Below are 72,089 nucleotides of genomic sequence, written 5' to 3' on the forward strand. Positions count from 1 at the left end.
ACAAGTGCAATGTGATACCAGTTTTTGTTTATCATTCACTTCCATGGCTTCACAGACTATCTGTGTGCCGATGACTCAAACCTTCTGAGCTCCTGACCTGAATATCCAACTGCCAACACAGTATTTCCACTCGGCTGTCTCTCAGACAGCCAAAACTCTGCAAGTCCAAAGACTTTGAGCCCTTGATCTTCTGCCTGAAATCTCTTCCTCCTCCAATGTTTTCTGTCTCCAGGAATAGAACAACTGTTCACATAGGTGCTTGTACTAGAAACTTGAGATTTGTTATTGACACAGCGTAGCTTCCCACTTCTAGTCAATCACCACATCTTACAGATTCAGCCTCTTAACTGCTTCAAATATACCCTCTTTCCCCATCCCCACTGCCACGTTCCTAGTTAGGTTATTACTCTTTCTCCCCTGAACTTCTGCAAGATCCCGCTAACTTGTCACTGAATGTCTACACTCATTCTACCAATTCAAGCTGCCAAAGCCATCTTTTTTCAATGGAAATCTAATTGGCCTTTTTCTCCTCAAAATTGTTCAATGGCTTTCCAATAAAGTCTAGAATTTGTAATGGAGCTGCCTGCCAGAGTCTACCTAATTACCTAATTTCTTTTTTTTTTTTTTTTTTTTTTTTTTTTTTTCTTTTTTTGAGAAAGAGTCTGGCTCTGTTACCCAGGCTGGAGTGTGATGATGCAATCTTGGATCACTGCAACCTCCACCTCCTGGGCTCAAACCATCCTCCCACCTCAGCCTCCTGGGTAGGTGGAACCACAGGTGTGTGCCACCATGCCCAGCTAATTTTTTTATTTTTAGCAAAGACAGGGTTTCACCATGTTGCCCAGGCTGGTCCCAAACTCCTGGACTTAAGTGGATCCGCCCACCTCAGCCTCCTAAAGGGCTAGGATTACAGGCATGAGCTGCTGCACCTGGCCTGGAATCCATCTAATTTTTCATTCACTCAGCAAATGTTTACTGAGAACTACCACATGCAGGTAGGGCACAGACACTGAAATTCTGCAGTGAATAGAACCGACAAAAAGTCCTGCCGTCAGGAAGCTTACAGTTTAGTGGGAGACAGAGATAGTAAACAAGAATAGTGAGTAAAATAAATAACAGGTTAGACTGTATAAAGTGCCAAGGAGAAAAATAAAGAAAAGAGAGGAGATCTCGTGATGGAAACTAGAATTTATGATAGGGAAGTAAAGAAAGCCATGAAAGAATGAAATTGCTAGCAAGGCCATAGATATCTTGGGTGAGCGAGTTACTACCAGCAAAGGGACAGCAAGTGCAAAGACCCTGAGAAAGGAACCTGTTTGGCATGTTCAATATTTAGTGAGTAGACCAGGGTGACCAGAGTAAAAAAGAAAGAAAATGAGATCAGGGACAGTGGCTGGTATAGTATAGGAGATGTTGCATACAGGACCTTTTAAGTCATCAAAAGTACAAGGCCTTTACTCAGCATAAGATGGGAAGAAGTGAAGGGTCATGAGCAAGGGAGTGACTTATGATTACCCACTGTGCATTCTGGGGATTTGTCTCAGGTACTAGAGATTGAGTATTAAATGAGATAGTCAAGGTCTGTGTTCCCACCCAGGTCGCATCCTACTGGGGGAAGACAGACAATATGCAGTAAATAAAAAGTGAACAAGATAATCTCAGATCTTGAGAAACACTATCAATAAAAAACCTGTAGTGTAAAACCTATAGTGATGAGATGGGAGTAACAAGGTTGACCAGCAATTTCAGACATTCAGGGAAAGCCATTCCAAGGCAGTGGTTGCTGAGACTGAAATGTAAAGAAGGAAGTAGCCTTGTGAAGATCTGGGGGCAGAGATTTCACAGAAAAGAACAAGTGCAGAGGGAGTAGAGTGGGTGTGGGCAGGAGTATGTGAGGAATGGAAGGGAGGTCTGTGTGGCTGGAGAAGAGTCTGTGGGTGGTGGCAGGGGCTGACATGAGAGAAGCCAGCAGGGTGTATGCAGTTTATGGAGGAGGTCATGGCAAAGCTTTTTTCATATTTTATTTTATTTTATTATTTATTTATTTTTACTTTATTTTATTTTTTAATTTTTATTTTATTTTTTTTTTGAGATGGAGTTTCGCTCTGTCGCCCAGGCTGGAGTGCAGTGGCACTATCTCAGCTCACTGCAAGCTCTGCCTCCCAGGTTCTCACCATTCTCCTGCCTCAGCCTCCTGAGTAACTGTCACATTTTATTTTAAATAAAAGGGAACGCTAGCCAGACACAGTGGCTCACATCTGTAATCCCAGCACTTTGGGTGGCCGAGGTGGGAGAGATTCTAACTAGAAAGCTTTAGACCAGGCGTTTGAGATCAGCTTAGGCCAAAAAAGTGAGACCCTCATCTCTACAAAAAAATGTTTTTAATTAGCCAGGCATGATGGTGACCTGTGGTCCCAGCTACACGGAAGGCTGAGGCAGGATGATCACTTGGGCCCAGCAGGTTGAGGCTGCAGTGAGCCATGTTCGTACCACTACACTCCAGCCTGGGTAACAAAGTGAAACTGTCTCAAAAAAAAAGAAAAGAAAAGAAATAAAATGGTACCCATTAGAAAACTTTATAATAAAAAATCTGATTTGTTGTAATCAAATTACTTATAATAAAACATATAAGTAATCACATTATTTATAATAAAATAATCTGGTTTTTAAATATTATAGCTAATTTGGCACATGAATTTAAAGGGAAGTAAAATCTGGCAAAAAATGCCGATGCCATGGGATAAGGTGGTGACAGACGGGAGGAGATAGATATGCACACTATTTTGGAAGACTTGATGAAAGACTGGGTATAGAGTGTGAAAAAAAAGAGCAATCAAAGTTGCCACCACCATAAATATGGTGTCTGAGCTACTGAGTGTCATTTTCTGAGATAGGGGAAGAACATAAAGTAGACGTGAGAATATAAAGTTATGATTTAGCCACATTAAATTAGAGTAGTACTTCTTAGACTCCCAAATGGAGAAGTCAGGTGGGAAGCTGGATATATGAGAAGAAAGACTGAGGATAAACAAGTCTGGAGCCATCTGCATGTGGATACTATGTAAAGCTTTGGGGCTGTGTAGAATCCCTAGGAAGGGATTCTAACTAGAAAGGTAGAAGAAGTCACCAGGGCACTCTAATATTTACAGGCCAAGCAAAGGGCCAAGAAAAAGTAACTGAGAAGATGTAGCAAGTGAGTTGAATGCTGTGGCTGAAATGCCAATACAGGACCAGAAAACCAATGGTTGAGCCTGGCAATCTGAGAGTCATTGGTGACCTTGCAAGAGTAATTTCACTGCAGGGAGGAACAGAAGCCCATCTGTTAACAGGTGCAAATAAGATGAAAGCATGGACACAGAGACAATGAACAACTTTTTCAAGAAGTTTTGCTACGGCAAGTTTTTGTGGTGCTGGGGGTTGTTTTTAGTGATGATCTTGAAGCATGCTTATATGACAATGGAAAAGTTCCAGGAGAGAGAGGAAATGATTCTCAGTAAGGGGTGTAATCCTACTGCACTGTTCAGAATTTGTCCTAATTAATTCCAAGTTCCCAAAGGTGCATTCCAGTTGATGTTTCTAACCTTCCAGAACCATAGATTGTGCCTCCAGCTGTGGCCAGTCATTGGGGAAAAGATTGCCCTTAGTCATCCATCAGGAGGCTGGATGATAGAGCGTGAATGAGTCAACTCAAATCCATTTACACAGCTGGGAAAGAACTCCAAATGCAGGCCATGAAAAGAGTGCATCAGCAATGGCACCAAAGTTACATGCAGCTGATTATTGTTGATTGACATACAGAACAAACCTGCTTTTAAATTTGGGGGATGCTCTCAATACCCAGCAAGGACAGACAGCACCTCAGGACAGAGAATGCCTCTAAATCATTCCAATATCCACAGCACCTAGTATAATAATAGGCACACAGGAGCTATCCAATGAAAGTTTGTTGGATGAATGATAGGAAGGAAGGAAGGAAGGAAGGAAGGAAGGAAGGAAGGAAGGAAGGAAGGAAGGAAGGAAGGAAGGAAAGAAGGAAGGGATTTTTAAATAATTTGTAATTATTTAAATTAATAAATTTTACACAAAAGGTAACTACGTGAGATGATAAATACGTTAATCTGCTTCACTATCATAATCTTACTATCTATATGTATTCTACAATATCATGTTGTAAACCTCAAATACACACAATAAAATTTATTTTCAAAAAAAGATTACTGCCCCATCACAGTTCTAATGACCCATGTGAGTTTCTGTTTGCCTTCTTTACTTAACGCTCTTCACCAACACCAAGTAAACTAAAGCACCTGTTAAAATTTGAATTTGTTAGTAAACCACTTCTCAATACACACGCACACCATCCACACAAAAGCACACAATTTATGTATGGTGTATTACCCTCTCTTGGAGATAGGCAAAGGACCCCACTTGATCAGCCAAGATTTTAACTCGCAATTAATCCGTAAGGGTAAAAAAAAGAAGCATAGACAAATTCACAGGATCCCTTTCCCTCACCTGTGAAAAGACATTTATGATGCTCTAAAGATCAAAATGTTAAGAGGCCCGGGAAGAACCAGAGGAGCCTTGTTATTTACTTTGCAAAGCAGAGGCTTCTTTCAGTGCTTCCTTGGAAATGGGAGTCAGCCTCGTGGTAAAACCATCCACCAGTGCAGTAAAGCCTGCCTGCCTCACCCTGACTAAGGGAATCCAAAGGAAAATACAGCCATGCATTTCTGTCTTCAAGAAAGAACCTGGATTCCTGCGCTTATAAGCTCTGAGCTGGATGAAGAAACCAAAGAGAAATCTATACCAACTATAGCTGCTCCTGTTTCACTTCCTCCCCTTTGACAGCCACTGGGTCTGCTTCTACAAGCAATTTATGGTTTATGCAGCTGCTTTGACAACAGGTTTGGGGCTTCTTTGGTTTCAGCCATCAGCTCAGCTCCATGCAGCCCTCCTATATCTGCCAGGGCTTAGGAGGTGTGCTACCAGTCACCCCCATCACAGGAGCAGCAGATGTTCTAAGTGAGGGGAGGGGGAAGATTAATGTGTCTTTCCCCCTCCACCCTTACCATCCAAACAGCATAGAGTGTCAACTCTGACTTTCTACAGGTACAGGCAGAAATAAGCTGGGAAGATGGACGTATACCACTCGGTAGCATGGCACAGTGTTCTCCACACATTTGTTTATTCAGTGACACAAATATATGGGAGGGGAAAAGAGGACCAGCCAACTTCCTTGCCTTATAAAGTAAAGCAAAGCTGTCACTGATGATGTTCAAAACTTCATCTTCAACCAAGTTCCGTCCCACCCCATGATTCAAACCATTTATCACATATCCTACTAGATATTGTCACAACATGCTTAAACTGAACTCATAATCTACCCTCCTAACATTTCTGCCAAATGGACATCTTCCTAAACTAGTTCCTCCCCTCCAAGCCCCCTACAATAGCCAAGTCTATGAAGTCGTCTTCCTATCTCTCAAACTCAGTTACCTCTCACCTCTTCCATAGCCATTACCCTCACTCTAGCACCCAATGCCTTTTGCCTGAATTACCATCGCTGTCTCCTAATTGACCTCACTTCCTCAAATCTTGGAAATCTCTGGATCTAACAGTATGTGACAACACACCCTAAGGTGACCCCACTGCACCATGAACTTGTATAACACCCTCCCTTGAGTATGTGCAGGACCTGTGACTTGTTTTAGCTTAAACAGAATATGGCAAAGATGGTGGGCTGTCACTCCCTTGATTACGTTGCATTATGTAAGAATCCATCTTACCCAAAAGAAGTGAGAGATTCTCCTACTGACTTTGAAGAAGCAAGCAGCTATGTTGGGAACTGCCTATGGTGAGGGCCATGTAGAACGGAGCTGTGAGCAGCCTATAGAAAATGAAGGGGGCCGACAGCTGACAGTCACTAAGAAGCCAGGGTTTCCATCTATACAGCTGCAGGGAAATGAGTTCTAAAAAACAAAAACAAAAACAAAACACTCATTGAACTTGGAAGCAGATTCTTCCCCAGTCAACTCTCAAGTCTGAAGTGTCTGGATGAGAATGCAGACCAGGAGACACTTGATTGAAGCCCTGTGAGACTGTGCAGAGGACCCAGTTACATTGTGTTTGATCAGTCCAGTAAAAAACTGAGATAATCATTGTGTGTTGTTTTAAGCCAGTAAGTTTGTGATAAATTGTTACTTAGCAATGACAACCAATAAAAGCACTAATACTTTATTCATGTTTAAACTCATGAAAAAGCAGTTTGATTATTTACTTCTTCAAACCCCTACTCCCTTGACTGCCATGTCCACTCCATTCTTTCTTAATCAGTGAGTGTTCCTTCTGCAGTGCACATCCTTTAAACCCTGGCACTTCCCAAGGCTCCACTGTTCACCACCTCCCCATTAGCTCTTTGTAGTCTCCTTAGTGTCATCTACTCCCTCTGCCTCTGTGCTGATAAGTCTCCAATTCAGACCTATCTCCTGAACTGCATAGGGGACAGATCCAGCTAGAGGACTCACAGGCCCCCAAAATTCAACCTGTCCGAAAGTAAAGCTATCATCCTTTCTGCTAAACTTGTCCTTACGCCTCTTCTCTCCTTATTTTATGGCCAGAACCTAGAATCACCCTAGACCCTTTCTTCCCTTCACACTGATGCCTTGTCAATGACCAAGACTCAATCGTTCGCCTTCTATTTCTCTATGTCTACTGCATCCCATTCTCTCCATACCTATCACCTTTGCCCTGGGTCAGGTCTTCATCGTCTCTCATGGTGTGTATCACAAGGACCTCATAATAGGCACTCTACTTCAAGTCTTGCCACCCTAAAATTCACCCCCTGCATAACTGCCAGAGGGACTATACAAAACATAATCTGGCCACTATTCAAACTATTCAGTATAGTATCATGTCAAAGATATGCAAGATGCTCCACAACCTGGCCTTTGCCCATCTCCCCAATCTGAACTTCCATCACTTTACAAAGCCAACTACAATAGCTTTACTGAAATATAACTAGCATATAATAAGCTAAACTTATTTAAAATGTATCATTTGATAAGTTTGGGCATATGTATACATCCATGAAGCTATCACCACTATCAAGGTAGTGAAAATATCTATCATTCTCAAAGGCTTACTCATGCCCCCTTACAATATCTCCCTCCCACCTTCCCCAACTCATCTTCCCAAGCAACCACCCATCTGCTGCCTGTCACTATACATTTATTTGCATGCTCTAGTTTTAAAATAAATAATTTATCTAGTATTTCTTATTTCTGTCTGGATTATTTCACTCTGCATAACTATTTTGATATGCATCCATATTGTTCCATGTATCAGTTAATAGTTAATTCGTTTTACTACTAAGTTGTCTATCGTGTGTCTATGTCATAATATGTTTATCCATTCACCTGTTGATAGATAATTGGTGGTTTCCAGCTTTTTGCTTTTTACAAGTAAATGCACTGTGAATATTTGTGTATGCAAGTCTTTGTATGAATATATGCTTTCTTTTGTGGGGGTAAACATCCAGAAGTAGGATGGCTGGATCATATAGTAAGTATATGTTTAACTTTTTAAGAAACTACCAAACTGTTTTTCAGAGTGGTTGTACCAATTTACATCCCCACCAGCAATATATGAGAGTTCTAGTTCCTCCACATGCTCACCAACACTTGGTATGATCACTGATCACTTCTTTTTCTTTTAATCATTCTAGTGGTATCCCATTATGGCTTTAATTCTCATATCCTTAACAACTAATAAGTTTAACATCTTTTCATGTGCTTATTCACCATCTATATATTTTCCTTGGTAAGGTGTCTGTTCAAATCTTTTGGTCACTTTTTTTGTAGGGGTAGACATGGTTTATTTTTTATTATTGAATTTTGAGAGTCCTTTATGTATTCTGGATAGAAGTTCTTTATGAGATGTAAAATTCTGCAACTATTTCTCCCTAGTCTGTCTTTTTTTAAGCTCTCAACAAAATATTTTAATTTTGATGAAGCCTAATTTATCTTTTTTTGTGTGTGGATTAAACCTAAAAAACTTAGGCTTGACCCATAAAAGGTATTAGGCATAAGAAATCTTTGTGTAACCCTAGGCCACAGAGATTTCTTTCTATGTCTATTTCTAGACATTTTATAGTTGTAAATATTTCATTTAGGACTGTGATTGATTTTGAGTTGATTCTATTGATTAGACCATGAGCAAAGTTTTTGTTTCTGTTTTTGAGATGGAGTCTCGCTCTGTCACCAGGCTGGAGTGCAGTCACGCCATCTCGGCTCCCTGTAACCTCCACCTCCCAGGTTCAAGCAATTCTCCTGCCTCAGCCTCCCAAATAGCTGGGACTACAGGCACACACTACCATGCCCAGCTAATTGTTTTGTACTTTTAGTAGAGACACGGATTCATCATGTTAGCCAGGATGGTCTCAATCTCTTGACCTCGTGATCTGCCTGCCTCGGCCTCCCAAAGTGTTGGGATTACAGCTGTGAGCCACCATGCCCAGCCAAAGTTGGTTTTTTTGTTTTTTTTGGTTTGGTTTTTTTTTTTTTTTTTTGTTTTTTTTTTTTAGCATATGCATATCCAATTGTTCCAGCAACACTTGCTGAAAGATTCTTCTTTCTCTACTAAATTTCCTTTCCACCTTTGTCAAAAATTAGTTGTTCATATATGTGTGGGATTATTTCTGCACCTCTATTCTGTTCCATTGTCTATGTTAATGCCAATACCAGGCTGTGTTGTTTATTGTGGCTTTATAATGTCTTAAAATTAGATAATATTAGACTTCCAAATTTGTTCTGTTTTAAAGTTGTTATGATTTGGTCCTTGTGAATTTTGGAATCAGCTTCTCGTTTTCTACTGGGAATACCCATTTGCAAGGATTCTGTGTGAAATTGCATTGAATCTGTAGATCAACTGATATCTTAACATCACTGAGTCTTCCAACTCATGAACAAGGTATATTTCTCCATTATTTCGTCTCCTTTAGTTTTTCTCAAAAGTGTTTTTTTTACATATAAATATATATATATATATATATATATATATATATTTTTTTTTTTTTTTTTTTGAGACAGTCTCACTCTGTTGCCCAGGATGGAGTGCTGTGGCATAATCTCAGCTCACTACAACCTCCACCTCCCAGGTTCAAGCAATTCTCATGCCTCAGACTCCCAAGTAGCTGGGACTACAGGCATACGCCACCACACTCAGCTAATTTTTGTATATTTAGTAGAGACAGGGTCTCATCATGTTGGCCAGACTGGTCTTGAACTCCTGACCTCAGGTGATCCACCCATCTCGGCCTCCCAAAGTACTGGGATTGCAGGCGTGAGCCACCGCACCAGGCTGTGTTTTATAATTTTCAGTGAACTATAGCCACCTTGGTCTCCTAGGAATCTTACCTTTGTGACCTTAACTCAGGAAGTCTACTTCTACTTGGTTTCCCTCCCTGCACCATAACCTGGAAACTATCTCCATGCAGCAATAGGGGGATATCTTAGAGGTCATTCTCAAGGACCACTGTCCATTCCCTGATGTCGAGTTTCTTTAAAACTGTATTTTACATTATTTGTCTGAGTCTTTTGGTTATTCCAGGCAGGAAGCTAAGTCTGCCCGTTACTCCTCTTAGCAGAAGCAAGTCTCTATAAGCTGATTTTCTTTCTCCCCAGCATGCCATTCTGCTTCCTTCTTCCATGCTTTGCTCGTGCTTTTTCTTCTATATCGAGTGCCTTTTACCCTTTTTAACCTGGGTAACTCTTGCTTATCTCTCAAAACAAAACTCAAATCAAATCAAATCAAACTTCTCTAAGAACATCTCCCCTGTGTCCCAAGGCTAAATGATGCTCCCCCTCCTCTTTATCCCCATATTATTCCATGAATGTACCTGCTACTCTCATCTTTACCACTTTAATTTTCAAATTACCTTGTTTATATAACCATCTATACACTTGATTAGAAGTCCTCAAAGAGAGGGGTCAAGGCTTATCTTTTTTCTAACATTTTTTTTTTTTTGAAACAGAATAAGAGACTCTGTCACCCAGGCTGGAGTGCAGTGGCACAATCATCACTCAATCTAGCCTCAGCCTCCTGGGCTCACATGATCCTCGCATCTCAGCCTCCCAAGTAGCATGGAATACAGACGCACGCCACCATGCCCAGCTAGTTTTGTTTTCTGTTTTTTTTGTTTTGGTAGAGACACAATCTCACCATCCTGCCCAGGCTGGTCTTGAAGTCCTGGGCTCAAGCAATCCTCCTTGTCTCAGCCTCCCAAAGTGCTGAAATTAGAGGCATGAGCACCCTGCCAAGCATTCTTTCTAACCTTTGTGTATCTTGAAGGTTTTGGCACATAGTAGGCACTCCGTAAATATTCATTGACCCACATCTTTGAAATACAAATTATGAGCAATCATTAAGAGATGCCTTTCTTCCCTTATAGACTATAAATGCCAGGAATGCAGGGATGGTGTGTCCTGAAAACAGCAGTCAATTCCACTAATTAAATTCCACTATTGCCCAGTGTAAGTTGAGCAAGCTGCTTCTAGAAGCCAATTGCTGGTTTAAATAGTATTTTAAACATAAATAACTAATGGCAAATTATTCTCCAGAAAGTTATCGATAACGTGTAAAGGTTCTCATTTCTGTCTGGGCACAGTGGCTCACGCCTGTAATCCCAGCACTTTGGGAGGTCGAGGCAGGCAGATCCTAAGGTCAGGAGATCGAAACCATGGTGAAACCCCGTCTCTACTAAAAATACAAAAAATTAGCCAGGTGTGGTGGCGGGTGCCTGTAGTCCCAGATACTCGGGACGCTGAGGCAGGAGAATGGCGTGAACCCGGGAGGCGGAGCTTGCAGTGAGCCGAGATCATGCTACTGCACTTCAGCCTGGGCGACAGAGCGAGACTCCATCTCAAAAAAAAAAAAAAAAAAAAAAGAAGAAGAAGAAGAAGAGTTCTCATTTCTACTCATTCTCATCAACACTAAATATTATGCCTGTTTTTTCAGTGTTACCAAACTAATGTGAGAAAATCTTTCTAAAAATTACAATTTAGTACTTACTTGTGAGGTTGAGGAGCTTTTAAATGAATCAAATGTTTATTAGATACTAAGTTTTAAAAACTGGATTTCTATTTATGACTGTCCTCCTTATCCTCTGTTTGCTTCCAACTCCACCACATCCATTCTTTACTCTCCTATGCTCTGTTCTGTACCATGGGGGCTGACTTGTAAGAACTGCACCACTCAGGCTCAGACCCAGGAAGCAAGTCCGCTCAGACCCAGGAAGCAAGTCCCCTCATCCAGAACTCCAGCTTTCTCCAAGCTCTAATAAGCAACTCCTTCCCCTGAAGCCTGCAGACCTAGATACGGTAATGGCTTCTGGATTTTGCTAGTATTTTTGTTGTTTATTCTCACAACCTGGCCACAACTCTAAAGACTATTCCTTCATTAAACTCTTCACTGAAATTCTTTGAGTAAGCCATTGTTTCCTTCCGGGAAAGAAAGACAAGAGACATAGACTTGGGGGAGGCATGAGGATAGAACACTGGAATTGGATTGGAGTTTAGAGACCTAAGCCACATCTCTAAGTCATGATAAAGTTGAAACATGACCCAGAAGATACAATAACCTTTGCATGTTTTAATATTGCAATTTCACTTTAATGATTTGTAGGAGCTCTTTATATATTGTAGATGTATTTCTCTTTGCTAGCATATACATTGCAAATATTTTCTCCCAATTTGTAGTTTGTTTTTTGAGGTAGTCTGTATTTTCTGCCATGCAAAAGATTTTTTTTTCCTTTTTTTTCCCCTTGGTTCAGCTTAACAGTTGCAACACTAAATCTGAAGGGAGCGGGGGACAGGAAACACACTCTGGCTTACTGCTAGATTTTATTAGAAACTTATTTATATAAATAAATCATTCTTAATTCATTTCCTGGAGTCAGGTTAGGTCTTTCCTGGAGTTAATACAACCTGGATTACATCAGGCTAATTTAGCATCCAAGTGCTCCCAGCCTTCTATTTAGAGATTCCTGTGGAAGATTTCACAGATTGCCATAGGCCTTATAGCTGTCTAAGCTTCCTCTCTCTTCAGTTGTCCAATGGCATAAGTAAGAAAGATCTAACTTCTCTAATATATGAAGCTCCAAGAAGATGGGGATCAGTTTCGATGTCACCACTGCATCCCCAGCTTCTAGCAACAGTGCCTAGCATGGAGTCAGCGTGTAATAAATGTTGAATGGATGAGTGAATGAATGAATGAATGAATGACAGAGAAGGAATAGCATTTTTTCTCTACCTTCCTGCCCTCAATTCTGTATCATCATGTGATATACCCATGACACAACCTCGCTGATGTTGGGCCAGTTATTATCCCTTATTAAATGAAGTTTTGTTGCTTCTTCTATCCCATTGAATACCCATAAATAGTATCTATGCTTCCTAAGAACCTTTATAAAGTCAATGCAGAGTGTGAGCCCAGATGTGAGCAGTCAGACTTCACATGCAGATAATGTATTTGCCCTGTAGCAAAAATCTTGAGAGACTATAAAGTTGTGTTTTTGTTTCCTTTTCTTTATCTTAGAACTGTAAAGGTAGCTCCCCTTTGGAGGGATATATGTATGGATCAGGACAGCTATCCTAAGACTAGAAGAAGGAATGCTATCCTTTGGATGAAAGAGTAGAATCAACATTTTGTTCATTTTTTTGTGAGAAGGCTAAGATGAGGGGCAAGAGAGACATACTGGGGGAAGTTATGGAGATTGGGCACTGGAACTGTACTGGAGATTGGATACCTGGACCATATCCCTGAGTCATAATAAAGTTGAACCATGGCCCAGAAGATGCAAAAGCAGTGCATCCAGAAAGCAACCACTATGTAAATCACCCAGGTGTCCGGAAGCTAGGCTGGTCTTAGCAGGCTGTCCCTGATGTGATAGAGCCATTCATTTGACAAACACTCTTCTAATTATTTAGGATACATCAGTGAACAAAATATCAAACTTATATTTTAGCCATCGTCCTTTCTGTGCACTGAAACCTTACCTATCCACTCTCCAGATATTGTCCGTATGGTAGCATGACCTACAGGTAAAAGTTCTCTAATAGATATTCATTTGTCCACTAACGCCCAGAAACTTATAACCCCTGAGGCCAGAAATCACCTCTAGACCCTTAGCAGAGTGGAGAAGCGAGGATGCCCATGTGAGTTCTGCTAGGACATTCCTCACAGGAAAAGAAGGGATGTGGGTCCCCCTGGAACATGTTCTTTCATTCTTATCAAACAAATCAAAATAAAATACAGCTTGTTCAATAGAGTCTTCCATCACCTCTTCTTCTCCAGAGCAGAGGCTGAATGTCAAGGATTTACTTAGTTATTTCTCTTATTGCCCACATAAACCACATTTAATCAAAATTCCAAAACATTCTTCCAGGGTGGTTAAGAGAAGTTAATGATTGATTACCTGTCACAAAAGAGCTGACGGGATTGTCCTTCTGAGAAGCTGCTCGAACTGAGTCCTCCACTGAATATTTAGCTGTTCTGTGGACCCGCCTCATGGCCACCCTTGTAGCTGGTTTGTGTTCAAACAGTCCAAGATCCATACTGCCATCTGGGATCCACTGACCTTCTTAGTGCTCCACACTTGCCCTAAAACTCTAGGGTCTTCCTCAGAACTTTATTTTTCCTGACATAAGTGCTAAAAATATTTTCCCTGAGAAGGTGAACTGCCATCTCAGCAGGCATTATTTGAGATAATACATCTAGTGTTATCTGCCCAAGAGGAATTCAGGAGGGGGGTTTCAGCATGAAAGGCTTTTGTGCTTTGGGGGGGAATTTCCTACTGTTCAACAGGTTTTTGTTGTAAACATTAACCAGGTGACCTGCCAGCCTTGGGCTTGGAGGGCAGGGTGAAGCTGGGGAAACAGGTGGGACGGAGTGCCACTTTCTGTCCCAGGAGGCAGGCCAGGCACCAGACAGCCTGCATTCACCATTCTCCTGACATCGTGTGAGGACCACCCTCCCATTTCTCCTTCAAATGATTTCCAGGAAGACTGGTGATCTGTCCTGATGTGTTCATCAGAGGGTTTAGACAGAAGATTCACTCTTGCTTTGGAGAAAAAAAAAAAAGGAGAGAAAGGCTTGCTTCACCCAGAATTATTACAAATGAATAGTTCCCAGCTCTAGCCTTTTCTGAAAGTGGGAGGGCACTGGGGATGGTAACTCAAGAGGCAACTAGTAGGGAAGAAGGAAAGTGTTTCACCAGTTGCTGCTCACCAAGAACTAAGGGTTTTTTATGTAACCTGAGTTTCCACTGGCCCCCAGTCCCCCACATACATTGGAATGTAGTGGCAGATGGGGTGTCGTCATCAACCTAAATATCACAGGAACTTGTTCTTTTCTACATGTTCAGCGGAACCTTAGCTTCCTACAATTCCCCCCAACATGTTAACATTTCTGACTCTCCTCTGAGAAGTCTTTATTTATTTTTTTTTATTTTATTTTGAGAAGTCTTTATATGTTCACAAGTAAGTGCATCAGCTACCAATAGCCTCTGCTAGATGCTACTGGCAGTTCCTTGGGAACCGAAGATTGAAAAATGGATGCCATACTACTTTCTGTGCAATATAATTGAACACCCCCTCTGACTCAATCATTCTACAAATTTAATTTATATACATTTTACATATACCAAATATTAATATAATAAGACTCATACAAAAGCTGGGCAAGATGGCATGCACCTGTAGTCCCAGCTACTTGGGATCCCTTGAGCCCAGGAGTTGGAATCCAGCCTAAGCAACATAGCAAGACTCCATCTCAAAAAAATAATAATAATAAAACATAAAGAGCAAGAGAGCAATGTGGCCTGTGTATTCTTGTATGATAATTTCCTAGATGGAATTAGTGATATGGGAAACTATTGCTCCATTACGAAAGGAAAAAGCATAATTCAAAATGGCAGAATTCAACCTGGTACTCTGAAGAAAGTTGATTTTTCATTGTGGTTGAAAAATGTAAAAGGCAGTCACTTAGCTGTCTCTCCAGTTTGCCTGCTTTTGTACCCTTAGGCATTTTCCACTGGAGTAAGCTTATTTCACCATTTTGTATGCAAGTAAATTTAAATCTATAGAATCCATGACTGTCCAATATCATAGACCATGAGGATGACAAACACCTTCTTCACTCAGCTCCATGCCATAATAATGTAAAGTCCTTAACCTGAAAGAAGTCAGCCCAGAGTGCCACAAAAACAGTCGCTTTTTTCCTCAGCTCTTCTCTGCCCTCACCCCAACCCCAAGCAAGTATTTTTCAGTTGGTTAGGCTAGAGGTCTGAAAACTTGAGTAATAAGAGACCTTCTAACAGGTACAAGGACACAGACAGTTCTAGGGGAACCACTTCCCAAATCCTTGGCTCCCACATACACTCTCTGCTGAAATTCATTTCTCACTACTTCAACCAGGTTGTCCATTTCTATTTCTCCTTTCACAGCCCTACTTTTTCCACTGTACAGAAAGAAATATACACCTTTAATTTCTCCTGATTCTTCCTGTGGTGCATTTTCCCAAGGTGTAATAAAAACTCTGGGGTGCCAAAAATTGGCAATTTGAAATGTTGGTGTCTGTAAAACCTGCTTCAATCAAGACAATGAAGCTGTAATAGAGCTGCTTGTCTTTTCTTTCTTTGATATATTTCTGTTACTACAAAGTCTGGCACTAGAAATGGGAATTTGAGCCAATATTAGGATGTTCTAAATTTAGATATGTAGAAGAATAGGATGGCAGGAGTGATGACAATTTTAAATTAATGACTTTATCTCTTTAGTTCCGTATTATTAAAATAGACATGGCTCCTGAGAGAAGTCACATAAGATTAGATATAAACAATTATATAAAACTATCTTGCAGTATCTTTTATTTTTAAACATCTACATTTGAAAAATAAAACTATTAAATTTTTGTTAATGAAAACTGAGGAGATTGGCAAAAATGTAAATAATTTTAATGTTTTCATGTAGTTATCAAAGTTGACTTTGGAAAATCTATTACAAATTTGCAACATTCATTGCAAAAAATGGAAAGTATTGTATGATTGTAGAAAAAGTTATAATTCTTTATGCACTGTTGATAGTTACAATTATGCTAGATGCCAAAGCATCACTCATTAACTCAGTGATTCATTAATTCACTCATCCAACAAATAATTCATTCATCCAACAATTAATTCATTCATTAATGCATTCATCCAAGAGCATCAGTCATTAACTCAGTGATTCATTAATTCATTCATCCAACAGTATAAGTATAAGTAACTACTAAATTCCAAGCACTATTCAGGGTAATCAGGATAATTAGTAACAAAATAGAGACTTCTGCCCTCAAGGTGTTTATAAACTAGCAGGTAAAAGCATAGAGAAGTATTAGTTATCTATTATGGATATCAAATTGCCCCAAAACTTAATGGCTTAAAAGCACAGACATGTTTTTGTCCACGGTTTCTGTGGGTCAGAAATCCAGGCACAACTTGACTAGATCCTCTGCTTCACAGTCTTTCACAAGATTGCAATCAGAGTGTCAGCCCAGGCTTTGTGGTCTCATCTGAAAGCTCCACTATGGAATGATCCACTACTAATTTCATTCAGTGATTGTTGACACTGAGTCAACAGTTCCTTGTGGGTTGTTGGACTGAGAGCCTGTGATTATCAGGCTTCTGGTCAGAAGGCCTCTCAGGTCCTTGAGACATGAGCTTCTCCCATATGGCAATTTGCTTCATCAAAGAGTTCAAGTTGAGAAGGCAATAGACAGAATCTGCCAGCAAAATAGAAGTCAAAGACTCATGTAACCTAATCATGGAAGTGACATCCCTCAACTTCACCATATTCTGTTAGTTAGAAATGAGTTACTCAAAGAGAAAGGATTACACAAGGCTGTGAATACCTGAAGGTGAACTGGGGGCCATCATAGAGGCTGCTTACCGCAGACAGTAAAGGGGAATTAGGAGTGTAAGCCAAGAAATATGGGTAGGAATTTTTAACATTAATAGCATTCCCAGAGTAGGCCTCATTAAAGAGAAAACTGAACAAAAACCTGAAGGAAGTAAAGTTGTCAGCCATATTAATATTTGTGGAAAACATTTCAGGCAGAGGAAACAGTGACTGTGAAAATTCCAGAGTGGAAATACCTTTGGCATGCAGAAGAAACATCAAGGAAACCAGTCAATATGGTGAGGGGAGTGGGCAAAGGGAAGAGTAATAGGTGATGAGCTCAGGGAATGGGGTGGGGAATTAGATGGCCCATTGTAAAGACAATGCTTTCATTCTGGGTAAAAAGGGCATGCTGCAGGGTGTCCTGCAGAGAATGGACTTATGCTTTTAAATGATTGCTTCAGCAGATCTGTTGAAAATAAACTGTAAGAGGAACAGGCAGAAGCAGGGCTCCGCCTTCTTATGAGTTAGGAGGCTACTGCAGTAATTCAGACAGAAGACAGTGCCTCAGGGTAAGGTAGATATGGTGGAAGTGGTGGGGAATGATCAGATTCTGGATGTATTTTGAAAGGGTGCCTACAGGATTATGTGATGAATTGGGTTTGAGGTGAAGATGAAGACAGGATTCAGGGATGACTGATCTGAACGACCGGAAAAATGAATTTGCCATCAACAGAGAGTGGGAAGGCTGAAGATGAAATTATTTTAGAATTAAAGATTAGGAGTTCAGTTCCAGAGATGTTGAGTTCGAGAAGTCTGTTGGAAATGATGGGGGAGATACTCAGCAGGCAGGTGAACATGCCATTCAGGAATTCAGGAAACAGCATTTCTGTAATTAAAGGGATTCTCTAATCAGTTACCTTGGTACCTCATTGAAAAGATCATTGGCAGATTGTCGCAAAAATTGCAGTAGACAAAACATCTCCCTTACCTATTAATGAATCCAGGGATATTTTTAATATCTCCCAATTAATAATCCATATCCACTACTACAGCAAAGGAAATAGCACTGCTGTTTAAAAAAAAAAAAAAAGCTATAGCATGCAAAGACTTTTCTAGTCTTGCATTGGATAAATTATTTTCAAATTTTCCTACTTTTATTTGTGTTGATTTGAGCTTTCTTTGGAAAGAGTGAAAAAGAACATCTATCATCTATGGAGCTGCTTCAATGCCCAGGCATGGGAGAGGCTTCATTTTTCAGATCCATTCTTTTCATCTTAATGAAATGCTACTTTATTCATGAACAAACTTGAGTCGCCAAAAGGTTGAGTCTGAATTTTCCCAGAACATTAGATATTGCCTTTAAGATGGCAAAATTGTATAAAGCTAAGAGGATTGAATTCCATGTTTTTGAGGAGATATGTGAGGAAACTCATACCCATTCATTGCTTTCTACAGAAATAAAATGGATGTCACAAAAAGGCATCTAGCACATTTATTTGGATTGAAAAACTAAAGGCAGATAAGTGACATTGAATAAGTTTATTTTGGCTGATTGTTTGACCAGTAGGGATCAGCTTTGTCAATCAGACATTCCCAAATAGCGAATGAACTAAGTATGTGGCTCCAAGTTTAGATGAATTTGTATTTAAAGAACATGACAATATTTTGAAGTGATTTTCAAAAATATCATATTGACAAAGGTATATCAAAGATAACAAATTTAAACTTTGCCAACACTTTGAATTTATTATAGTAAGCAGGGCATCTCCATGTGAAAGAGTAACTGGTACAATTAGCCATCATTCAGCGAGTTGTGGTAATGTCTTCTTGGCATTCTTCCCAGAAATTAAAAACATAAATAAGTCAGGGTCTGTGAAGGGTCTGGGATTCTTTTCTACTTGCAAGCTAATAAGTTAGTCTGCTACAATTTCATGGACAAGACATGGAACTCCTGGCTCAGAGACTACAACCTTTGTTATTCTCAACACAGCAAGAAGCATGAGCATGATGTTGGCTCATGTCAGTTTCCCATGTTCCCCATGTCTGAATGGATACTGTGTACACTGTGGGTTTGTATCCTACTGAGCTTGGGAGATTCACCGCTTTCATAGCAAGCGGAAGCAACTCTGGTGTGTGTGTTTGTTTGTTTGTTTGTTTGTTTGTTTTTGATCTGGTGAGAGATGTAAACTCATCTCAATGTTGCTCGTTACTCTGAGAAATGTCCCTGTAAAAAGCAATAAGAGCTTTGCATTCTTGGCATACTCAACACGAATGTGCAGGAACACTCAGGGCCCATGGCAGAATGCTTCTCCCAAGAAAATACTCTCATGATTGGGTAACAAATTTTTCTAGAAGTTGCAACATTTCCATTCTTAACCTTGAACAAAACTGAAGGAGAACCTCATCAAGTTGTCAGTGATGGACCATTAATAATAATCTTGATAATAGAATACTACATGGTTTCTGGCAGAAAACTCAGATGTAGTTAAAAGAATTTCGTAAATTGCCATAACAAAATTCCTTCCATTCCCACCTTCTTATTTATGTGAGAGCAAATGCTCTCAGTGCTCACATCTGTAAATGGAAAAAAAGAATAGAGTTAATGCCAAACCTTCATGCAAACAATTAGTAATATCCATTCTGGATATATGAACTCATGGAAAAATTAAAAGCCCTATTAATTTTATGATATATTTCCAATAAATGTTAATTTTAATATTTAGTAATCATTATTTACAACATATGTATGCTATATTGAGTAACCATGTACTAGTAATAATGATAATGATAATTCAGTCCAAATGAAAATTTTAATACTTAGCTCTATAGTTGCTAGAAATTAAAACAATGTTATTGATTGATTGATTAAGACAGTGTCTCCCTCTGTCACCAGGCTGGAGTGCAGTGGCGTGATCTCAGCTCACTGTAACCTCTGCCTCCTAGGTTCAAGCGATCCTCCCATCTCAGCTTCCTGAGTAGCTAAGACCACAAGTGCATACCACCATGCCCAGCTAATTTTTGTATTTTTTTTGTAGAAATGGGGTTTCACCATGTTGCCCAGTCTGACTTTTATTTACAAAGTTTAAATTTGAAGTTTAATTTCAAGTTTGTATATACATTTATCTGTTGAAGTGAATTCTCTAATAGAGTAATAAATAACATATTTGCAAACATAATGCACTACATTAGGATAAAATTTGTCATGGGAAATAAAATGGGATAACACAGGTTCCAGAAGGAAAAGGAATGCTGCAAATTTCCAACTGTTTAGAAGAACTTTCATTTATCTTTCTTTAATGAAAGAGGGTGGGTGTCAAATTGCTGAGGATTAGATTTCATTGCATGTGCTTGGAAGAATGAAAGAACATTTGAACCGAAACGTCAATATTTATAAGACACCAGAAATTAAGTCTTTTACATAATTATAATTTTAAAATTCAGGTACAAATTTTCAAATGTGTTAGAGGATATGTCATTTTTAAAAATTATTTTAAATCGTATACAAACAAGACATAGGCTATCTTTTTAAAAATAATAGTCTGAAGGCAGTAGAATATGAGAGCCAGGGAAAACCACCCCTATTCTTGAAGCTTAGCATATATTGGGGGCAAAGAGAAGTTTTGTAAAGATTAAATGAAATAAGTGTATGAAAGCACCCAGTTTGGAGCTGTCTCATATCAGGGATCTGATACAACCTAGTTTCCCTTATACTGAACTAAAATCCCTTTGTTGCATTGAAATCACATGTTCTTCTCTCATATACAGGGGAAACAATTACATGACTGGTAATCAACCTTCATTAATATCTCTTTATAACCTAAAGAGAGTTAAATTACCTTTCCAGTTTCTCTTAAATAAGCCTTAAATGTTAATATTTTTAAAATAAGAAGAAAGAAAGGAGAAGGGAAGGGAGAAAGGAAGAAAGGGAGAGAGGAAAGGAGGAAGCTTTTAAACACTACAGCACTGCTTTCCAAAACCAAGCAACTGAGATAACTTTTGTGTTGACTTAAGCACACATTTAGCTAAATGAATTTTCCATTGTCCCCACCTGTTTCCCAAATAGTTTCAACTGTTTTGCCTCTGACCTGCTTTGGCCCAATCCTATATGAAGTCTGTGCTCTCGGAATATCCACTTCTGGACTCCTCCACCGCAGGGTTGCCCTTAGCAGCAGCTGGGAAAACCTCCTGGGGAACAGCTGGTGTCCAAGGCCCCAAAGCTCTGCCATCACCCAGGGTGATTATCAGTTTTCTGCAATAACGAGCTTTGGGGGACATATTTCAATAAAATAACACTTCACATTTGTATAGAATTCTACTGCTGATGGATAACTTTCACAATCATTATCTCATTTGTTCTCACTTGGTGAGAAAAACCTGGCAGACTCTGTAACATCATAGCTTATCCCAAGACTGACAATGGGGAGAAAAATCACTTTAATTCTCAAGACCCCATTTCCTTACTACCCAATGAGAAGCCCAAACTAGATGTACCCTTAAAATGTATAATTGTGGGCAAATGTCTCATACTCCATCTACTGCTGAATCCACCTTCATGAAACCCAAACTAATCTCTGTGCCTTCATCACACTACTCCTTACCCACTCAAAGGACAACTAAAACAACCAACACACAAACCAAAGAAGTTACTTCATTTAAATCCTCCAAACAAGCTAGCAGGAGAGGTGGCTGGGTTATTATTATCTCTGGATTTTAGAAGAGGACATTAAGGTGAGAGTCAATGACTTCTGGCAATTACACAGTAGCAAAATCCTGCCTTCTAGTTCAAGGAAATTAAACCATCTTGGAAACAAAAAAGTTAACAGAAGTTTATTGCTGACGCTATCTTCAAGGATATCCAACTCCACAACACTGACAACTGTCAACCATTGGTTAGAGGCAGGATAACCAGCTAGGGCACATGATACTTTAGTTTATCTCTGGTCTACACAAGCCAGTTTGTGGAGCCATACATGCCTCTATGTCAAACTCGACATTTTGAGCACATTTTCAAATTGCTAATTCCTTAAAAGCAGGGATGGTGTCTAAATTGAAGCCTTCACCTCCAAGGGGCTCTGCCCTGTGTGTGCCCTGCAAATACTTGTTGACTTGTTTCTCCTGTTTTGGGGTGGGTCTCTCCTTGACAACTGGGGGCCACATTTAGCCAAGCAGCTGCCCACCGGCATCTAAAGCCTGTGATATGTAGTTCTGGCAGCATCTGAAAGGATTTATTATTACCATCCCATGATTTCACTATTATTACTATCACCCTTATGAAAGTCAGTGGCTGAACCCACTATAAAGCATTAAAACGATTTTTAACATGGAACAGTCTGTTTTCTGCATTCCCCCACGCCACCACAGTTATGGAATTTTTTCATCTAGTTTCTGCTCACTATTGTAGGGCTCTAAGAGATGGCCTTCAGCCACAAATAAGGCAACCTGAGTATTCCCTTCACTATTATCACCCTGTCCCAGTGGTGGCCTTGGGGAAGAGAAGGCTCTTCAGGAGGCTCATGACCAAACAGGAGGCAATCATGATGCCTGTGTGTGATACAAAGCACACTTACCAACGAGTCAGGAGATGCTGGTTCTGTGACGGGGGGCAAGACTCACTGCTAAACTGGGCCTTGGATCCCTAACACACCAAGTAAGTAACTAAGTAAGATTTTCCTGAAGAATACTTCTTGCTTAGGACCAGCTCTAATTTAACCTTTTCCCTGGCTTCTGGAGATTTCCACAGGGAAGATCATCTCACTGGGGAAAGATCTCAGGAAGACCCACTCCTCACATTCACGTCTAATACTTCACTCATCAAGTTGCATCATTTTAAAACCAACCCGATTTACATAAGAATTTAGAGAAAACAAAAGTAGTTCTTTACCAGGAAGTCAAAATTTCTGACCTAAAAGGTGCTGTGGTAAAAAAAACATTTAATTAGAAATCCTAAGTCTTGAATTTGATCCCATATTTTTCAGTAGATGATCTCATCTTTTTCCATGTGGCCCTCAGCGAGTTCCCTCATTCTTCATCTTCCAAATTTGAGTATCAATACCTTTGGCTTACCCACCCAAAATAGTGCATGATTTGTGATTTGAAAACCTAAAGTACAATCCTATATATAGATAAATTATTAAATTAACATCAGTTCCCTCTTTTGACCCTAGAAAAATCTCAGAAGAACTAAAGGCTTGACACAATATTCAGAAGATGTTTAGTAATGTGGCCGTTGGGTTTGTATTTTGTATTCTCTTGTAGAGTTTTAGTGTTTTAGTGAACCTTTTGATCCAATCTGATTTTAGCAACCATTCATTGGGAGGCCACTGTGTCCTTATATTGTGCTGCAAACAAGAGAAGAAATCGAAATAAGTATACACTTGACCTCCAGAAGTTTACAGTGTTGTGAATTCTCGACTTCCATAAAAAGAAATTGTAAAAAAAAAAAAATTAAACAGGATAAAGACATGTTAAAGTGTGTCTAGACCCATAACAAATGCATAATCCAGCCAAGGTGGAATCAAGTTTTCAGTAAGTGGAAAAAGTGATGTTGAGTAGACTTTAGGGCCAACTGTGTGAGGGAGACAGAACCAGTGATAGACTGTGAATGAGTGGGGCTAGCAGTTTTCTACATTTATAACAGCAGACCTTCAGTAACAAGTGCCAGAAAAAAATATTAATAAAAAGACTTAATATTCTAAGGATTGGAGAGAGAAATGTCTATTTCTCTCTGAATATTCAATAGCAACAAATTTCAGACCATGATTATTCAGATAATAATTATCAAACCATCCAAATTCGTAGCATTTATATAAACCATATCAGAACAGAATAGCACTACTCTTTTTAAGTATAGCTATCTGTAACTGTGTGGTCTAAAGGAACTCTTTAAAACACTGCCATCTCCTACCATGAGTATACTTTCCCAGAATGTCTGTTTGTGCCCGAGGCCTTCCCCAGGCTGACCCCTTCACAAAGCATTGGATCCAGCCACAGGTTCATCAGTATTTCCTGAACACACTCTGCACATCCCTGCCTCTATGTCTTTGCTCAAGCTGTTCCCACATCTGAGAAAGCCCTTCCCTCCCTCTCCATGTATATAAGCTCTCCCTATCATTCACGACCTAGCTGAAACCCATCTCCTCCACGAAGCTTTTACTACCTGGCCCACCACTTATTAATCTCTGCTTCCGAATGCCAATAGTGCTTATTTTCCATTCTATCAGTCTGTAATTATTATATTTTATATATGTGTATATATCTGTGCATATATTTCCTCCAGATTCAAGTCCTATCCCCAAAAGAGCCTGTAAGTCTCTCAAGAGCAGGGAACATCAACAACTTATTTCTAGTGCTTAATATGGTACACTGTGACTTGACAGGCAGTCACTAAACACGTTATCGAGCATGCAGTCAAGTCCCACACCACCCACGTTTACCATAACTCCACTGTAACTACTTCCCACTTGAGAAATGGCCCAAATAACTTAACAAGTTTAAAGAGCTGTATCTGAGGTCATATATACTGATACAACCTAAAAGGAACCCAGTATCAAGAGATAGAGATTCATTCATTTGAAAAAAATTAATGTTCTTACTCTTTAAAATAACACATGCATCATTTCAGTATATTCCATCAACAGAGGCATTAATATAGATTTGCCTATCTGAAAAAGGATTTAGCAGAGATCATTTCTCCTTGCAATGGGACAGCTGAAGAGGTGTAATTTAACAGCTTTCAGAGGCCCGTCACTGGGGTGATTGAGGTGGACAGAAGGCATGGACAGGACCAAGTCCCTTAAAAGACACAAACAGGTGGGAGAGTGTGCTGGGGGTGGGCAGAGGGCTGGAGAGTACAAAAGGAGGAGGCTCCCCTTCAGAGAGCAGAGACAAGAGGAGGCAGGGAATGAAACTGCCCGAGGAACAGAGAGGAGAGGAGAGAAAGGAGAGGAGAGGAGAGGAGAGGAGAGGAGAGGAGAGGAGAGGAGAGGAGAGGAGAGGAGAGGAGGGGAGGGGAGGGGGGAGAGGAGAGGAGAGGAGAGATCAGATCTGTAGCTAGGTCACATCTGGACAGGACCCAAGTCCAAGGTAAAGCGAGAACAAGTGACGGAACTAAAGAATGAAGGAGAAATGGGTGGACAGGGCACAAATAGGGGAATGACAGCCTATTCGGTGAGGATACGAAATGCACATAAAGGACAGACGAAGATGATTTCTTTGTGTGTGATTAGAAGGGTCACAATCACAAAGATAACAGTGAAAGGAGAGGGAGGAAAGGGGAAAAGGGAATAAGTAAGAAGACGAAATAAGCAATAAGGGTCTAAGTACTGATCTGAATGCTTAGAAAATCACCAGGCTGTTAGACTGAGCCAAAAGAAGAGCCACAGCCGTACCCAAGAGGGGACCATCAGAAAGACAGAAGCAGGCAATTTAAGTAGCTAGCTACTGGGGTAAAATGAAAAAAAAAAAGAAAAAATAGAAGATGGAAAAGGTGAGAAGCAAAAGAGGGAAAACCCAAAGGAGACACTGGCCCAGAAACCTTTTTAACTTTCTGTAAGAATCTTCAAGGCCCCAAACTAGGCCAAGATTCTGACTGACATTTCTGAGCTCACCAGCTGCCGTTTCCTTGAGAGAATTCTGACAGGAAGGCATAGAAATGCGAGCCAACACTGCCAGCTCTGGAAAATAAATAAATAAGTAAATAACTACCCACATCCTAAACACCTCAGTGGGGGGCGAAGCCTGCTGAGGAAGAAAGCCCAGCGAGGAGGAGGGACCCGCCTGCAACTTTTCCCCAGGTATGTGCTGAGCTTTCCCTGCGCGCTGCTTTCTCCTCTAATCGTCCTCTGGCCGTTCCTGCCTTGCCCATCTGTCTTTCTTTCTTTGTGAATTTTTGGGAAGCCCTGCGGGCGATGTGCTTCTGTCATCTGAAGCCAGCAAGGCAGCGTCTGTAGAAGCAGGTGAAGCTCCAAGTTCTGCATCTCAGACAGGCGGGGGAGGACAGCTGGAGTCCAGATCCGACAGGCAGAGCCAGGCGTGGGGAAATGAATAAGAGAAAAGCCCCCAACCGCCAGGCTCAGTGCATGGAATGACTTGTTGGCCAGTACTGACAGTGGACTTGCTTCTGGGTGCTGGGGCTTGACGCAAAGGCAGAGGGGGAGGAGGGTGGGCCTGGAAGACAGAGGGACACTGAAGGGAGAGATTTCAAAGTAATCCCTGAAGGGGCTGGTCAGTTACCTGAAGAAGAGCTACCAGTGTCAGGAGAGATGGATGAGAACCTGACGGCATGTGACCTTGAACGTGTGGCTTGCCCTTTGAATGCCTTGGCAAAGTATTTTGAGTTTCTGTTGAACTTTGCTCTCAAGCAACTCAAAGGAGTTTATTTTTAATATGTAGTTTATCTCAAATATTCAATTGCTGCACGGGGATGGGTTTTTGGATGACCGCATAGATGTCCCCACTAAGAGAATTTAACTATTCCACTAAGAAATTAAGTCCCTGAGCAATGCATTTATTTGGAAAACTAGGACAAGAACCCCATGCTACTGACTTGGTCCCTGGACCTTGAGCAATTCTTCATCCTCACTCAATTTAATAAGTGCAGGTAAAAAATTTTTTTTAAAAGTAACAGCTTCAGGAGCTGTAATAAAAACCATCATCATTATTCTGTATTATTACATTGTATTATATTATCTTTATGATCCCTCTACAAATGTGATATAAAGTCAAGTGAGTTAGAGGACTCTCTGCTGGCTATCTTCTCAAGAAAAACACTCATCTCATTTTATACCCATTCTTCACCAAAACTCACAGAAGGCTTATTGGTAAAATTTGGAAACCAATGAAATCATTCCCGGTGGCAAGCAACTGCTCAAGCCAAAAGCACTAAGTGACTTCCAGCAGCGTTTCCCTCTCTTTGGAGTGCTGACTGCCTGTCCGCACCCTCATCAGTGAACGCACCTACAGCCATGCCCTTGGAAAGGGCTCACACCTTCCTAACTTCTGTGTAGTTTCTATTCCTCTCCCTCATCTCTTTGCTTTTAGGAAGCTCAGAATATAAGGGCCAATTTTTTTGCCCTCAAATTGCAGAGCATCAGAAACATTGACCTAGAGCAGTGGTTCTCAGAGTGTGGGCCCCAGACCAGCAGCATCAGCATCACCTGGGAACATGCTAGAAATGAACATTCTCAGTTCCTACCCTGGCTTCCTGAATCAGAAACTCTGGGGGTTGCAGCCATCCATTCCCGTGATTCTGATGCACTAAATTAATTAAAAGGTTAAGAGTTTTTCAGGACCTCTTCCTAGAATCCACAGTATTCAGATCTCCGTACATGCTGATCATCTACAGAGCTAGAGTTTGTAAAAGAGACCCGTCCACAAAAAAATACCTCTCAGTTCCTTGTTCCCTCCACCTGTACAATAGAAATATGTCTAATATACTTGTTACAATGCTTAAAACGGGACCTGCACACTGTAAAGTGCTCTGTAAGGGTGGTGTTAGTGGTGGTGGCTTTATCCGCCTGACCCTTACTGTGCAAAAGGCCTTTGGCAGATGGTCGAGAAATCAAACAGGAAGCAGAGTGCTGGCCCTCTAGGAGAAGAGATGTAGATGTATTACAGGTACACGAGGAATTACACTGCTAGATATGATGTGATGTATGTCCAATTAGAGACATAGGAACTAAGAAGAGGAAGAGAATTGAGAGAAAACTTTGGGAAGAAAGTGGTTTTTGAACTAAGCCTTAAAGAAAGGAATTTTAACTAGTGAAGATGGGCAAAGGAAAAGGAATATTCCTGATGGAAACTGAGCCTAGGGAATATTGGGAAGGTTAGATATTAGTGGTCAGCTCTAGCATTCCTGTCACTAAGATGTTGACTACTCACACTGTACAGAGGGATCACCCTGTTTCTGGATCTAACCATTTATCACCATGTTTGCAGAAAGTCATCCTTTAATCCAAACTAAGTAATTTTCTTTGGACTGTTGTGAAGTGAGTCCTTTCCAGGATTAATGATTTTATTACTATAGAATCCATATCCCTCTTTCTTGTTTATTTTTGGATCAATGTTTTTCAAAGTCTTCTGGCCACTTGTAACAGAATAAAATGGTGGGGGTGGGGAGGACGGTGCTGTGCAAAAATGCAGGTTCCTGGGCCCTGACCCAGATCACTTATCTCAGTGTCTGTCAGATCAAGTCAGAAGAATCTGCATAGAAACTTGGGATTCTAATGTTCCTTCAAGAGTGAAAGCAACTGCCCTAGGCCTGTTATTTCCTAAATTTGCTGAGCATAGAAGTCACCTAGGAGTGACTGCTTTAAAAGTGGATCCCCAGCTATTACCTTGAAGATTCTGATCCCGTGGCTCTGGAGTGGACTGCTTCCTACCAGGGAGCGGGGACTTTAATAAGTGCCTCAGAGACACCAAGAATCAGGCAAGGTTTGGAAATACAGCATATTAGAATGAATGCGTGCTTTGGGTTAGAGAGTAACATCAAGTCATAAGTCTGCCATTTACTTGCTGATTGATTTTGGCAAGTTTCTTAGCCACTCTGTCTCCAACTTACTTAGCCTGCTTGCGACAGTTTTATCAAATGCCTTTCACAAGATTGTTGTAAGCATGAATCCTCTAAACAAATGGCTTAGTATAATGTTGGCTCCCTCTCCTCCCCTTACCCCACCCTCCCCTGAAGTTCCAGCTCCAATTCTCCTGGATGAGAAGCAGGGCAAGGACAACAGTGATGGTGGAATGCCACTGATACTCACCTCTTCTGGGGAAGGTGGCAGAATGCCAGCAGGAAGAGAAGGTGGGCTCTTGGAGCTGGCATTGCTCTTGGCTGCCTGTGGGAAGTTAAATGGGACTCCTGCCTGTGATCAAATCAACATTCAGAACTAGCCAGTTCTCTAAAAATAGCAAGACATGCTGGCTGAACCCCAGAAAAAATAAAGTCTCATCCCGACTTACTATCCCATGCTTGCCTTAAAAGGAGGGACCTCTACTTTATTTCCGACCTCCTCAGCCAGAAGATGGTGAGCCCCAAATAATTTGGCTTTTACTTGGTGAGCAGCAGAATCACTTCTGTTTCATGGACAGCCACCAAGAACACCAGGAATAGATACCAGTGCTTAAGGTCACAAGTCCTCAGACTTTGAAGTGGGTGCATCAGTGCAGGCCACACCTTCTGCAGACACTAATAGGGTTCTAATTCCCGTAAAAGCATGCAATTCTGTTTAGGTTTTAGCAAGCTAGTATCAGTTGTTTAAAACTTCCAAGCTTCACCAGGGGCAGAGAAGGAATAGGGAGAACTAAGATGCCTGTATTAGAAATTCAGAGAGGCGGCTACAGGTGATTGTTCTGCAGAGAATTCTGGTTTTCTATCCTCATCCAGCAAAGGGCAGATAAACTAAGATCAGATCTATCATCAGAGGGAAAATGCCCTGTGCTCAGTAAGGGGACAGTCTGAGCATCTCATCATATATATCCTTTCACAAAACTCCTAAAAATGAGACTGGCATCCCAGACATTCGGAACCTGTAATGATTATTGTCAGAAATGATACTGATGAATACCTTTTTCTTTAACAAATCCTTTTAACACATATGAAAATATTTTTAAATATTTTTTGAAAGCATACCAAAATTGTAGGAAGAATATTTTTGATAATATTTATGCATTCTCAAGTATCTTTGAATAACCCCTTACATAAAAACAATTGTCATGTTAATGAAACCCTTTAAAGTAGATCAAATATAAGGATTTCTATGTAGTAAGTAGATTCCATTGCCAGATTAATACTAATTAATATATTAATTACATGCTAATATAATACATATAATTATTAAGATCAATATTATGTTGATTGTATATATTTAATAGATAATGTTAATAATAGTAATAGAGATTTATTAGACTTCAAATACTGTGCTCATGGCACACTACATAAATCTAATTCCTCCCGTTGAGGAAGCACTGTCAGTCTCACTTTACAGATGAGGAAGCTGAGGCTGAAAGAGGTTAAGTAGCTTGCTCAAGTCACAGATGTCCAAGGCAGGCTGTTTCTCCCTGCAACCCTCCATAGCCAACAACCTTGAAGATCGCAACATTGCATTTGTCTTACTCAGACTTCTCTCGGTCTCAACCTGTCCTTGGTTTTACCCAAATCCAATAGACTTTCTAAGGACCATTAATGGGAAATAAGCATCCTTCTGTCTCTTTAATGTGTTGAGTCATTTATGTTCAAATACTGCCCTACGCAGCAAAAGAAACTGAAAAAGAACCATGATTGCTGTTTATGCTTTTCAGGCTACTTTTTTACTGTTACTTCAGTCTGGGACGCTTTTAAATGGTACTTGCTTCTCAGGACAAGGGAAAGGATATGTTAGTAATTTAAGGGTTTTGAGCAGTTGTCCGATTATGAGGCAGGGCTGGGGTGTGGAATAAATCTTTTTTTCAATAACCTGTTGAGTGACATTTTATATCACCATTGGTCCGTTCTCCTAAGAAACTCAAGATATTCACATGTGTTATCTCATTAATCTTCAACCCATTCTTTGGTGGGCAGCTGGGGTTATACAACTGCTATTTACAGATAAGCAGCATGGGATCTGGTATAGGAATGAGGACCAAAAGCTGGTAATTTGGCCAATATCACCCTGCACACAATTGGCCAAGTGACACACCACATCTCCTAATTCTTTCCATTAATGGTGCCTACTAAAGTCAAAAGATGTGGGTAGACAGGAAACTAAATAAATAATCTGGAAAAAAACCCACATCTAATTGTCATATAGATGCCCTTTGCCCTATGCAAAGCACAGAGAAATGTGTCTTTATGTTCTCCATCCCAGATTTTTTTACCTACTATTTTTGTCTTGTCTGAAATACGTTGGTTTTGTCATAGTTTGTTTTTCCAGTCTACCTTTCTCTCCATTCTCTAACCTGTTCCATGACTTTTCTTTCTTGTATCTTAAGCTAGATGTCCAGGAAAATGGGAAGAAGGTTTAGACAAGGCTTTCATCACAGATATTCCCATTTCGAACTTTCTCTCACTTTCAAAATTCTCTATTCATTCTAAATTGATAAGAATTTAGTTACCTGGACTCATGAATTGTCAAGTAATTGGTTATTAACATTTGTTTTTCTCCTGCAGATTTTGCAGTGAACTTTTAAGAAATCTTTTCACCCTACAAGGTTGGGCTTGGCAAAAGACAAACCAGTTCATTCAAATGCTGGGGACAGTCTAATGAGATAGTTTACACTGTCTTGGCTGTCTCAAATCTTTTCCCTGGAAACCTTTTTCTTTTGTATTCCTTCATGAATGTATGAAGTTCAGCCTGGCTCATGAATAGCAAGTCTCTTAAAGCTGACTCTTTCTAGTTCTTCGAACATAAAACTAATGGTTCTTCTCATCGGTGCAAACCCTCACTCCTCACAACTCAAATGCCAACACTTTGGAGGATCTCCATCTGACAGATGTAACTAGTTAAAATGGACATTTACTCAGCTCTTAAGTTCCCTGGTTCTGTGAAAGAAATGAGGCATTTTTATTTTCTTAGAGGCACAGCCACACCTCCTTCCTTCTTTGACCAAGCTACCTCCCTGACATCAGCCCCCGAAACTGTGTGTTTGGTTGCCCACTGCCCCCAAACTTAGAGGAGGAAGGGTAGCCCCAACCTCTCACTTCTATAAAGCTCATACTTGACTATGGGAGAAAATAGTGTTTTCAGAGCAGAAGCTTATATAGCCATTGGATGGGATTAAATGAGCCATTGGATGATTCCCAAGGTCAGCCCAAAAGATTTTGACTTGGATGCCAGAGACATTTTCCTATTTTCCTAAGAAACAGTATGGTTTCTAAGCCAACTCCATCAATAACACCCCAAGTGCAAAGTCGCAGAAAGGATAAAGGTACACCAAGTCAAAAACCCATAGTGTTTCCTTTCCTTCCTTCTCAACATTTTTTTTAACCTTCTAAGCCTCTCTCCATGGGTTGATCCAAAACTGTGCCTCCAATCTGATTAGTTTTTTTAAAAGAAGTACCATTCCCAAATATGATAATTAATTCATTTCTATTATCCTCATTTTTCTCATCCGTAAAATCAGATAAAATCACTACATTTCATAGAGTAGGCAGGATTCAAGGAGCTCACATATGCAAAACACTGAAATGATCCTGTTATAGAAAGCATACTTATAAAAAGTTACCTCTTATTTTTATTACTGTGATTAAATATTTTTAACCACCCCAGCCAGTGCTGTGAGCCTCAAACCTTTTTTGGGGGCCAACTCTTCCTTTGGAATATGTTTGCCCATTTTCTGGCAGAGAATCAGATACCACAAAGTTCAAAACCCCATCTCCCTCCAGTCAGGGTGGCCGTCCAGACCCCGAGTGACTCAACAGCTGCCAATGTCCCTCACCCTTCCGTGGCTCAGGCCTCACAGACTGTGGGGCAGGTGATGGGCTAGGGGGAACAGAAGCCCGACAAAAGGATCCTTCCCACAATGAACAATGTGTGCTTGGAATGCTGCACAGGCAGCTGCTGCCCATCAACAAGCACCCAAGACAGACAGACATACAGTAGGAAGTACAGGAGGACCAGTGTGTTTCTAAGCATGAGTGGCTCTCTGTGTGAATGTGGAAAATTTCTCTGTTGGATTCTCTCTTCTTTTTAATTTTCCCTTCACTGGATCCCAAACATTTAAAAAGGATCACATCAAAATGCACAAAAACAGCAGCAGTGAATTAATTAGTAGTAATAACTAAGGACTGGATCGACTGTAGCTGCACGAGAATAAGCCAGGGAAACTTGGTGCTGTTTACCTGTGAACAAACAGTAAGGGAGGATTTGGTCCCAAGCGGCACTGCCACTCCTCACAACAGATTTATTTCAGGATGGTTTGGTTGGGGGGTATTTAGGATGAGTTGAGATCCCAGTGATCCTTCCCGCTAAGCGTTTCCTACCCAGGCAAGGAGGAAAGATGCTACAAGTGGCCCACATCTGAGATGCGGGCTGCTTCTGGATGACACTGCTTCCCGAGGCCACATGCTTCTTTATATCCCCATATGGATTACTTTGCTATGGAATGTAAGGAAGTGTGTGGTTTCGGCAAGTGACTCCTCGCTGGCCCCAGGGTACCACCCAGAGCACAGGCTTGGGGACCTTCTTCCTCATCAGGGCTTTGTGCCAGCAAATATATCCCTCACCAAGGAAGCAAGAGCCTCTGAATCCCATCTAGGCTCCTCCTGAACACCCCTTTATTCCCTTCTTGAGGTGTGCTTGCTCAGCCCACGGTTTCAGGTATACTGACTGCTGTTCCACAGTCCCCACTGTGGCCAGTCTCCCAGACCTGGCTCCTCTGGCTAGCCTGGTGAGGAAAGGCATTTCCCCCAAAGGTTTTTAACAGAGTCAGCCCCCACCCTCCCAGCTCCTTCCTCTGATCATATTGCTCCTGAAATGAGAGGTTTCTACGAACCAAACAGAATCATAATTTCTTTCAAGCCATGTGTATCATGTGCATTTCTCAGGGCTTGCACTGTACTGAGGCAGATGCTGTGAGTGAGGTTCAGGAAACCATAATAAGTAACTCATCCTGGGTCACAGTCCCCTGACTCTGCTCTGCTGCCCTTTCCACTTCGCACCACAACCCTGTCACAAATGGACTCTGCAAGGTTGTTTGAGGAAAAGCCTTGAGATGCTAAAATAGCGATTAACTCAACTAATGGGCAAGTTCCTTTCTCCTCTCTTTCCTAAACCCCTGTGTTCCCAGCTGTGACTTCAAAGGGCTTGAACCCACACCAAGAAAGTGCTGAATCTACAGAGGGAAGCCTTGAGCAGGAGGGGAGGCTGCAGTCACCCAAGGCTCATGCCATCCCTCCACAAAGAGTTTCAGAACAAGGGAGGAAGATGAAGGGGCCTCCCTGCCTCACTTAAACCCCCGTTCCAGGATTGCATCCCATAGCTCTGACTCCTTGTTTTTAGGGTGAGTGCATGTGAGAGATTACAGCTGGGACCACACTACGTTTACACCATGAGTTCTTAAGCAAAACCACAAAAGGAAACCGAAGTGTGCCAAGATGCACAAGACAGGGCTGTCAAATGAAACTGAGCAGCAGCAGAACAAGGACACGGGAGAGGAGGAAAGGGAGGGAAGAAGGAAGGATGCACCACGTTTGCACAGGAGATGGCAGAGGAGTGCAGAGCAGCTGGCAATGAGGGGCCCCCTGCCCTCAGAAGCGACAGCACCCACAGCACTGGGCCAAGGCTCCCCACTGCCCCAACTGGGCTCAGTAACACCTGTGACACAAGCCTCCCACCTCTTCCAGAAACCAGACAGTTATCTAGTGGCCTTTAAGGGCATAAAACCTGTTCTTTTCGGGGGGGGTGGAAGGAACTTGGAAGAACACGGTAAATTACCAGAGATGGGACAGCTACAGAAGTGAGCACAGAGACTTCTCACGTTAGATTAGTGGTCCTTCAGTTGGAGACGATGTCGTTCCCCAGGGGCATTTGGCAATGTCTAGAGACATTCTCAATTGTCACAACTTGGGGGTTCCTGGCATCTAGGGGTTGGGAACCAGGGATGCTGCTGAACATCCTACGATGCACCAAACAGCCACCCCCCCACCCTCCAACACGCAGCAGAGAAATATCCAGCCCAAAATGTCAATATGCTAAGGTTGAGAAACCTGACTTTTTTGACAGTGGCGCTGTGAAGAAATAAAGTCTCTGACAGCGACATATTATGGCACATTATGTTTTCCAATGAAAATTACTGTCCTTCATTCTAAAATCTTTGGTCTTCATGTCCGTAAAACAGGCAGATAGCTCAAGGTTGTGCTTCTTTCCAATGACATTTTCCCTTTCCTAAATCATACCAGTTCTAATGATACACTTCCTTTTCCTACCCTGGAGATTAATTTCATGTCCTCTGCTCAGAAGCTGGGGGTATGTTGTATGGGTGGCTGTGCTGCTGGGGGTGGGGCAGGATGTGAGTAAAGAAGAGAAGAGAGAGATGGTGGGAGAAAGTGTCCAGAATTGAAGAAACTGCACAAAAAGAGGTTTGTTATTCTGGCTGGCAAGCTGTACACATGTGCTTTTCAGTCCTGATTTCAGACCATCGGGCTGCCCTCTGCCCCCACAGCTGCCTGCTCCCTTGCTCCCCAGGAGGAGCTGGAGAAGGAGCAGAGGTTAGCCAGTGGAAGAGCTGGCAGGCAGTAGCTTCAAGACAGCTATGTCACTGGCAGGAGGAGGAAGAAGGTAAGATACCAGGACTCTGGGGCCGGGAGGACACACACCAAGGAGGAGAGGACAAGCTAAGAGAGAAGCTTCAGCATAACCCTGCACAGACCACTCTAGGACCAAGCCATGTTCTGTGGTGCCCTGCTTTCTCACCACCACCATCACTGTGGGCTTTTACCTCGTTGTCATTTCTACAGTGCCTTATCGAGTGCTTTGATGTCTGGAATATCTTATTTATTCCATACAGAACTCCCAAGCTGGAGTCCATCTTGCAGAAGTTGACTTGGCTGGTTAAACTCATTCTGTGTTTCCTGATCAGCAGTTTCAACAATTTCAGTGATGAAATGCAAACACCTGCAGCTGAGGAAGGGAAACATGTAAAGGACAGGCTGGAGTTGAGAGTGAAATTCTTGGCCTCCAAAGCACTCAGGATTGTCTGTAGGACTTTCCCACACCCCTGACACTGTCCATGGTGCCCACTAGGGATGCAGTGCACCTTTCCTTCCTCGTAATTAAGTCTTGCAACAAGTAGGCAGAGTAGATACAACCTTCTCCTGCTGTACAGATGTAGAAACTCAGGTTAAAAGATGTTCTGTAACTTCCTAGAAGCAAAAGAGCCAGGAAAGCATTGTTAGGATTTGAACCCAGATAAGTGTGACTCCAAGGCTACAGGCATGCCACTTAATTTTACTTGTCTTCGTCAGGAAGAGGAAATAAAAGGGCTGCAATGCCTAGCCCCAAGGGAGGACAATTTTCTAACGTCATTCAAACTATCCTTCTGCCTACCTCTTTTTCCACCTGCTCCCATACATTGTGAAGACTGGCAGGCCACCTTTCTGGGGAGTGTCTTCTTAGTCAGCTCTCTCCCCCAGCTCACACCTCCCTAGAAACAGAGAGAAACCAGTGGGTCTCCTGTTAGTTCAGTGGTTCTCAAACTTGAGCTGCATCAGAATCACCCAAAGGGCAGGTTATAGCACTAATTTCTGAGCCCTGCTTCCAGATGTTTTGGGCTAGTAAGTGTTGCCATTCTTTTATAAGGCCAACATACAAATCCAGAGTTCTCCTTTAAAATCTGCAGGAATCAAAGATTTCCCCACCTCCTTTGAGAAACAGTTTAGTCAATGCTACCCTCTTGTTAAACCAAACAACCTCAATGTCTATGGCTGGGAGAATAAATAAATTACAGTATATCCACACAGTAGAAAACCGTAAAGCAATGAAAATTAATAAACTGCTGCTACCACATCAATATGGATGAATCTTGCAAATATCATTTTAAATGAAAATATCAAGTCACAAAACAATACCTATGATACAATGCCATTATACACTAAAATATGCATATATATTGTTTAGAAATATATGCATAAATGATAAAAAATATAAAGAAAAATATTAAAATTATAAGAAAAAATAAATTCAGTGTGATTGCTACCTCTGGGGGGAAACATAAAGAAATACATTGGAAAAAGCATTCAGTACAAAGAAAGCAGTAGTATAAAACAGTAAAAAATAGTTCTTTTTAAAAGGTAGATCGTTGGACCAGGCACGGTGGCTCAGGGCTGAAATCCTAGCACTTTGAGAGGCTGAGATGGGTGGATCACCTGAGATCAGGAGTTTGAGACCAGCCTGGCCAACATAGCAAAACCCCATTTCTACTAAAAATACAAATAGCCGGGCGTGGTGGCAGGTGTCTGTAATTTCAGCTACTCAGGAGGCTGAGGCAGGAGAATCACTTGAAACAGGAGGCAGAGGTTGCAGTAAGCTGAGATCGCGCCACTGCACTCCAGCCTGGGTGACAAAGCAAGACTCCATCTCAAAAAATAACAACAAAAAAAAGTAGATCGTTGTTTATGGGTTTTGGTTTTACCACTATGTACCATCACTTACATATTATAAATATTATTGTATAACTATATCATATTTGAATTAAAAATAAAATTTAAAGAAATTAAAATGTTAAGCATTCAGAGAATATATGCCAAAATGTTACATTTCTTTTGGAAAATGGGAAGAGGACGCATTACAGCATACTGTCATTTTCCATATTCTATAATTCTATATCGTATTTGTTCTTCATGATGTTTCTATTTGAAAAAAGAATGAAGATTAAAGAAAAAAATAAATTGAAGTCATGCAATGCGAAATATAAATTATGTATGATTTGTATGTACAAATCATATGAGATGTATGTACAAATCATGTGAGAGGACATTCTGGACAAGGCAAGCTCTTGGCATTTGATAGATGCTAATGCTGCTTCTTTTTGCATTACAGGTTTAGACAACTGATGCTTGAGACACACCAAGGTACCTGCACACTAGAGGCTGCAGTCACCTCAGAAGAAAGATGCCCCCTGCTCTGGCTGGTCAAACGGAACCAAGTCCGTCTTCCTGAGAGGTTTGGTCCCCTTCAACCAGCTACAGCAGGGCTGGCAATGCCCAGTCCTTGGAGAAACAGAAGAGATTCAACTGCGACTGAAATTGCCTACTAAAACTTGCCTTGAGAAAACAATCCTGGTTTTTTCACCATACTTTCATGCCCCTAGAAAGGAAGGGAAAAGGAGTCCTGGAGTCAAAAGTGAGCAAGATTTTAATGCTCAACACACACTGTTCCGTGCCTTTGCGCTCGCAGCTACAGCCACTCACATGCTTTAGACACACACACAGTCAGGAAAGAGTTTGAGGATGGAGACTGTACCAACCCTAAGTCAGCTGGGGGAAGAGCATGAGACATAGAAGACAGTGCTCCTGCTCACTAGGCGCTAACAGTCTAAGGAAAGAAATTAGACATGTAAATATGGCGTGATCCAATTGAATTGCAAGTCATAGCATGGCTAGTTGCAAGGCCTACTTCTTCTTACCTATCCCACCAAATATGCCTAGCACATTATGTATCCGCAAGTCTCTATTGATCTATTCAGCCCAAGAAATCTATTCACTAAGCAATCACTTCTCAGTTCCCTGATCTGTAGAATGGGGATAATCGTACCTGTCACACCAGGCACAGTGGCTCATGCCTAAAATCCTGGCATTTGGGGTGGCTGAGACAGGGGATCGCTTGAGGCCAGGAGTTCCAGATCAGCCTGGTCAATATAGCAAGATGCTGTTTCTACCAAAAAAAAAAAATTTTTTTTGTTTTAATTAGCTGGATGTGGTAGTGCACACCTACAGTCCTAGCTACTTGGGAGGCTGAGGCAGGAAAACGACTTAAGCCCAGGAGATGGAGGCTGTGATGAGCTAAGTTCTCATAATTGCTACCTTTTACTTAGGGAGAATTCTGACCTGTCCTTCCAATTTATCTTTTAAGATGTGTGTCTTTTATGGTGTGTGTCTGGAACTTAGATAGCAATAAGTAAACATTTGGGTTTTAAATTCTATAGACATGTGTGTTCACATGCTGTATTCTGACACAAATGGGGTAGCATAAGTGCCTAGAGCCCACCACAGCGACCTCAGAGGAGAACACAGAGTTTACTTGCACAAATCTTTGCATTCAGGAAGACCTGGGTTTGAATGCTGACCCTCTAATTTATTAGCTGTGATATATCCTCTCTGCAGCTCAGTTAACATTGCACAAGCCTTAGTTTACTCATCTGTAAAATGGGGACAATGATACCAACCTCAGTTACCATAAGGTTTAAAACAGACAGGGTTAATAAAAAGCCAAATATAAGCCCTCAAGAAATGGTAGCTGTTGTTTTACTGTTGTAAATAGTGACAGCACAAGGACAATGCTGTGTCCACAGGCACTCGTATGTGGAAGAGAAGAGCCAAATTTAAAAAAACAAAAAATAGGAGAAGAACTCAAAAAATAAATAAAGGTTCACTGTAGGGTTTTGTTTTTGTTGTTGTTTTGTTTTTGTTTTTGTTTATTTTTTTGAGACAGGGTCTCACTCTGTTGCCCAGATAGAAGTGCAGTGGCACTATCTTGACTCACTGCAACCTCTGCCTCCCAGGATCAAGCAGTTCTCCTGCCTCAGCCTCCCAAGTAAGCTGGGATTACAGGCACACACCACTACCACCCACCTAAGTTTTGTATTTTTAGTAGAGACAGGGTTTCACCATGTTGGCCAGGCTGGTCTTGAACTCCTGACCTCAAATGATCCACCTACCTTGGCCTCCCAAAGTGCTGGGATTACAAGTGTGAGCCACCATGCCTGGCCTATAGGGTACTTTTATATTCCAACTACTGTTAATTCTACTAGCATGTAGCATATATGCATTCATCCTAGTTTATATGACTAGTATGTAATATGCTTTACTTTTTAAAAATGCTTCATACATGAGACTGATCTTACCATCTTCAATATCCTGTCTGGAAAGCCTTCATTTGTGAGTGCTGTTGCGATCACATGTCCTCCCGAGTAGGACGTGGAGTGTGAAGGCCATGGAGTGGGTGTTCCAAAGGGCCGCACAGAATGGAGTTTAGCTTTAGGTGTTGGGGACACACTACCTGGGCTCAAGCCCCAGCTCCCCTCTCTCCAGCTGTGCCACTTGAGCAAGTTGCTTGACCTCTCTGAGTCTGAGTTTCCTCATCCGTAGAGTAGAATATTGATAATAATATCTACTTCATAGAGTTTTTTATGAGAATAAAATGAATACATGTAAAAGCCTGAAACCAGTATTGGGTACATAATAATACATTCTTAAGAAGAGTCTTTATTTTTGACAATGTACCTGAAATGTTCCTGAAATTAAGTTGGCATTCAATAAAAACTTGTTCACTAAAAGATCAGCTTATTTGTTTATTTTAAGCACAAACTATGGGATCATGTAATTTTTGGTTCAACTATTTCTACTTATCTCTTTCAATGCAGCACACTTGTTCAAAGCAGTAGTAAGATGTCAGGGGAAGGATGGCGACAGGCTTCTCTCTGCTTCCCAGTTCTGTGGTGAGATGGAACTTCCCTGCGAACCAGGCGTATGCCTCTGGGAGTAGAGCAGGGTGATCTTGAAGCGCAATCGCAGAGCTGTCACCCGGAAGTCACCTGGCAGAACAGAAAACAAAAATGATATGACTAAATACCAGCCGTCCTTAACAGGAGGGATCTTTTCTGTCCGGAAGGGCAAAGGTCATGTAGGTAAAGATTAGATAAACAATGCTAGGTACAGTTAAAAGGAGTGTAAAGAAAGGGTCACTTTCATATTTGGGATTTTATGGCTAAAACGCCTGATAAAACTGGACAAGACCATATAAGGCTAAGACTAAATAATGTCTTCTTCTCTGTTAGAAAGAAGGCAGCCAGGCCAGGCATGAGGGTTCATGTCTATAAATCCCAGCACTTTGGGAGGCCAAGGCTGGCAGATCACTTGAGCTCAGGAGTTCAAGACCAGCCTGAGCAAAACCCCATCTCTACAAAAAATACCAAAAATGAGCCGGGCACAGGGATGGGGACACTGAGGTGGGAGGATCGCTTGAGCCCAGGAGTTTGATTGAGGCTGCAGTGAGCGGCAATAGCACCAGTTCACTCCAGCCTGGGTGACAGAGTGAGACCCTATCTCAAAAACCAAAGATAAAAAAAGGAAGGAAGGAAGAGGGAGGGAGGGATGGAAGGAAGGAAGGAAGGAAGGAAGGAAGGAAGGAAGGAAGGAAGGAAGGAAGGAAGGAGGGAGGGAGGGAGGGAAGAAGATAAAGGAAAGGAAGGAAGCAGACAGAAAGGAATAAAGAAAAAGAAAAGGAGAGGAGGGGAGGGAAGGGGAGGGGAGCAAGCTAGCATACTTCTGGCAAGGGCTGGAGAACACGAGTGAACATTGTCATCCAACTTTCTACCCACCTCCTTGACCTCAAGGGTCTTTGCACAACACATCTTTGAAGGCCACAGGATGGAAGGAGTTCTAGTCATAGCCTGCCTCCAAAGTCAAAATATCATACTGTCCCCTCTTATTTACTCTTGGAGAATTCAACTTCCATTCACATTTCTGTCTGATTTTCCTTAAACCAGGAGGGGAGCAAATGTACTCCTGTTGCCACTCACCACTATAAAAACAGACAGAACCTTTAAGAAAACATGTTTTCTGGTAAGTTTGAATGACCTTGATATCCATATTCAAAAGTTCCACAAACCCAAACTCTCCATTTCAGTAAGAAATCAAGAGGAATCAGAGAATGGGGACTGCTGCCCACGGGCTGCGGTTGCTCATCCTGCCACAGCCCCTCTTCAGGGCAGAAATCTAGGTTAGGCCACCCAGTGGGGCATGTGGTTTTGTGATTGCTGCTGTGTCCCTTTATGTGTGTTCCTGTATCATCATCCGTCCTGTGCCAGTAAGTAGCGGCCCATGACGTCACACTGGTCAAACATGACTCTTGGTCACCGTCAGAATGGACCTCACCCCCACATCTGGTGAGTGTTAGGAGGAAAAAAATGATAGCACAGGCATGCTGAAGGAGCTCTTCCCCGGAAGTAGTTGACGGAGTTGATGCAAAATAGTGCGGGGCTATCTAACTGGCAGGAATCCAGACAAACAAGAAAATCCCATTAGTTCAGTCCATCAAAGAGTTTCTTTCTGATGGTAATTTCCAGGGCTGGCAAGGCTGTTAGACAACAGGCAGCTCATACATAGCCAGGAGTGAATATAGGTCTATACTCTTCAAAGCATCATTTATCAATACATATGCATCAAGGAGGCTATTATCTTCTCTGCCCAGAATCATCTTCTCTTTCTCTGTTAACAGCTCAGTCTCCCTTCCTTGGCTATTTTTTTTTTTTTTTTTTTTTTTTTTTTGTGATGGAGTCTTGCTCTGTCGCCAGGCTGGAGTGCAGTGGTGCAATCTCAGTTCACTGCAACCTCCACCTCCAGGGTTCAAGTCATTCTCCTGCCTTGGCCTCCCAAGTAGGTGGGACTACAGACGCCCACCACCACGCCCAGCTAATTTTTGTATTTTTAGTAGAGACGGGGTTTCACCACGTTGGCCAGGATGGTCTCAATCTCTTGACCTCGTGATCCACCTGCCTCGCCCTCCCAAAGTGATGGGATTACAGGCATAAGCCACTGCGCCCAGCCCCCTTGGCTATTCTAAAAATTACCTCTCCCTCCCTCCATTCACTATGTTTCCACAAGAACCCTTACAACCATGCACCTTTCTCTAACTTAAGCCATCCTAGTGAGCCCTTTCATGGGAGTGCGGATTATTGGTCTGTAAAAATTAAAGCTGTATTTCCTTGGAAAGCTAAAATAGAAAGATGTGAAGCTTCAAAACTATTCCCAGTATTTCTTGATAGTGCTCGGTAAGAGAGAAGAATGAACCAATTACATAAAAAGAATCCAAAGAGAGAACAGATACAGAGCCCCGGAGGTATTTCAGTCCTGGACATGGTTGTTCCCAAGGCCCAGTTCCTATATTCTGTATCCCTTTTTACCTACAGCACTTAACACTGAAATTACATCATTTGCAAACAAAAGTGCCCTAACTCATATAGCATCAAATATATACCCTTTGACACTCTGCAGTTTATTCTAAAGACATATTGTTAACTCACAAAAGCAAACTAACATGATCCATTTTTGTTTTTAAGAAAAATATATGCACATATATGCTAAGAAAAATATGGAAGAATCTAGACCAAAGGTCCAACAGTAAATATTCCTAGACAATGGATTTTTGAAGGAAAGCCTCTCTGAATTTTCTAAATTTTGCCCAACTAGCATGTATTACTTGTAACAAAAAGTAAGCCACAGAGATTTTTTTATTTTTATGTATTTTTATTTTTCCCAAAGCTATACATGTACAAGGTTTAAATTTTAAAGCTTATAATGTAAAATAGTAGTCCCCTGCCCTACCCCCAATTTCCAACTCTCAGTGCTATCCAAATTTAAAACAATAAAAATATGTAAGGAGAGAACATGGGTCACTATGGGAGATGAAGTTTGACAGCCTGCTGTGAATCAGATCTTACCATCCTTGCTGTACATCTGGCCATTCCTTCGCCTGATGTCTCTTTCAAAAACAAGGCTGAGTTTTACCCTAACTCACCATTCACTGAATCACCATTCAGTGTCCCCCTAAATCCCTACAGACACGGAGAGCTGGGGGAAGGGTCAGTGGGGTCACCTTAGACACTATGTCATCCAAGACCCCGTGTGGTCCCTGCTCTGACCATTCTCTATGCCAAGGAAACATGATCCATGCACATCCTTGACAGAACCTTGTTCTGAACACGCTCCTTTACGCCCCATATAAATCCCCCCTACTGCTATGTAAACCCATTTCCTCTTGAATTTTTCTCTGGGGAAACTAAGAATAGCTGCATTTTCATCCACCCCAAAATAATTTTCAGTTCTTTCGTCATAGAAGGCCAATAAGTGGGTCTCAAGTACTTAGAGTTTTCAACTGAAATATCAGGAATTATTGTTCTCTTAATAGAAAAAAGTATTATAAATAGAAATTACACTTATGAACCACACTTCCAAGATACAGAAGCCGAAGTACTCACATCCAAACTTCCTGACATTCCACAGCTTGACTCATTGGACCACACCCAGGTATCAGGTTGGTGCAAAAGTAATTGCGTTGTTGCAGTTACAATTACTTTTGCACCAATCTAATAGTTTCTTCACAAAAAACTTAAATTCTTCCATAGATAGAAACAGAATCAATATATATAAATATATAAGTACATATTCACATATACGTGTATACACACACACACACACACACATATGGAGAAAGAGTAAAATAGAAACAGATGTATTGCAGGGAATTGGCTCATGTGACTACAGAAGCTGACAAGTCCCAAAATCTGCAGAAAGCTGAAGACCCAGGAGATCCAATGATGTAATTCCAGCCCAACATTAGTCAAGCAGGACGAATTCTCTCTTACTTAGGGGAGGGTCAACATTTTTTATCTATTTGGGCCGTCAGCTTAATGGATGAGGCCCACCCACATTATGAGCGCAATCTGCATTACTCAGTCCACCAATTTAAACATTCATCTCATCCCTCTCAGAAACACCCAGAATAACACTTGATCAAACTTCGGTGCACTCTGTAGCCCAGTCATGTTAACACGTTAACCATCACAACAGGCTTTTCTTCCAGTTAGTCCAAAAGACAGAATCATTTCTGTTTTCTCGTAATTCAAAGCGGGGGGGAAATCTACATGAGAAAATAAAAAACCTCATGTATCTTTAATGTTGCTGTTTAAAATTTCTTTACTTCTCTCTTTGCTCATATTAGCCCGAGTATCTAAAATTTTATTGTGACCATTTTGACACAGCTGTTTTGACCCCAGTGATTTGGACACTTATACCCATTTCATGTCTTTTTAAGAACAAACCACTAACTTTTCAACTTTTCCTTATTATCAAGTTACACAAATGGCCACATTACCTCTCTCTGAACCTCAACGAACCACAGATCCCACTCCATCCCCGGACTTCCTCCAATCTCAAATTTTTACCTGCCTCTCTGGGGTTGCTTGCCCAGGAGGCATGCAGTGAAGGTAATGTGGGTAATGTGAGCTTGCTATTTATAATAAAGCTAAAGACCCCATGCCTCCTTTTTCAGTTCTCATTGAAATAGACCAGCAGCAACATCACAATGGCTTTTAAAAATATCCCTTCAGTCATCACACACAAAACCTCAGGTACTCAGGAAGTGCCTGAAGGAACAGGTTTCAGTGGTGTTTGACAGCCCTTAGAGGGCAATCAAATTCTGACCAGTGGCATCCTCTAAGTAATGTGCACGTTTCCTGCCTTTGTGGGCTTTGTGGAGAAGAACCACTGGTCAGAGAGATTCCACCCAGTGCCCTAAGCTCACAGCAATGCCCTTGGAACCGCTTGACCCTGCTTGGCTCAGCCGTTTCACATATGTGACAGCCCTCATGGCCTCTGTCTCCTCTTCCCACTTCCCCCAGCCCCCGTCATTCCACATCCTCTTCCAGAACCAGCAACTGTGGGCACCTTGGAGAACTGGAAAAACGCCACCCCAATAAAACAACCACCTGTTGACTAGCTTTTCCTGGGCTTCAACCTCCCTAACCAAGGACACTGAGTAAAACATGTTGGCCAGAGTGACCCACTGTTCTGCTTGACTCATCCAAACTGGAATGTCCCACAGCAGCAAGGGGCACCCACAAGAATAAAGCACTTTCATTTACAATGAAGAAAAGCTCTCTGCCCTGCCTGTGGCAGTGGACAGCACTCACCCTGCCCGCAAACACACACACACACACACACACACACACACACACACACACACGTGTAGGGTAAAGAAAGTCCAGAGAAGGAAAGAGAAAGGGAGTCCTTTTAAAAATAAGCTTCTTATATTACAGACATTCCTCTGGCTTCTGGCATTTCCAAGTGGCAAATGGCACTTCTCGGCACTCTGTACTGAAGCTCATCAATGTGTTTTATTCATGACCACACATACGTGTGCAAGGAGTGGGTGTGCTGGGGCAGGAGGGTATGAGAGGGGGTGCAAAAGAGTGGAGAAAAAAGGATGGAGGAGAGTATGGTGGAAAAAGAAAGATTTTATTAAAAATACCGAAAGCAAATACTGCATTCCTGAACTGTATATTTTCCAAAAAATTAGTTGCATGTTGGCAAGTAGCATCTTTTTATTTAATCCACAGAATGCTTTTCAATGAAGAAAAAGGACTCCAAAAGAGTCCCAAGGGGAATTGGCTTGAAGAATTATCAAGAAGCAAACATTTAGAAAACAAAAACCCAATGGAGAGTGTAAACACTAAAAAAAATTATCTGTGTGTTACTAGTTCCGGGTATGTCTCTTTGTTATCTTATTTTCCTCTCTCACTTCTCTTTGTCCCTCCCTGCCTGCATCTCGCTGGGTCTCCCTGGGAGGCCCTGCCTTCATTGTGTACATCATAACGAGTCACAGTATCATCAGGCTGGGCCGAATCTCTGAGCATCACTCCCAGGAGGGAGCCTTGGTTCCTTCAGTCCCAGGGACACCACCTAGCCCAGTCCTTCAATCATTTACAAGAATGTTGCTGAGTCCTTCCAGCCAGAGCTGCCAAGCTTCAAACTGCTAAAACAGTGGAGGAACTGAGCCAACAAACCTTCCCTCTGCATCAGCTTTAGGTGGGGAGTAGGGGGAGGTAAATAAAACCAGACCAGGAAAAAGCCAAGAGCATCCGGGAGTGAGAGCTGACATGACTACAGGCTGGGGCCTGTGTAGAGCACCCTATTTCCATGGAACTCACCCAGTATGTGTTGGTCATCATTTACGCCACTCCTACTTCCCCCAAAGAACACAGATTGTAGACACTTGGTATTACAGTTTTGACTCTTCATCAGTGACTCCAAAAGTCCATGATGTACTCATTTATAATTTCACTGAAACAGAAATCTGTGCTCCCTCTGAGGCTGTTGTGTAGAAGTGAGTCATTTAGGAAGTGAGTGAGTCCCAGCAGGCTACCCTGCACCTGCCTCTCAGCTTTAAGGGTTCTCATTTCATTCACAATCTCATTTAATCCTGAAAACAACCTAGCTGATGGCTGTCTTTATCGGCATGTTGAAGATGATGAGCTGGCAAAATCAAATGCTTCAATCAGGTACTTGAGATTTAGATAGTCTCAAAGATTTTAGAGCACTTAACAACATAGAGTCAGAGTATGGTCTGAAATAGGTACATAAGAGAAGAACCTAGAACTTGGGAAAAGATGGTCACTGCTGTCGGCATTAAACCTAGCCATGAGCTTCCAGAATGGCAGCTGAGGCAAGGAGGAAATACAAAAACGTTCAATCAACTAAGTAGCTTAGCATTTCAGTCTTCATGTTATTGTTTACTGAATCATCTATATTTGGTTGTTAGATAGATACATGCTGAAAGACACTTATTCAAAGAGTAAGGGCTCATCAGAGTTTGAGCTTTTGTCTCATGGGTCAGTTCTCTCACTGGAATCCAAGTGACAAATCTCACCATTCACCTCATACTAACACATCATTGCTACTAAAACATGTGTGGTCATCAGTGAAATTATTTACTTCAAAGGTTTATCAAAGAGGACTACTTCTTAGAGTTGTTTTTACGTTTTAAAAAATTACAAAATGGTGTTAAATGTACCCCCAAAAATACCTCAATGGATGGCCAAGAAAAGAAACAGGACAATTCACTAGTAGCCAGCATGCCAAATGATCATAAAAATTTCCAAGGACCATATTCTTCTTATTAATATGTTTTTCTTATAAATGTATTTGTGATAAATATAATAATAAAACAAGAATGTTAAATGAACATAAATGGTAATCTAGAACCACCAAGAAGCCTCTACAGGTGAATGTTACCAAAACAGAGTTAATACTCACTTTAAAGACTGCCCAGAAAATAGAAACAGAGAAAATGCTACCCAATCCATTTTATGAGACTAGTGTAATCTTCATTCTGAAACCATTTACAAACTATACAAACAAGATTTTTCTCTCATTTTTAGTTTTGAGTATGAATGTGATCATCCTGGGTAGAATACTTGCCAATCAAATCCAAAGAGTAATAAAACAATAATAATATATCATGATCAAGAAGACTTCCTCCCTCAAGAAATATGAAAGATAGTTCATTTTTAAAATCTGTTAATGTAATCTACCACACCAATCGATTAAAACAGTAAAATCATCTAATTATTTCAATAGGTGCAGAAAAGGCATCTGATAAATTTCATCAACTATTTGTAACTTTTAAAACAACTCTTAACAAATTAAGTTGATATTTCAAATTGGTAAAAGTTATACACCAAAAATTAGCAGCAAACAACACTTCATAGAGAAACTTTGATGCATTTTCTTTAAGATCAAGCACAAGGTAAAGAATCCCCCTCCTTCCCAGGCCGGGCGCGGTGGCTCATGCCTGTAATCCCAGCACTTTGGGAGGCCTAGGTGGGCGGATCATGAGGTCAGGAGATCAAGACCATCTTGGCTAACACGGCGAAACCCCATTTCTACTAAAAATACAAAAAATTAGCTGGGCGTGGTGGCAGGCGCCTGTAGTCCCAGCTACTCGGGAGGCTGAGGCAGGAGAATGGCAAGAACCCAGGAGGCGGAGCTTGCGGTGATTCGAGATCGCGCCACTGCACTCCAGCCTGGGCGACAGAGCAAGACTCCGTCTCAAAATAAATAAATACATAAATAAAAATATTAAAAAAAAGAATCCCCCCCAAATCACACCCCCCACCCCCACACACACACACACTACTATTTCAAACATGGAATTAGAAGTCTCAAACAACATTGGGTAGGGGAGAAAAGAGGTTTAAACATTGGAAAGGAAGAGATAAAACTATCATTGTAGATGGTATGATTATCCCACAAATAAATACCAACAGAATCAACAGATAATAGAAAATAAAAAAAATAAAAAGAGAATTCAGCAGATGGATACAAGATCAGGCATTAAAAAAAAAAAAAGCAATAACATTTCTTTAATATCAGCAATAACCAACTGCAAAATATGTTTTGAAAATTAGATACCATTTGGAGTTGTACCAAAACCATGCAGTATTTTAATTGAGAAGTTCTCCTTGAAGAAAACTTTTAAACCCAATAAGGGACAGAGAGAATGATCTGAATACATGGAGAGGCATTCTTTGGACTGGATGTTTGATATCATATAGCAGACAATTCTTCCCATTAACCTGTACATTTAATGTAATCTCAAATGAAATTATATTTGAGTTACTTTTTTTAACAGATCAATTACATTTAGTCAGAAATTAATGAAAGAATTAATATCAACAGCTGGTTAAGTCAACCTATAAAATAAGATAAGTATCTTGCCCTAATAGATAATAAAACCATAGTTTAGTGCAGTATTAATACAAAACAGAACAATAAACTAATGAAAAATATTAGAGAGATTAGAGACAGTTCCATACACATAGAAAAACTTAATGCAAGATTTTTTAATAGTCCCATAAATCAATGCAGAAAAAAACGCAGTATTATGAAGATGGTGTCGAGAAAATTGGCTCATTTTATGGAAAGCAATGAAACCAGATTTCCATCTAACATCACAATCAAAGGTAAACTCCAGGTGGAGTAGAGTTAAATGTGAAAAGTAAAGCTTTAAAGTTAATAGAAGAAAATGTAAAAGGACACCCTTGATGCCTAGTGGAGAAGCACTTTTAAAAATCTCCAACCATGAAACAAAAATATGGATGAGTTTGATTATATCAAAATTGTGAATTTCTGTTCAATAAGAAACACCCATGCAAACACCAACAAATAGACCTTTGATTCAGAGATCTTTTCAAAGTATAAAACAGGTACTGTAAGTCTAAACAACTAATATTTATAATACACAAGTAAATTCCACCATTCAACAATAAAATGAAGAAATCCAAAAAGCTAACAAGCCTAAAAAGAGATGTTCAAAGTTAGTTATAATCAGAGAAATGCTGACGAAAACAACAGTGTGATATAACTTGACTAGTAGATTTGCATAACATCTAGAGCTGGCTCTAGGAACCATCACGTACTTCTGGAGGAAAGAAAGACTGAAGAGAGCTCTGACACATCTCCCTAGAGTAGATCTGACCAGACTTTGTGACTCAGAATTTCCACTCCCATGTATATAGCTTAAATAAGTTCCTATCAAGTCTGCAAATGGCACGTACAAGGATATTTGTGTGTAGTAGAAGCAGAGGGGGATTTGGCAGCAACCTGAAATCCATCCCTTTCTGAAAGAGGGGCTGGCTGAAATGCACAGCATACACACAATGGGGTCAGAAACAATGGTCAAGGTGTTCATGGAGCAACTTGGATGGCCCTTATAACAATATCATTTGGGTAAGTTTAAACAATACATGTGCACAAACAATATGCGTTTTGCAAAAAGGCATACAAGCAAAAGCATACATATTAAACTCATTTTAATTCTTGCTTAGGATGAGGTGGCTGAAGATGAGAAGAGGATAAGGGAATGAGATGAAAGAGGGAAAGGGAGGAGGAAAGAAAAAGAGGCCTTGACCCAACAAATGTTAATGTTTAATAAATTGAGAATTAGTAGCCCAACCTTGTGTTACAAAAGAGGGTAAAATAATATATTCATGAAGAACTTTGAATGTACTCTTAAAAATGAAGTTTTCTTATATAGTTGTCTTTTGTCTATGAATAAGCCCATTACCACCCATCTGCCCTCCTTGGCATCCACCTCCCTCCATCCTTCAATATCCAACTGCAGCAGCAGACACTAGGCAAGAGCAAAGTTAACATCCCTTAAAATGCTGTTATGAAACCATAATGAAAATAGGTCACCAAAGCTGAATAGTTACAAATATATGAATGTGATGTATTGATCAATTACAAATTTGCTTTTGGGAAATTGATTTTGGAAATCTAACACAGAGTCATCAAGAAACTTAGGTTCTGATTCTCTCTGTCTGACTTATACTTTGAAACAAAGTAATTTTCCTAGCCTCAAATTCTATATTTATAAAATGGGGGAAAACAGTAAATGAAAAATAATTAACTTTATAAGCAAATAAATATTTATCAGGCTCAAAGGCTCAAAAGCCAAAGAATGAAATTAAATAGTTTCCATAAAGAATGTTTCCTCACTCAAGGACAATAATATTCCTTCAGTAGTTACAGGACATCTACTATGCACTATGTACTGTGGTAGGAATGGGTACAAATTTCAACATTTGAGATAAAACATACTACCCAGGACAAATTTCAAAGACTATATGCCCAGTAATTATCAAAAGTATGGCATAAGTGAAGTAATATAAAATGAAATGTAAATATATCTATAATTATTAATGCATTTTGATAGGCAAAAAAAGACTGGAACATTAAGACTAATACTGAACCATTTGGTTTTTTTCTTTACTTCTTCTGTTGAATTAACCATCACTCTACACTGCCCCCCTAAAATAAAAGCTTTAAAAGATCATAAAGCAAATGTTTTGCCTTTAAATATGCATCCTATTTCAAATATAAAACAAAAAGCCTTCAGAGATGGTTTGGCTCTGTGTCCCCAGACAAATCTCATCTCAAATTGTAATCTCCATGTATTGAGGGAAGGACCTGGTGAGAGGTGATTGGATCATGAGGGCTGTTTCCCCCATGCTGTTCTCATGACAGTGAGTGAGTTCTCATAAGATATGATTATTTAAAAGTGTGGCACTTCCCCCCTCACTCTCTCTGTCTCCTGCCACCATGTAAGATGTGCCTTGCTTCCCCTGCACCTTCCACCATGATTGTAAGTTTCCTGAGGCCTCACCAGCCATGTGGAGCTGTGAGCCAATTAAACCTCTTTTCTTTATACATTACCCAGTCTCAGATAGTTCTTTATAGCAGTATGAAACAGACTGATACAGAAAATTGCTACTGGGAGAAGTGGGGCATTGCTATAAAGATACCTGAAAATGTGGAAGTGACTTTGGAACTGGGTAATGGGCAGAGGTTGGAACAGTTTGGAGGGGTCAGAAGAAGGTAGGCAGATGGGGGAAAGTCTGGAACTTCCTAGAGTCTTGTTGAATGACTGTGAGCTAAATGCTGATAGTGATATTGACAATGAAGTTCAAGCTGAGGTGGTTTCAGATGGAGACGAGAAACCTATTGGGAACTGGACTAAAGGTCACTCTTGCTATGCTTTAGCAAAGAGGCTGGTGGCATTTTGCCCCTGCCCTAGAGATCTGTGGAACTTTGAACTTGAGAGAGATGATTTAGGATATCTGGTGGAAGAAATTTCTAAGCAACAATGCATTCAAGAGGCAACCTGGCTTTTTCTGAAAGTATATAATCATGTGCATTTACAAAGAGATAATCTGAAATTGGAACAAGTTTAAAAGGGAAGCAGGGTATAAAAGTTTGGAAAATTTGCAACCTGACCATGTGGTAGGAAAGAAAAACCCATTTTCTGGGGAGAAATTCAAGCTGACAGCAGACATTTGCCTAAGTAATGAGGAGCCAAATGTTAGTAGTCAAGATAATGGGGAAAATGTCTCCAGGGCATTTCAGATATCTTCACTGCAGCCCCTCCCATCACAGGCCCAGAGACCTAGGAGGAAAAATGGTTTTGTGGGCCAGGCCCAGGGCCCTGCTGCTCTGTGCAGCCTTGGGACATGGCACCCTGAATCTCAGCTGATCTGGCCTTAGCCCTGGCTAAAAGGAGCAAAAGTAAAGCTTGGGCAGCAATCCCCAAGCCTTGGGGCCCACGTTGTGTTGGGCCCACAGTTACACATAAGCCAAGAGTTGAGGTTTGGGAACCTCCACCTAGATTTCAGATGATGTATGGAAATGCCTGGATGTCCAGGCAGAAGTCTGCTGCAGGGGCAAAGCCCTCATGGAGAGCCTCTACTAGGATCATGAAGAGGGGAAATGTGGGGTTGGGTCCCCCACACAGAGTCCCCACTGGGGTGCTGTTGAGTGGAGCTGTGAGAAGAGGGTAACTGTCCTCTAGATGCTAGAACGGTAGATCCACTGACAGTTGCACCATGCACCTGGAGAAACTGCAGACACTCAATGCCAGCCTGTGAAAGCAGCCACGGGAGCTGTACCCTGCAGAGCCATAGGGGTGAAACTGCCCAAGGCCTTGGGAGCCCACCCCTTGGATCAGTGTGACCTGGATGTGAGACATGGAGTCAAAGGAGATTATTTTGGAGCTTTAAGATTTAATGACTGCCCTGATGGCTTTTGGACTTGCATGGGACCTGTAACCCTTTTGTTTTGATTAATTTTTCCCATTTGGGATGGGAGCATTTAGCCAATGCCTGTACCCCCATTTTATAACACCTTGGAAGTAACTAACTTGCTTTTGATTTTACAGGCTCATATGTGGAAGGGACTTCCCTTGTTTTAATGAGACTTTGGACTTGGACTTTTGGGTTAATGCTGGAATTAGTTAAGATTTTGGGCAACTACTAGAAAGACAAGATTGATTTTGAAATGTGAGAAAGACATGAGATTTGGGAGGAGCTGGGGCAGAATGATATGGTTTGGCTCTGTGTCCCCACCCAAATCTGATCTCGAATTGTAATCCCTGCATGTTGAGGGAGGGATCTGGTGGGAGGCGATTGGATTATGGGGGCAGTTTCCCCTATGCTGTTCTTGTGATAGTGAGTTCTCACGAGAGCTGATGGTTTAAAAGTGTGGCACTTCCCCCTTCACTCTCTCGTTCTCTCCTGCTGCCATGTAAGACATGCCTTACTTCCCCCTTACCCTTCTGCTGTGACTGTGAGTTTCCTGAGATCTCCCCAGCCTTGAGGAACTATGAGTCAATTAAATCTCTTTTGTTTATAAATTACTCAGTCTCAGGTAATTATTTATAGCAGTGTGAAAATGGATTAATACACTTTCCTTTTAGGTACTCTCCATAGACAAAGGTCTTTGCAATATTTTAAGCAAATTATAAACGCATATTATGAATATGCCACAGAAACAACAGCATTTCAAACTGTAAGGCTGGAGGCATTTAAATAAAATGGAGTTTCTACTGCTTCTTTCCTGAATATCAGTGGAACACTATCTTAGTGACTCTCCCCACCTACGGTTGCTTAAGCATATTCTCTCCACCAGGTGTTTCTGAGAGTCCCGCAAAGAGTTTGGTCCTATTGTTTCTAGATTCTCTTTTAGCCATTACAACGTTTGTAGAAACAAAACCTTAGTTAGAAGACTGTCATGCAAATGAAGTGAAGGAGGTGGTATTGATAGGTTTCTCAACCCCACCAGCCAAACACCTACTTCATTCTCATTCCTCTCTCATGTATGTTGAACCTGTAGTTGATCATAAGGCCAGGCTTGAAGAACAATGATCCTGTCCAATCCCATGATTTTCTATAAGAGAAAATGAGACGCAGAGAAGGGGAATATGACCAAGGTCAGACTAATGTAAGTCTCTCTTGAAACAAGAAAGTATTATTAACTAGGTAGCATTAGAGCTAAACCTCAAAACCAAATCTCCAACTTCTAGTTTATTCTCCTTTTTGGCCATCTTAGCTTAGCTGTTCATTGTAAAGCAGTTGTTAAGAGCACAGGCACAGGAATCAGATCTCTTGGAGTTACAATTCTGACTCTACAATTTGTCAGTGATGTGATCTGTGCGAGTTACTCAACCTGTCAATGCCTCAATGGTATGAAAAGAAGATAATAACGATATCCACTTCATAGAAGTTTCATAAATACTAAATAAGATAATCCATGTGAAGCACTTAAAACAGATCCTGGTCTTTAGTACAGTTTCAACAAATATTGGTTATTGTTATTATTACCTGAAGAAAGATGACCTAAGACATTAGTTTATTATAAATCCTAGTTATTTCAAGAACCTTAATCATATGAATCTTAATTTGATCATATGCTAGAGGCAAACACAATCAGAATCCATTTTGCCAAATATCAAGAGAACATCACTGTTCAATGTAGAAGATTTCTGCTATTCCTCAAAGTTGCCACCAGATGACAGCAGTTGATAATAAGAAAGACAGTTCAGGTATGACCTGACTAATGCTTCCTCCTTTGAAATAAAAGCATCCTTTACAAACTTTGTAAAGCCCTGTAAAACTTTGTAAAGTCGATTTCCTTTCCTCACTACTTTTTTCTTACTCCCACAAGGGTCGTGGCTGACATCCCTATAATAAAAGACACATTAAAAAAAGAAATATGTAACAATTTAACAAGGTTTTACATGAGTCTTCAGAAATGAAGACCCAAAGACCCAGGGAAAATTGTGGATGTTTATGTTAAGTCTGATGAAAGAACTGGATGGTTGTGGAGAAATATGATTGGACAAAAAGGAGTATGATGTAATGGTAATAAATAGGGGGAGCTCAACAAGGCCTGTTTGTTCATATTCTTTTCTGTGTCTCTGTGGGACATGCATTCCCTGCAGATACAGGGCAAGACACCTGTCACATAAGGACCAACTAATAAACAAGTCTTTAATTCTATCAAACTGCACCCAAGAACCAGTGTTCTCTCTCTGAAGTCTCCAGGTCTGAGAATGATCCAGGGATTGCATCACCACTGCATCACATAATTCTTGTTGTAATGCATGTGTTGGCATATGTTGTCTTTTCTACTATCTTATGAATGATTTTTATGTTATTGTATGTTGAAATGATAGCATTTTAGATACAATTTGGTTAAATAAGATATATTGTTAAAATTAATTTCACCTGTTTCTTTTCACTTTTTTAAAAATTTGAAATAATGTATATGTCTCTCATTATATCTCTGTTACACAGTGCTGGTCTAAAGGAGCTACATTTAGAGAGTCACCTTATCAGGAAAGAGCCTGAAACAGGATTTGGCCCCTCACATACACTCCTTGGTGCTATGCCTTTGTGCTTTGAATATGTTAAGTTGCTTCAGCTTGAACTAGAACAAGACACAAAAATTGACTCAAGATTTCTTAGCTCAGTGGTGAAATCCATGTGTAGCAGATAAAAGATAACTGGCTAGGGAGTAAGATAGCAGGAAGCTCATCCTGTCATAAACCAGCCTTAGCCTTGACCAAGTTGTTTAATTTCCTCCTACGTGCTTCCTCACCCAGGGTGGGCTAAGATACTTCCTAAGATGTATTGATATTGTAAACTTCATGATTAAACCAAGCTATCCTAGAAGAAAACCTAGTAAATACCATTCTAAACCTTGGGAAATAACTTATGACTAAGTCCTCAAAAGTGTTGAAACAAAAATAAGGATTAACAAGTGGTATCTAATCAAACTGAAGGGTTTCTGCACAGTAAAAGAAAACTATCAACAGAGGAAAGAGACAACTTAGAACAGGAGAAAGTATTGTAAACTATGCATCTGACAAAGTTCCAATATCCAGATTCTGTAAGAGACTTAATAAGCAAAAAGCAAATAACTCCATTAAGAAGTGGGCAAAAGACATGAGCAGACATTTCTCAAAATAAAACATACAAATGGCCAATAAACATATGAAACCAATAAACATATGAAAAAAAATTTCAGCATCGCTAATCATCAGAGAAATGCAAATCAAAACCACAATGAGATACCATCTTACAACAGTCAGAATAGCTATTACTAATATTAAAAAGTCAAAAAACAACAGATGCTAGCAAGGCTTCAGAGAAAAGGGAATGCTTATACATTTTTGGTGGGAATGTAAATTAGTTCAGCCACTGTGGAAAGCAGTTAGGACATTTTTCAAATAACTTAAAATAGAACTACCTTTCAACCCAGCCATCCCATTACTAGGTATATACCCAAAGGAAAATAAATCATTCTACCAAAAAGGCACAGGTACTTATATGTTTACTGCAGCACTATGCACAATAGCAAAGACATGGAATCAACCTAGGTGCCCATCAACAATGGATTGAATAAAGAAAATGTGGTACATATACACTATGGAATACTGCGCAGCCATGAAAAAGAACAAAATTATGTCCTTTGCAGCAACATGGATGCAGCTGGAGGCCATCATCCTAAGTGAATTAACACAGGAATAAAAAATCAAATACTGCATTTTCTCACTTATAAATGGGAGCTAAACATTGAACACACATGGATATAAAGATGGGAACAATAGGCACTGAAGACTACTAGAGGGAGGATGAAGGGAGCAGAGAAAGGGTTGAAAAACTAATTATTGGGTCCTATGCTTGGTACTTGGGTGAAAAGATCAATCACACTCCAAACCTCAGCATCACACAATACAGCCAGGTAACAAACCTGCACATGTATCCCCTGAATCTAAAATAAAAGTAGAAATTATTAAAAACAAAAGCAAAAACCTTCTGTTCCCTTTCCCTGTGGGCACCAAAAAGTTTTCCCTCCCCTACATCATCTTAATCAGTCTCTAGTCTCTAGTCCCAGAGACCCTTGGATGGGTCTCACCTCACCCAAATATGGAGTGAATCTCATTAAAGAAAAATGAACTGCATCAGTTTTCCTCAAACCCCACCTCACTTCAGTCTCTCTGTTACAGCATGTATTAGTTCCTTTCATGCTGCTGATAAAGACATACCCGAAATTGGGAACAAAAAGAGGTTTAATTGGATTTACAGTTCCACATGGCTGGGGAAGCCTCAGAATCATGGTGGGAGGTGAAAGGCACTTCTTACGTGGTGGCAGCAAGAAAAAAATGAGGAAGAAGCAAAAACGTAAATCCCTGATAAACTCATGAGACTTATTCAGTATCACAATACCAGCCCCCATGTTTCAGTTACATCCCCCTTGGTCCCTCTTATAACACATGGGAATTCTGGGAGATACAATTCAAGCTGAGATTTGGATGGGGACACAACCAAACCATATCATTTCACCCCTGGCCACTCCAAATCTCACGTCCTCACATTTCAAAACCAATCATGCCTTCCCAACAGTCCCCCAGTCTTAACTCATTTCAGCACTAACACAAAGTCCAAAGTCTCATCTGAGACAAGGCAAGTCCCTTCTGTCTATGAGCCTGTAAAATCAAAAGCAAGCTAGTTACTTCCTAGATACAATGGTGTTGCAGGTATTGGGTAAATACAGCCATTCCAAATGGGAGAAATCGGCCAAAGCAAAGGGGTTACAGGGCCCATGCAAGTCTGATATCCAGTGGGGCAGTCAGACTTTAAAGCTCCAAAATGATCTCCTTTGACTCCAGGTCTCACATCCAAATCACACTGATGCAAAAGGCGGGTTTCCATAGTCTTGGGAAGCTCTGCCCCTGTGACTTTGCAGGGTACAGCCTCCCTCCTTGCTGCTTTCACTGGCTGGTATTGAGTATCTGTGGCTTTTCCAGGTGCAGGGTGCAAGCTGCCAGTGAATCTACCATTCTGGAGTCTGGAGGATAGTGGCCCTTTTCTCACAGCTTCACTAGGCAGTGCTCCAGTAGGGACTCTGCATGGGGGCTCCAACCCCATGTTTCCCTTCTGCACTGCCCTAGCAGAGGTTCTCCATGAGGGCCCCATCTCTGCAGCAAACTTTTGCCTGGGCATCCAGGCATTTCCACACATCTTCTGAAATCTAGGCGGAGGTTCCAAACCACAGTTCTTGACTTCTGTGCACCCACAGGCTCAACACCTCATGGAAGCTTCAAGTCTTGGGGCCTCCACCCTCTGAAGTAACGTCTGAGCTGTACCTTGGCCCCTTTCAACCTAGGCTAGAGCAGCTGGAACACAGGTCACTAAGCCCCTAGGCTGCACACAGCACGGGGACCCTGGGCCCCGCCAATGAAACCACTTTTTCCTCCTGGGTCTCCAAGCCTGTGATGGGAGAGGCTGCCATGAAGGTCTCTGACATGGCCTGGAGACATTTTCCCCATGGTCTTAGGGATTCACATTAGGCTCCTTGCTACTTATGCAATTTTCTGCAGCTGGCTTGAATTTCTCCTAAAAAAAAATGGGTATTTCTTTTCTACTGCATTGGCAAGCTGAAAATTTTCTGAACTTTTATGCTCTGTTTTCCTTTTAAAACGGAATGCTTTAAACGGCACCCACATCACCTCTTGAATGCTTTGCTGCTGAGAAATTTCTTCTACTAGATACTCTAAATCATCTTTCTCAAGTTCAAAGTTCCACAAATCTCTAGGGCAGGGGCAAAATGCTGCCATTCTCTTTGCTAAAACATAACAAGAGCCACCTTTACTCCAGTTCCCAACAAGTTCCTCACCTCCATCTGAGACCACCTCAGCCTGGACCTTATTGTTCATATCACTCTCAGCATTTTTGTCAAAATCATTCAACAAGTCTCTAGGAGATTCCAAACTTTCCCACATTTTTCTGTCTTCTTCTGAGCTCTCCAAACTGTTCCAGCCTTTGCCTGTTGCCCAGTTCCAGAGTTGCTTCCACATTTTCGGGTATCTTTTTAGCAACACCCCACTCTACTGGTATCAATTTACTGTATTAGTTCATTTTCATGTTGCTGATAAAGACATACTCAAATCTGGGAACGAAAAGAGGTTTAATTGGACTTACAGTTCCACATGGCTGGGGAGGCCTCAGAATCATGGTAGGAGGCAAAATGCACTTCTTAGATGGTGGCGGCAAGAGAAAAATGAGGAAGAAGCAAATGCAGAAACCCCTGATAAACCCATCAGATCTCATGAGACTTATTCACTATCACAAGAATAGAATGGGGAAAACAGGCCCCCATGATTCATTACCTCCCCCTGGGTCCCTCCCACAACACATGGGAATTCTGGGAGATACAATTCAAGTTGAGATTTGGGTGGGACATAACCAAACCATATCACAGCATCAGATCTAAGATCCACTTACCTAATCAAGCAGGTCCACAACAAACTCTTCACTCATCTGCAGCTACATGAGATTAAGAATGCTGGAGTGTGGCTCTCTAAGGGGGTTCCCACAGTCTCAGGAGATAGTTTTTATTATGGAAGCATGTACTATTTCTAATGACCAGGAATGTGCCGTGTAAACCACAGCCTCTGGGGCCTGTTAGCCTGGGGCTCAGATACCTGAAAGGTATCCAAGGGCATCTGAGGCCTCTTAAAGTGTCGCATGCAAGAAAGAGGATTATTTCCTCCTCAGTTGTGCCAAGATGCTGGTATTCTGCAAACTCTGACATCAGAGACATCTGAAGAACAAAGCTCACAATTATACCCATTTTCAAAAGATGCTTAAAATTTTGGAAAAAAAAATTGTATTTTCTGACCATTTTTCCTTTCCATTTGTATTAATTCACCTTAAAGAAATCGCTTTTTATGAAAGATAAAAAATTATAAAATATTTGTTACCCTAACAGTGAAGATTTCATTTCAGTTATAATTTCATTCCTTCTTATATTTCCAGTATTTAGCTTTGATACATTTTTCGGGCTGTCTTTCTAACTGCCATGTTGTTTGAGATATCAAATCAAAGTCATTATATTCTTATTCAATATATCTTTCTCATTCCATGCCATTTTACTTATACTTCTAAGACCACATTTCTATGCCATCTTTTCATCAATTTTTTTATTTCTTCTAACTTTTCATCAATTTTTTTTATTTCTTCTAGGGATTGTATTGTCAGATTGTTAACTTCAATCAGAAAATCTTTTTGTAGGGAAAATACAACCCTTTTACTTCTCTCATCTTGTCGATTTCTCGTCACTAAGGTATGATCTCTTTTTATTTGCATAGTTTCTGTTAGTAAACTTGAAACTTTATTTCCTTAGAAAATACGTCATAAGGGCCAGGCACAGTGGCTCACCCCTGCAACCCTAGCACTTTGGGAGGCCAACGAGGGCAGATCACTTGAAGACAGGAGTTTGAGACCAGCCTGGCCAACATGGTGAAACCCTGTCTCTACTAAAAAAAATATATATATACATATAAATTAGTTGGGCATGATGGCGCATGCCTGTAGTCCCAGCTCCTAGGGAGGCTGAGGCCTGAGAATCATTTGAACCCAGGAAGCAGCGGTTGCAGTGAGCCAAGATCATGCCACTGCACTCCAGCTTGGGTGACAGAGCTAGACTCTCTCTCAAAAAAAAAAAAGAAAAAGAAAACAAAACAAAAGGAAATAGGTCATCAAATAATCTTAACTATTAAGAATTCATCTATTTTTACTAACAGCCAATGATTAGTAAGCTGCAACCCAGCAGTTTAAATTATAGTATTAACCTATTTTGTTAACTCAGCAACATTAGATTATTCTGCCAGTTGATATAAACTATGGATCCTTCTTCCCTTAATAATCTTAATAATACCTCTTAATAAAGAAACTATGTTCAGTGAACTTCCTCCTGTTGCATTTATTTGTACTTGATTGCCTGAAACCTATTAGACATTCTCTTTTTATACCTCATAGTTGTAATACGGATCTAATTTACCAATGAATTCTACTTAGTTAAATTTGAATTCATTTATTTCTGAAGTGTCTCTTTATTAAAAAGCCCTACTTTTATTATATTTAGCATATGGGAATTTAAGATACATTGTTTTAGCTACTTTGCTTTTAAATATATCTTTCTGCCCTTAAATATGATCCACCTCAATTCTCACTATCCAACATTTTTAACTGACTGCAGTGAATTGATCACATTCCCATCAATTAGCAATTAATTGACTAAAGATGAAGAAGCATGGTTTAGGAAGTTTGTATAGTTTATTTTAAATAACTTAGATTGTAGAAGAGCCATGATTGTGACCCATGTATCTGACTCCAAATACCCTAAAAGAGCTTAGAATATTACTGGAAAAGATAAACACTCTCGCAAAGAGAGAGAGACAGAAATAAATGTTAAAACCCCTTTTATTTTAAACAAGTGGTACATGCAATATGTGTCCTCAACTGAAGTGTATGGTGGGGGCTTATTCAATGAAATCTTCTCAACCTCATCCCTAGTTAAGAGGATAGTTCCAGGAGGAAAGAGTGAGAGATTAGTCAAAGGTCAGCAGAGATAGCCCCATGGATTTGAATGTGATCACAGGACAGGTAGGTAGGCTATGGGGCTGTGGGAGTGCTGTAAGTGAAAGACCCTTCTGGCAAACATCAATCAGAGCTGCCGAAAGGGAGTTTTCACTACCAGCTGCGCCATCTTGCTTTCCATCGTTCAGCTAAGATACACCCTATCACCCTCCCCCATATACCCTACCACTTTCCTAAGTTGCCTCTTCTTCAGAGTCACATCTTCAAAACATGTTTATCAAGTATTGAAAGGAAAAATTACGATAAACAAATATGAAAGCAAAAAAAGCTGAACATACAAGATGGCAGATATGAAACTTAGATAGCTAAACTCTAGTCACAAATTTCTTAACCAGGAAAATGTTCTAAAGACATACAGGTCCCTGCACCTCTTTTCATCTGCAAGGATACCCCTACCTGAAATTATTTCAGGGTGGCCTTGTTAAAAAGGAGATTAGTCCTTTCCAGAATTCAGTTTTTAGTCTTTCAAAGATGCCCCACATTCCCCTCCTCCCAACTAGTCAGTTGCATCCTACCCCCAAAATCAGTGCTCTGGATCAGCCAAATCTGTGATTTCCCTAATCTTTGGCCTCTTCAGGTGAGAAAAGTCCTGTTCCAATCCGGGCCTAAGAAGTCTTGGGGGACTCTGACCCTCTCGGGGCTCTAGGATCATCTTGTATGTGTTCTCCTGGCCTATAATAGTGCTTGGCTCAGCCTTTAGTGAGACTTGGCTTCTTCCCCTTGAATTTCCCCAAACGCAGCATCTAAGCAAAGACTCCATCACTACAGTATAGCATGAGGTGGCAAGTTTCATGTTGGTCTGGCTCAGTCCCAACTTCCCACACCCTTTTGGCCAAATCCCTAATTAAAGCTGTTTGCCAAATGTCAGCTGTGGATTCACCCCCTGAAAACAAATGCACACACAGATGAATCTTTGCATGTGATTTTAGGAGGTTACAGGTATTTGGAATCTCATTCATGGATTCTCTAGAGATCCATGGACTCTACATTAAGAACCCCTGTCTCATAACCTCCCATCTTTCCCAGGTTCTGGTCTAAGGAAACCATACAGTACCTAGCTCATGTGTAAGCACAGATGTCTCATAGCTGCAAATCTCATGTCGTCAATCTATCCTCTAAACTCTGCTCTCCTACAATGGACTAATAACAAAAGTTGAAGCCTTTATCATTGCAGTTTTCAAATCATGTAGCCATACAACCGTCAAAAAGAGAGGGACTGTCTACTCTCTGAAGAAATAATTTACAGGAGAAAAGACGTGGAGAAACAATGGGAGCACTTTGAAAGACAGAAAACTAGCTGAACAGAAGCAGAACTGGAGTTATAAAGGAAGAGGCTGGGCAAGAAGGGCAGTCCCACATGTGGAGGCCTTGATGTAAAACTGAAAAAGTCCAAGCTATCCTATAATAATTTTACCTAGGAAAACCTTTGAGGAGAGCAATGGCTTAGAAAGATGGATGTGGTTTTGAGGAGCAAGATGGACAGCAAGGATGAGGGTCTAGAAACAGGAAAGTCCATAGCAGGATGTGGTGACTAAGATAAAAGCATGAGGGAGTGGGGGTCTGAACAAGGATAGAAAGAACTTCTCCAACTACATGGCAGAACTATAGAGAATCAATAGGATTCCACAGCAAATTGAAATTGGTGACAAGACTCAGAGGGAGGTAGAAGGGGAAGAGGAAAAGATAATGAAAAAGCTTTGGGCTTAGTTGATTTGGAAGATACTGCTTAAGGATAAAACAAAACAAATTAATTGGATTTGCAACTAGAATTAGTTCAGTTAGAAATGAAGATAAATTTCCACTGCAGTTATAGCATCTCTTTCATTGAATGTGTTTAGATAAAACATAGATGCTTAGCAAGTTTCTAACACCCAGCAGATTGACTGGATACGCTCTCAGGACAATTTCTGTTTTTCATTCTGTAAGTCCATGAGTCTAACACCATGTAGACATGCTGCCCAAAGTGGCAGATGAAAAGTGAAAAATCAGCCCATCTGGCTATTATGGTACATAACTAAGTTATATTTGTCAACTAGTAGGCAAGGCATTCTAATGAGCTGGATTTTTCTTTCTTCAAATGTCTTGTTATTTCATGAATCCACCCCATGTGAAGCAATCTCCTACTTACAGTGACAGCCTGGGCAGGTAGAACTTGTTTTCTATATATTCCACAATGTGTAAAATTTTGAGCTTCATCAGAACTCATTATTGTAGATGATGCTTAAAAACAATAATACAGGCCAGGCCTGGTGGTTCACACCTGTAATCCCAGCACTTTGGGAGGCTGACATGGGTGGATGACCTGAGGTCAGGAGTTCGATACCAGCCTGGCCAACATAGTGAATTCCCATCTCTACTAAAAGTACAAAAAATTAGCCGGGCATGGTGGTGGATGCCTATAATCCCAGCTACTCAGGAGGCTGAGACAGGAGAATCGCTTGAACCCGGGAGGCGGAAGTTGCAGTGAGCCGAGATCGTGCCATTGCACTCCAGTCTGGGCAACAAGAGCAAAACTCCATCTCAAAAAATAAAATGAAATAAAATAATAATAATACATAATATTTACAATTCTGTCCAAAGAGCATTATAAATGGCATCTACTCTAATCCTTATAGTAACTTTATGATGTAAGTGCTATTTTTATTATTGCCATTTTAAAGATGAGGTGCTTGAGGCTTAGAGAATATTGAGTACCAAGGTCATGTAGCTGGTAGGAAACAGAGTAGATCCAGGTGTGTTTAACTCCAAAGCTTTTCTATTAGTTTGTGAACAGTTTGAGTGTGTCTAAGCCAGTAGTCCTTGTAAAACTGTATATTCCCTGCTGCTTTTTTTAAAAGTAATTCTTCAATAAATGTTTATTAGATGGATAGATAGGATGGTTGAATGAATGGATAAATGGATGGATGGGGATGTTTGATGAATTAGGACAACCAGTAGGCAATACATATCTGCTAAGAACCACGCTCCCAAACAAAAGCATTTGTAGAGCCTTCCTGTTTGTACACCAGATACTCAGCTGAAGTGCCTCTTCTAGCAACAAGCATAAAGGCAGGAGATGAGTGTGTTTCTCACCTGTGTCAAGTGGTCTGTCAACCACTTCCCTGATGGTTATTAACTCATCATCTCCAGCAGATGTTGTGTTTATCCCAGATAGGGTCCTGGCTCCCCATCTCTCACTTTCAGGTGTTAACCTCACTACATGTGGTTGCAATGCTTTATACAGCATATCTTACCAAAAAAAAAAAAAATCTAAAAACCACATAGGTTCAGCAGGATCCACATAGACGTGTATAAAGCACATAACTATTTTTAAAGGTGACAGACAAAATGTCTACATCCAACCTTTCCAGACAGGGAGGGCATCTTTAAAAGATAATAAATAGACATGTACTATACATCTATCATTTATGTTTTGCACAATACTAAGAATTACAACTTAATAAATTTAAGTGGAGATGGACTAAAAAATTTATAGATGTAGATATACACACAAAAGTACATATATGGATTACATAACACACATACACATGCACCTTATATATAAGCTATATATGTGTGTATACATAATTGAAATATAATGCAATAAATAAAATAGAAGCAATTACAACACACAGACTGATGAGAAATAATAGAGCTCAGAGCTGGAGGCATTCTTGCCGAGACTCAATGGTATGAAGGGAAGAAACTATGCTGTCTACATACATTTTTCCTCTGTTGTGGAGAAAATTAACTTAGAGTTCACAACTTTTAGAATATCTGCCCAGCCCACACCTCTCTTTGAGAACCAGCCCCCCAGCATCCCTGTGTGTTCTACATGATCCTGTCCAACCATTGCTAAATAGATACATGACTCAAGTCAATCAGACTCTCCTGAAAATGTGGCATGGAACTGAGAAACGCCTATTAAAGGGGACCTGAGAATGTGTGAACTTGGAAGAGCCAGAAGCATAAAGACAAAGATTATAGGAATCTACCGAGAGAGAGGAATGATACAGTTCAGGAAAGAAGGATTTTGAGAGATTAAGAAAGTAATTGCCTTGACACCTGTTAGTTTTTAGTTCTTGTTCCAGTACTTTCCTGAATCCCTGCTTTAATTCCTGCCCTTATATCTTTGAGGCATCTTTATATCCTTATAATTGATCTCTCATTTGTGCTTAAACTAGCTCTATTGACTTTCTATTACAGGCAAAGAAGGGAACTATATAAACTTCAAGATTCTTTAGCAAACATAGGCAATAATATAAAACCCCTTATATATCCCACAGTATAATATGTATTTGAGCACAAATCTGACTAATATGATTTTTATCACTGTATTAATAGTAAATACTTTAGAATGATTTTAAAATACATTAATAGAAGACAAAATAAATTATAGTACATACATACAATTGAATTCTAGCCAAACATTTTTAAATGATATATACATCAGAGAGTTTTCAAAATTAGTTATTTTTTACCTATTATGTTCTTATGCTTGGCATCAGGTTCATGGAGCAACTTAATACTGGTCAAATATTTAAAACGCTGACTACTGCAAAGTTTTTCTACAAAAACTAAATGCATAGCTAAATGCATTATGACTATAATGTCCTAGTCATTCAGAACAAAATGAAAACCAATCTGTTCACAGCCATCACATAAGATTCCTCTGTGACTCTCATATGTTAATTATGCTTCCTTCAAAGCCCTTTTTAAGAAAAAATAAAAGGAAAAGAAAGAAAAGTTCAATGATCTTCTAATCCAGCCAGGAAATTAAGCACAAATCCTGTTACCTCGATCCTCAGTAAAACATAGACATATATGCACCTGTCTTTGCACCTCCCTTATTTTTTTTATGGAAATCTCTACTTTGATGGGATTACAAAATAAATAAATGTTGGGATTCTCATAATCTAGACACAGGAATAGCCTAATCTAGCACTAGACAGAGAGGGGTTGTCACTAACCCCTCTAAAGCAAAGATAATGGGCAAGGGTAGATGAAAGAGGTGATACCACCAAATGGATAAACCAAAGATAATTTGACAATTTTTGAGACTTCAAAATATCAGAAAGTCATATGCAAAATAGTTTTTTAATTGGCTTTCAGTATCAGTGTTTTTAGCGTGCCATAGTGGAAAAACCCATAGACTTGGAAGTCAGCAACATCTGTGACCAAACAGGATGCCCATCTGCCCACTGGATGACTTCAGGCCAGTCACTGAAACCTGCCAAACCTTAGTTTTCTTGCCTGTATATTTGGACAATAGTATCTTAAGGAATTGTTGTAGAGATTAAATGAAATAAGAGAATGAATACTTTTTTTAAGTCTGACTCTTTGATGTCTACAATACTATTTATGTCATTGACCTTTGGTACCTACCATATGGCAAACCACTTTTTTCCATAGTCATTAGCCTTTATCTTGTAAATATTTTTGTTGATATCTTTTTTTATGACTATTGCCTCTGTAATTACTTAGAAGGTTTAACAAGCTTCATAGATCTCTGTCAATTTATCTTAGGCATTAAAATAAAAATTTGGGAGCCATCAAAATATTTAACAGTAGGCAACCGGTTAAATTGCCTATTTCTCATGTCTTTCGCAGGATGTTAGGTGATCAGTCTGTTTCAAACACACACATACACATACACAAGCTTTAAAAAAGGGCAAAGTGTTTAGAATATACTGTAAGATGAGAAAAAAGTTTACAAAACAGTATTACAATGTGGCCCAATTTTGTAAAACAAAATACGTTTACTAGAACAATACACTTAAAATGATCCCAATTTTGTAAGATAACAGAAGGTGTACCTCAAAAGCTTATTTCTAACAACTAGGATTATGGATTAATTATGCTTTCTTTCTTTTGCATATGTGTGTATGTGTGTAAATAGATAGCTATATAGAAAAAAAGATAGACTTCTAAAATACACACAGAATGGCAGTTGGTTAAATTTAGTATAATCTATGGTAAACCTTGAAATCTCTTAATTGTTGGTGCAGTAATATATAAATCAGGAAGACAACTTCATAATTTGTAGCAACGACTATTCCTTTCCAGTAAAGGAATAGAACGCCTGTGTCTGCTATCCAGGGCCCTGGTTTCTAGGTTTCCTACCTGAGAAGCCTAATTCATTATAAGCAAATAGTCTGGTAAACTCAAAATATGAATAAATGGACTACACTACCCTGAATGTCAGTTTCTTAAAAGCAGGGCTTTGTTTGCTTCCCCTGCTCTATCCTGAGTCCAGCACAGTGCCTGGCACATAATAGGTGTTCAAGAAACATTTGTTTAATGAATGTCTATTTCATCTAGGACACGTGGAAGCCTGAAGATATCTCCCTACTTCCTCACAGAGTAGATATTCATATGAGCAGATAACTAGTGTCCCTCAGACCCAATGTCTCCCTTTCCTCAAAAAGTTTCCTCTGACAGAGTCTCACACACACACACATTCCTGTTCATATTAACATTGAATCAATATTCACTGAGCACTTAATACACGCCGGGCCACACGTATTATTTCATTTACTACCTATAAGGCATGTTCTATTGTTATTTTCATGTTGTAGGTACGGAAACTGATATGTAGAAGGTGTAATTTTCCCAAGGGCACACGGCTATTAAGGTGGAACTGGGATGTGATCATGGGAATGTCTGAAGCAAAAAAATTGTCCTTAGCCAATATACTATATAGGACCATCTATAAGCCTCAGACAAAGATTTTATCTTAAAATGTAATGATAGGAAAAAAATCTACCTCAGGAATTAACTAGCTTTTTCCTTCTGAAAATGACACTTATGTAATTGAGCATTTCTCCTTTTTTCTTTGGCTGCCAGGAAGCTCGGAGACAAATGTAAATATGTTGGCCCTTACAGACAATAACTTTGGGTTTTCTTTTCCTAGATCTTGATTTTTGTCTCTGTTTCCACATCCTCTAAGCCTGATTGATATTTCTACTTCTACTTTACTTAGCTGAATTTTTGCTATAATTACCTTAAATTCTCTGGAGGATTTCAGAATAAAATAATTATTTATTTGGGATAGAGAAATACATCATTATGTGTTGACTTTTTCATATTTCCAATTCACGAAGCTACCACCTCACTATAACAACCTCTATATTGCCTTTAAAAAAACCAATTAGCAATTTGTTCCAGGTTCATATACTGTATCTTCCTTTTAAGTATATTCTGTGGTTGTCTTCAAATGATATTAACTTCAAAATTGCTGAAAAGAAAATAAAGCTGATAACTTAATAGCCCAACCACAATGTGTGGTTTGGTTTCCTTGTTTAATTTTAGACCCTACTTTTCAGTGACATCCGTTCAGACTTGAAACTTCAGTCACTTGCTGACCTTAATTCTTATAGTATCAGATGAAGTCAGCATTACCAAAGGGAAGTCCACCGTAAAACAAATTTGCATGTGCCTGCTAACATATAGGTGTATAATTCTACATGTATTGTTTGAAAAAAAAAATGGAAAGTTTTCTGACCCACTTTAAATCAGTGTTTCAGTAGAAGACTAATGATATACTCACCTAAGGAAGAGGCTTGGTTTCCATGAGGTTAGTAGTTATTACTCAAAGGAGAAATTGACATGCTCATATTATCTGCTTGATTGTGAATTTTGATGTAGGGATTGGGGAAACACTGTTGATGGCAGTTGTTTTAAGATGACGTGATATGACACATTTTCTTTCTTGCATGGTTTGGTCTCTAATACAGCTTCCAGTCACTATCTCAGTGCTTTGAGATTAGTGAAGAGGACGTGTTAAAGGCAAGCCCCATTTACTCAGGCGATAAAGGCATTACACATTATTTGGAAGTCACCAGACACAGAATGCCTTTCTATCAAACACTTCAAATGAATAATGACTGTTCAATGTTCTTTTGACCATACAGGTTGGGTTTGTTTTTCACAGATGTCCGAACAGTTTTGTGATCTGGTTCCATCAGATAAAAACAGCCTGGTGTGCACTAGGTAGAGGAAACATCAAAAACCAATAGTAGAAAAAAGAAAATTAGTCACTCAAAGGAGCTGCACAGATGGTCTTCATCTGGGCAAAATACCTACCAAGAGTTAGAATGACCAACGGTGAGGAAACAGGACCCAAATGTTGAAAAAGGATTCTGCCTGCCATCTCTCAGCACTCACCATTAACAATGACTCTACAAAAACATCCTCATTGTTAATCATGCCTTTAATTCATCATGTCATATAAAAAGAGAATTTTCTCCATCAGGAATTCCAGTACAGGATGAAGCCTGTGCTCACCCGCAAAGTGTTCTCATTCATCAGCTCACTGTCCAGGACGGCCCTCAGGAGCACAGTCATGTGAATACAAATAAGCATTATGGCCGGAGAACAACAATGATGCTATCAGGCTGGTACCAAGATTGATACTTCCTATTTAAGAAACCATGTTAATTACATATGTATTAAGTTCTGGTTTTTGCAAGACAACACCGGTAACCTCAGAGATGAACTTCTAGTATATAATAGTATTGATACCTTCAAATTCGGGGTAGATGATCTAGAGCTTGATAAACCGGCTCTAAATCTGAGTCTCAATTAAAGCCTGACTTTATCAACTCCCCAAGGCCTTCCAGATGGCTCTCCATTGCAAATATTCTCCTCTCTAAACATCATGTCTTCCTTTTAAATGTCTGTTTGACATTGCTCCTCTTGTTCTGGCCCATTTGCAAAGTATGGGGCCCCACGTTTAAATTCCAAGAGAATTCTCTCCAGTGACTCATTATTCTCTTTATATTAAGTGAAGATCAAAAGAGTAGTCTTGCCTGGTGATGTGCACAGCATTAATCAAAATGGCTCCAATCTTTTTAAAACAGCCAGTGTCTTTCATTAACTTTAAGCAGAAACAAAGGCATGATGCCTCCTCCTATATTGAGACCTTTGTTACTTTTTATAAAATGGATATAGAATATGAATTTAAAATATATTAATCTCTCAATGATAACCTTACTACCTAAGCAAAAATTAAAATTAATTTATTTATTTTATCTTTTAGCAAGCCTTAATTTTCCATCACATTGAGACAAAAGACTAAAAAATACTCTGTCCAGGACACAAAAGGAAAAATGTTTCTTTCCATCCCTTACATTATTCTCTATTGCAAGTAGAAAGAAATACTGTTTAATGGCCTAATAATTTCAAGGAGCCTTGAAAATCATTTCTCTAAATCAAGAAGGGCAGAAAAATTTTACCACTATCATCCCTTCAAATGCATGTTTGGCTCCTGGGTATCTTTCCCTGTCTCCAGTTGCATACTTGGCCCCACCCATTGAAGCTCTCAACTCACAACATGCAGTTCCCCATTGCTCGTGGTGATCTGTTTCATGCTCTCAGAGAAGCAAGACTGATAAACCTGGAAGACAATCACTAACAAAATAATCATCCCTAATTTACTACTCCCATTTGTTCTTTACTATATTCATTCTCCAGAAAATCATAGACGATCAAAAGATTACCTGGTGCAAAACTCATTTTATAAGACAGAAAACTAAGCCTCAAAGAGGTGATGTACCCAAGGGCATGGGTAGTTAGTGGCAGATTCACAATGAAAACAAAGGTGTCCTCTCATTCAATGTTCTAGGCACTCTAATGCCCAGTCCAGCGTGCACTCCACCTCAACAGTCTCAGATTGAAACCTGAGCCAGCTGCCTCGGCAGACAAATGCAGAGGAAGAGCCCTCCCCACTGTACACACACTCTTACACTTCCAGCTGCTCCTCCAGGGGCCACAGCTTCCAGCTCAAGCAAATGTCTGGGAAATCAGCCATACTCAAGGCTGGACACACCCAGCTCCAATCACCATGTCAAAATGATCATTTTTGAACTTTTGTGAAAACATATTTGTTTCCCCATTTTATTTTAAAGTATTTCAAAGCATAGCAAACAGGCTGAATTACATAGGCACGGGAGGCAAGATTAGGGAAAACAGCTAGAGTCAGCTGATCCCCCTTCAACTTCAATAAAAATAGTTGACAGTAAGCACATTCTCCCCTCTTTCTTCCTTGCCAGAAAGCAACAACAAGGAATCCTCCACTCCAGGGTGATCCAGAATAGGCTATAGCCTCATCACACTACATTCAAAAGGATTAGAATGCAGAGCCAAAGCACTAGACAACTCAGTAGGGTTATTGAGATGCAGGTAGGTTCTAAGAAGAATATAGAAAATTCCAAACTTCTCAAATAACATTACTCATACTGTCAATTAATCAAAATGTTGACCAGTTATTATTTACTAGTCACTATGCTAAGTGCTACAAAGACCAATAAGACTACTTGTCTTCAGGTAGCTTGCAGTCTAGCAAGAAATGAGCTACAAAGAAAACAAGAAAGTCAATATGTAAATGAATGGCATGCAGTGCACGAGAAATATGCATGAACAGCCCTGTATCCGAGAAGGACAAGCAATACAAAAGCAGTCTGTGAAGACCCATGTTGTATAAAGGGCCACATTAGGCACCACAGGAGTCACAAAGATGAAGAACTTACTAGCCTTGAAGGCTGACCGTAAAATCTAAACATGGAAATAAACACATGTCTTACCCATAGCTTTTAAAGCCAAATAAAACACATTACAAAATGAAATAAAAGTTACTAGAGAGGTAGG

The 72,089-nt window shown here is 40.4% G+C and overlaps 1 long non-coding RNA gene across 1 annotated transcript; it reads left to right on the top strand.

Moving 5' to 3' along the window:
- Positions 1-24,909: 24,909 nt before the first annotated feature.
- On the top strand, positions 24,910-39,895 carry LOC126953704 (uncharacterized). Its single transcript, XR_007725303.1, has 2 exons — positions 24,910-25,729; positions 37,445-39,895. It is a non-coding gene; the product is annotated as an uncharacterized LOC126953704 (long non-coding RNA).
- The last annotated feature ends 32,194 nt before the right edge of the window (positions 39,896-72,089 follow it).

Source organism: Macaca thibetana, chromosome 4, assembly GCF_024542745.1.
Source record: "Macaca thibetana thibetana isolate TM-01 chromosome 4, ASM2454274v1, whole genome shotgun sequence".
Taxonomy (NCBI): domain Eukaryota; kingdom Metazoa; phylum Chordata; class Mammalia; order Primates; family Cercopithecidae; genus Macaca; species Macaca thibetana.